The sequence below is a fragment of the Pipra filicauda genome, unplaced genomic scaffold (genome assembly GCF_003945595.2).
Source record: "Pipra filicauda isolate LSUMZ 115617 unplaced genomic scaffold, ASM394559v2 scaffold184_size3518187_pilon, whole genome shotgun sequence".
NCBI classification, from domain to species: domain Eukaryota; kingdom Metazoa; phylum Chordata; class Aves; order Passeriformes; family Pipridae; genus Pipra; species Pipra filicauda.
Window position 1 is genome coordinate 1,251,675 of NW_024104292.1, and position 72,089 is coordinate 1,323,763.

Genomic DNA, 72,089 nt, shown 5'->3' on the forward strand with positions numbered 1-72,089 from the left:
ACACTGAAGTCACCCCAAATTAGGCAAAATAAATCCCTGTCTAGCTATCCAAAATGAGGTGTTTGAACTAGTAATCAAAGCTCCTTCTAAAGTCAGTGAAAGGAGACCAGCACCTTCACAAAGGAGTTCATCGCATCCTTGGATGTGTGTTTATCATCACAGATGGAAGGAAACATATATCCACTATTGGGAACCTTCAAGGTTGTTTTAGATTAGACACCAACAGAGGGTTTTGTTCAAGATTAGATGTAGACATGTGAACCAAGTATCTCAGCTACCATTATAGCCAAAAGGACTGCTACTTTTGGTCTAGCATCTCTTGAGATGATCTAGGATGTCTTATGTAGTGGCTGGTTGCCAGTCCAGATGATCACAGGTCATATGTCATATTTTCCAGCCTATTGCAAATGTGTAAGGTGTGCTAAAGTGCCACAGAAAATTTGGTGTATATATTTAGGTAAATAAATGAAGTTCAATGAAAATTCAATCCTTTCTAAAAGATGAATATTGTGTGAAGTAAATCGGCAAGAAATCAACCATTTGTATTGTATTATCTACCATAAAATTGACCACAAAAGATGAGCAGAGTAAATGCACTGCATTCCCAATCTCAATGTATGTAAACATGAAAAACCCATGAGGGAAGTCTCTAATGTTAATATTTGCTTTTACACAAATATTATTCTCTTTAATTTACAGGTTTGTTTCAAAGATACCACTATTGTCATCAGTACATGCACAGAAATGCAGAGTCAGAAGGGAGGAAAATAGCACTCCACATCCTTGATGAGCTGCTGTACCCCTAGACAAGTACCTTCATTACACCTTCCAAGAAATGAATCCTGATACTCTATAAAGAATGCAAAACTCCCACTGAAGTAAAAAATACCTCATTCATGTGTCTGGAAGCAGGATTCAGCTCTGAGAACTAAAACAGCTTGCACCCACCTGCTGCTTTAGTTCTGAAACACATTTTCAATTGATATCTTGTATAAATCACAAATCGAGAGCTATGTGCTTTACCAAGAAGACAGTATTCCAGTCACAAAGTGTTATCCAGAGGGAATCCCCCCCAAAAGTAAGCAGGAATGACCAGAACATTGCGACTATATTCTTGGTTTTCTCCATTTCAAACTCTTGCATTGACTATGACATAGTTACAAGGTATCAGTTTTCATTTGGTTATTGTTGTTTAGAGCAGGAGAAGGCTTGCTCTTCTGGCCATCTGTCCCTCCTTTGGATGTGTCCTGGAAGAAAAGCCTTGGCATCCACAGTGACATTAAAATTCGTTTGTATTCATTCCGAAAATTCTGGTTAAGAAGTCCGTATATAATTGCATTAAGGCAGCTGTTGAAATAGGCCATTAAGTAGCTTATAATGAATAACCATTCAGGAACTTTTGGTGCCATTTCTGTAGGATCAATGGCTACAGCCAGTCCAATGAAGTTAAGTGGTGCCCAGCAAAAGGCAAAAATCACAAAAACCACAAACATGGTAAGAAAGTTTCTGAAATCACTTGGCTTCAATCTTGGCTTTGTTTCTGACTTGACTCGTCTTCTGACTTGAAGCACTAAAACCCAAATTCGAAGGTAGCAGAAGCTCACAATGGTGATAGGGACAATGAAGTGAATTACCACAACAGCTATTGTATAGTAGGAGCTTGCAGTCTGGACAAACGTGCATGAATAGATGCGTGGATCATACTTTAAAGAGCCAACAAAAAAATTTGGCACAGTTGCAATTACTGTTAATATCCAGACTAAGGACACATACAGCATCGTGTTCCAACAGCTGTACACTTTGTCATAGGCAAAACTATGACATATATAGCAATATCGGTTTATTGCAATTGCAGTGATGTTGAAAATAGAGCCTATTACACTCAGTCCCATCACAAAGCCACTCGCTTTACAGTGCATTTCACCCAGCGTCCATCCATTGTGGAAAATAGCTAAGAGCACCAGTGGATATGGATACAAGGCCACCACCAGATCAGCCAAAGCTAGGCTCACCACAAATGCATTACCTGGGGGAAAAGAAAAATACATAGGCATAAGTATGAAAGCAAACATAGTTGTGAAAAAGAAGAGAATATGTTACATTATTTTGGATATCTGCAGTGCTAAATTATTGATGATGCTAGCAAGCAGTGGGTATATAGGATCAATAGGGAAATAATTTCACTATTCAACTTAGAACACCATGGAAATATCTGCAGCAACATGATATTTCAAATCTGTTGCTGACTAGTTTGTATCCTCCTTGCTATTTTTATCTTTAGTAAACATAACCATCAGTGAGACATTACATAAGCATGTGTTGAATTGTTTCAGTGTAGCTAACTCCGCAGCTGGATTGAATAAGATGAAAAGGAAAAAAAGTCTAAATTGTGCCGGGTAGGCAAACCATTATGCCATTCTAACCTATCACTGGAATACTAACAGGCTTAACAAGTATCAAGGAGGACATAAAAGGACTAAGTCTATAGGGATTAGGAGGATGTGATGGTTTATGTGTACTCTAAGTTGCTACACAGTAGCCTGTAGTATAGCTATTATCTGCATGAATGGCCTACCCATACTGCAGTTGTTTTCCCATTGGATTGACTGAGGAATAGTTACTTGCCTTTACCACCCTATATGGAAAGGCATATTTAATTATACAAGTGAAAAATGCATGCATGCAAGGGAAAGTATTCAAATTCAGGAAAGGAGTCTTTAGAACTGATGATGACATTCAAAGAAATCTTAGTGATATGGTTTAGCCATACTGTCTCTCTTTAAACAGTGTCCTTTTCATAAGTTTGAAATTTCTGGGCATTGCATCTGAAGATATTTTGATAAAATAATGAGATAGTAAACTATATTCCTGAAAAATTAAATGCAAAATCATTCTTTACTCTAGCAAGAACTTTACTCTAGCAAATAGAGGTAATAACTTCAGATTCTTGGCATTTAGGTAGCATAAAATATATTTTTGGTTTGCATACTCAATTTTTTTTCTGAAAGTCCTTCACAGCATGAACAGATATGCAGAAGACACAAGTAATTTTTAAAATTGTGCATGGAACATAATGATTTTTTGAAAAGAGCAGTTAGATGCTTACTTCTACAAACTCCAAGCTTACTAGTCCTTATCTAGCAAAGCAGTTCTCCATTTCATTTTAAGAATGTCGTTAAATGGAAGTCATAAAAGCAACAACCACGTAGGAATAAACTGATCAAAAAATGATGGAATTTCATGTCTACTCTGTTTGCTCCATCTGCTTTACATCTGCTTTACATTCCTGAATTAAGGAATGGGGAGCTCTCTGTCTCCCACATACTGTAGGGGACAACTATGATCATTAGAACTTGCACCAAAGCTAGTGAACTTAATGGAAAGCAGGATTATCCACCTGTACCTACAAAACATGACTCATCTCAAGAATGTTGTACAACATATTTTAGATGGTTCCTTGTTATGTATTTAGTATCCTGGTTTATATATTTTAGAAAGCTACACAAGTATTTTCATAGCTATAGTTTTATGATCTGTGAGAAAAGATTGAAAAACTAGGGAGACAATTGAGCAGAACATCAGATCAACAAAGCAGGAAGGATATAACCTATTCCCATGATTGTTGTCAATATAAACAAGCTTCAGTCACAACAAGGAAGTTTCAAAGTAGGCACTGAGGAAAAGAATTTAATGGCAAGAAGTGTGGGAACACCTCGCTTTGAGTCTGCCAGTGAAGACTGTAAGAAAACGTTAAATAAGCATTTGTCAGTACTGGCCTACATAAAGCTGATCCCTGTTCTGAGTATAGGAAGAATGATATGACTGTGAAGGCCTCTTCTCCTCACATGGTAAATATGATAAAAGACAAAACTAACAAAAGCGCAGGGGCATCTTTACAGAATGTATTTACATCATGGCAACAAGAATTTCTCTTACATTTTTTCACCACTTTATCTGACATTAGAAGATAGAGAAGAAGGAAGGGAGGGAGGGAGAAAAATATTTTTTTAATGTTTTAGAATGCCTTTTGTAGAAAAAAAGAATTTAGTCTGGGGTGTGTGCCAAGATTAATCTAAACTCTAAGGTCTTCCAGCATCAGCTTATATCTAAAACGTAGTTGTTCCATTGAAAAAGAGTGGGCATTTGGCTCTTTCAACCATATTAGAAATTTACTGTAAAGTACATTTAATGAGATATTTTCAAAATTTTGTGTGCAATTTAGGACTTCTTGAAAATTCCGGGTGAAATGAATAAATACAGTTAGCAATGAACTTGTCAAAACCATAATATACTAGTTTACAACTCAGAAGAAAAATGGTCAAATATCTATAAAGACCTCAGGTGATTTTTCACTTTTATGGCTGTTTACAGGGTTGAGTGTTCACACTGTGCACTGCAAAGTAAGATCCAATGATATTTTTCTGTCTTTGTGACTGACTGCAGAATTAAATTGAATGTTATATTACTGCAATGAATAGTCTATAAAAGTAGAGAGAAACTTTTCTAATTCATAAAACATAAGTAACACATTGAGAAATCAAAGGTCTTATATTTCTTTTAGGTGCTTGGAGAAAGTAAATGCTCCTTGATACACCTAAGACACAACTTTTGGAGTGGCCTAAATTATATTCGTAAGATAAAACTAAAGAGGTAACTTTTTGGTGCTTGTAACAAAATAGAAAGCACAGAATGTTCATCTAGTTGGAATTATTATTGGTACTTCTGGAATTTACCCAATGGACTTTGTTCCTAGACTTCAGTTTTGTAAGAAAGAGAATTACATTCATTTATAAGAAACATTTGTTCACTGGAATGGAAAGACCCCTAATTATAAGCCGTAACTACTAAAAGCCAAATATCTTGCCAAGGATTCAAAAAGATACACATCTGTGCTGTTTTAAATATAGATAGTTGAGTGCATGAAAAAGAATGTAAGTTCTGATAGTGACTTTGGGTGCAACAGAACTAGATTGATATTTCATGAAGTGTTCTTGCATATTGGTTTTCTTACTTCAATTAACAGGAAAAAGACAACTGTCACACCCTCTTGTAATATTGATATGACCTGATACTGTAGAAATTTACTCATAGAACAAACTTTTTGATAAGGTCAGAACTTTTAAGGGCTGAGCATCTGCCTTCTGAAAAGGCAGCTGACTTTTAATGTGTCTATCAAAACCAGTAGCAATTGCAATCACCAACCACCTTTGGAAGTTTTTCTTCTTTGTTTGGTTTTAAACTGGCTAAAATGATTAATTTTATATCATGGTGTTTTATTTTTTTATCGGTGGTGTTTTGGTTGTTACTGATTTGTTTAACAAGTTGATATGCATTGCATATATATGTTACCCTCTTTGATCTGCTTCCCCTGGCTACAATCATGTTCATCCTGTGTATGCACTCTTCTGCATCCGTTATTCTTGCCTTTAACATACAAGTGCCTAGTTTCAAGGCAGAAAAATTGTTTCTACACAGTCTACTGTGCAGACTGTTGCATTTTCTCTGCCCTTTCCTCTTCTACTGTCAGACTTGGGATGCTGTTTAGCAGCAAATGTAGGGAGTAGGGGCAGGTAAGGCAGAAAGGGTATGAATATGACTATAATGTATTGGCAGATTTTTTTAAATGCCAAGGATCAATGACTTAGCATAGTTCTTTTATTCTTCCATTTCTATATCCTAGCCTTAAAGGAGAACTCAGAGTTGCTTTTACAGACTTTATTTCTATGTTTTCAGAAGGAATGGGTTTATGGCTTAAAAGCCTGTCTGTTTTTACAGTCAGGACTGTTTATAATTAAGTAGCCTTTTGTATTGGCTGAGAATTATGAGAACATGAGTTTCTCTGTGATATCACTCTGAAAACTACCTGTAGGAATTTATCTTTACTAAAGGAAACAGGGCAAAATCTTGACTTTAATGAAGTAAATAAGAGTCCTACCATTCTATAAAATTAAGCCAATAATTTCTGTGCAGAGTTCACAGTAATAGACATCCTCAAAAAAAGTTAGACTGACAGACTCTTCTCTTACTTTGGATAAAATTAGGCACTTGAATTACATTTGGATGTAAAAGAACAGAAGTCAAAGTCTAGACCCCTTTCATAGTGCCTACAACTTTTACTTTCAGAAAGAGAAGTAGCAGTACATGAATCTCAAGGCTTGTTGGCCAGAATTCACTACAGCAAGTGGCTTGTTGGATCTATTGTTTGAGTCTAGACCAGCATAGAGAGTGAAGAGGCACATCTTACAGTTGGAAGAAAGCAATCAGTCCTTCAGTCAATGACTGCCCCTCTTTAATCTCCCCTTGTCTATAATTACTATTTAGTAATAGAAACTATGCAGGCCCTGATATTTATATTGTCTTGAACTTTCTTGTACAGTGTCACCTTTTGAGAACCAGGCTTAAATTTAATTTCCAGGCTCAAGAACCTCCTGAATCCTCATTAAAATGAGTCTCAAGGTTTGGACCAGATAAAACAAGAGCATACTCAACTACGAACAAATTGGTATAAAATTGACTTTAGGTGTCCATGTCTCCAGTCCTGTTTGTATAAGAATACCCCTGAGACTGAAACCAAGGACGAATCTTCATTTAAGCAGCAGATTGTTCTTAGTGCCATCCTGAGTGCAAACCTGAGTAAGGTACAAATTCAGAATTCAGGATTTTGGCAAAACAGATGATAACTGTGATGGAACTGTGTAGTAGGTCCCACTCCTGGAGCTTTTCATTGTATATATCCATGTCCATACTTATTCAGCTGATTATCTTTCTCAAAATTTGAGTTAGTTTTGGCATATTTTATGGAAGAATTACATAACAAATTAGAAGATTATGTTTTCAGAGCCAGGACTTCCACTAACCTTTCAGATATGGCTTTTAAATGGGAGTCCTGGCCACCTTATTGCTGATTCTTGATGCTGCCAGTGATACCTGCATTTCTGACCTATCATATTTTCTACTGGCCCTCAATTCATATGATTCTTGAAGCTCGCTTCAGGCTTGTTTATGGGGGTTGTTCTTAAGTCTTGCTCTTTAATATTGAAGGGAAATGTTGACTCTGGAGGGACTGAAGAATTGGTACCAAGTAGGCAGGCAGAACCAAGGCCTGGGTAGGTTTTTGTTACTCTTTTGAAAGTGGCTCAGCTAATACAGCTTAATGGCTTAAACGGCATGTAGAGAGACATAAGCTGCTCCTGCAGAAAAGCTGATGCTTCGTACTTCCTACTAATTTTTGTCTTGAATTTTGACTTCTTTGATTAGTATTCTTTTACAGTATTTAAGCTCTTGTAGATCTTGATTTTTTTAAAAATAGGTAATTTTTAAATCTCTTTAAAATCACCTGTGTCAACTTTTTTGTCTCCTCACAATCCATCAGAAAAAAATAGAATCTGCTACACTAATTCAGATGAAACTGCATTCATATCAGCAGGAACGAAAGAACTGGAAATGGACGCCGGTAGCAGGTGGAGCAGAGAATTAAGTCTTTCACACACTGACATTCGAATTCCCTGTGATATTACAAGCCAAGACCTAGGGTAATCTTTGATTTACTGAGACATGTTAATCTGGTATGATGTTCAACAGTGTGTTGCTAACAGAAGGTTTAACATAATGCTCTAAAGAAGTGCCAGATGGGTTTTTGTTTTCTTTGAATATGACAGTTTAAAAGCAGTGATATGCTCTTTTGTAGTTATGTTTCATGACTTCAGGTATTAGTGGGATATACTGCAGACTTTGATGTAAGGGAAAGAGAGAAGCAATATATTTTCACTAGAACAGCGTATTTTAGAGACTCTAGCAAAAATGTAAACAATGAATCAAAGCTGATCTTTGATTTATGAAACACTCAGGTTATTTCTTTTTTTAGGAAATGTGTGTTCTATGAAACTGTTTAGAATAATTGGTGAATATAATTTTCCTGTGATATGTCCAAAGCAAAAGTCATCACTAGAAGTAGAATTATGAAATCATTCAGGTTGAAAAGTACCTTTTAAGATCATCAAGTCCAGCTGTTAACCCAGCACTGCCAAGTCCACCACTAAACCATATACCACATCTGCATCTCTTTTAAATATGTCCACGGATGGTGATTCCGCCACTTCCCTGGGCAACCTGTTCCAGTGCTTGACAATCCTTTCAATGAAGAAACTTTTCCTAATATCCAGTCTAAACCTCCCCTAGTGCAACTTGAGACCATTTCCTCTTGTCCATTCACTTGTCACTTGGGAGAAGAGACTGAGCCCCACCTGGCTACAACCTCCTCTCAGGTAGTTGTAGAGAGTGATGAGGTGTCCCCTGAGCCTCCTCTTCTCCAGGCTAAACAACCCCAGCTCCCTCAGCTGCTCCTCATCAGACTTGTGGGCCAGATCCTTCCCCAGAGCCATTACCCTTCTCTGGACACATTCCAGCACCTCCATGTCTTTCTTGGAGTGAGGGGCCCAAAACTGAACACGGGATTCACCAGTGCCCAGTACAGAGGGATGATCCTGCTGGCCACACTATTGCTGATACAGGACAAGATGCCATTGGCCTTCTTGGCCACCTGGGCACACTGCTGGCTCATGTTCTGCTGTTGACCAACAGCCCAAGTTCTTTTCCGCTGGGCATTTTTCCAGTCACTCTGCTCCAAGGCTGTAGAGTTGCCTAGGCTTGTTGTGACTTAAGTGCAGGACCTAGCACTTGGCCTTGTTGAACCTCATACAATTGACCTCGGTCCATTGATCTGGCCTCTGCAGATCCCTCTGCAAAGTCTTCCTGCCCTCCAGCAGATCAACACTCCCACCCAACTTGATGTTGTCTGCAAACTGACTGTGGGTGCACTCGATCCCCTTGTCCAGATCATTGATAAATGACCCCAAGAAGAATGCAGGACTCCCAAGAACAGAAGCATAGCATGCAAAAAGGACCTTGAGATTTTGGCTTTGTGACTTGCAGACTCCTGGGCTGGGATAGACCTGTGTTCTTGGCCCTACATCTGCAACTACCAGTTTGTGCTGGAAGCTACATTTGCAGGAGCTAAATTTTTAGCTTATAAGGCAGAGCTCTCAGGTGTCAATACAGTCTTGCTGAAGAGAAGTACTCAGGTTGCAATGTTGTTTGATGTATTTTTGAGATCATGATTTTGGCATGCTTGGCATCCAGGTATAAACACAGCCCAAAACAAAGCCTCTGCTTTTTCTGCGTGCTCACTCTTCTCCCTCGGGTTAAATATGGGAGGACCAGTCCTTGCTGTGAGTTTGCTGCCTTGAGTTTGCTAATAGACCACAGGTGCAAAAGTGCTGTGCTGTTAAAAACTTAGTATAAAGGCTTGAGGTTTCTAATTCCTAGGTGTGTAATTTTCCTCTCCTGTGGCTCCCTCTGGTGTGAATGGGGACAGTGGTGACTCTCTGTTGCCACCTGGTGCATGAGCCACAGCAGAAACATTGCATCGTCCAACAGGGCAGGAAGCAAAAGAAAGTGGTGGGTTCTTCCGGAGCAAAATGCTGATCGTTAATCAGATAGTACAATTTACAGGGTGATAAATACTTTTATGGGCTTCTGATACTTTCTGAGATTGCAGGAACTTTCCTGGTACTGGATGTTCTCAGAGATAAAAGGGGAAGCAGAAAAGGCAAGACAGACTCAACTACTAGAGAATTCAGTTGCCTAGTAGTTATGACACTTCCATGGTAGAAGAGCCTTTTTTTGAAAAAGAACTTGAGCTTATGTCTCCCATAGTCCACTTCCTCATAGACAGTGCCCTACTCACCAGCCCTGCTGCTCTTCGGGGGTTAATTGTGCTTGTCTCTTTCTAGGTTATGTTCAAGAATTTCAGCTTATAATCAGAATACAGGCCTTATCACTTGTAGAGTGCTCTTCATCAGTATGCAAAAAAAAAAAATAAAATTGAAAATCCTTCTCATGATTTAACAGGTGAGAAACTAAGATAGGGGGACTCTCCCAAGACACATTAAAAGAACACTCCAGGTTTATGAACCTTGCTCTTGCTCTTCTGTAACAGATAATACCACCTCTGTGAGGTACACTCTGAAAAAAATGACAGCACCAGTACAGCATACTGCTCCAAAATGACACCACAGTGATATACTGGTACTGAGGGATGGAGCCGATAGAAGAGCTAGAGCTATTAAGCAAAGCTAGTTGAATTCAAAGCAAATAAAAGGGGGTGGTTGCAGCAATAGATAAATCCTTAACAGATTTTGCAGTTGTAAAAATTTTACCTGTATTCAAGAGAAGGTTGGAAAAGTAAGAAACACCAGTTGAAGGTTACTCAACAGACATAGCATGGTAAGTTGAGAACCCTTTGAGCTGGAAGGAATCACAAGTGGCAAGAATACAGAAGTATCGCACAGGGTTGCTCTGTTCACTATTTTTCCTCAGTGGCTGCTTACATCTACAGTTAAACACAGAGCAGGAGGCTAGCTATGCCCTTGGTCTGCACCAATACAGCTGTTTCTGTGATGGGGACAATAGGTTTTAGTGACACCATGCAGAAGCACAGCTCTTTCTCGGGCTCCTCTGTTGTGGTGGTCTGAGTGCTATGATGTGACATTGCAATTCAGAACCTTGCCAGCCACTCTACACAACTAGCCTGGTTTGGTTGACTAAATGTTTGAAGGAGCAATAACCTTGTTCTGTCTGTCCAGCCATCTGCAACTGAGCTGCATTTTGCAGGAGGTTCAGGGATGAAGATCCCTTATACCCATGCCCTAACACTGAAGTCAGGCTCTTTACCTTCAGGGTAGTCTAGGATGGCAAAAACCATGTTGTTGCTGAGAGAATCATAGAATGGTTTGGGTTGGAAAGGATCTTAAAAATCATCTAGTTATAACCCCCTGCCATGAGCAGGGACACCTTCCACTAGACCAGGTTGCTCAAAGCCCCATCCAACCTGGCCTTGAACACTGCCAGGGATGGGGCATCCACAACTTTCTCTGGGCAACCTGTTCCAGTGCCTCATCACGTTAAACAGTAAAGAATTTCTTACTAGTATCTAATCTAAGTCTACCCTCTTTAGTTTAAAATCTACCCTCTTTCAGTTTAAATGTCTCTATCTAGGGTAATCTTGCTTTTCACGCAGGGAGCGAAGCTAAGACCTTTACCTAGAGTGCTTAGCGCTATGGGCACCAGTGGCAGCTCAGCTTCAAAAACTCCAGTTGCTGAGCACAAGTACTAAATAACAACAAAAGCAGACTGTTTTTTCACTGGCCTATGAAAGAAATAGTGTTTCCTGTATCTGCCACTATGTAAAGCTTAATTTTCTTCTCTTGAAGTAATCACAGCTGTTGATTGCTTCAACCAAGAAAGAATAGGAAACCTACATGTACAACTGCAAGTATGAAAACTCATTTACTGCTGACAAAAGGGCTAATATGAAAAGCTGTAAAATACAACAGGTGCAATCTAGTTAGATACTATAAAGAGCTAGGCAACCTATAATTTTTAATAACTTTTTTTCACTCTCAATACTCTATGGCATGTCATAGAAGAAAGAAGTGAAATATGTTGCATTTTGTAGGATGCTATTTTGTCAAAAAACAGACAAAAAACCTGCCCTAAAGCTTGTTTCAGATCAACTTTAAAAGACTGAAGTGTGGAAGCAAACAAAGTAAGGTTATTTGACTCCTAAAAACTCTGTAGAAAATTTTTATGCCCTGGTAGATATTAATTTATATTGTATGAAAGGCTAGTTCATCTTCTATGACCTTCAATATTACCTTCTGTTACCTTCATCTTTGCTACTGTCTTTAGCTTGAATTTGTGTCAAAAGAAATGATGTTGGTTTCTTCCTTTGTTACAGCAACAAAACAGTGCTCAAGTCCTTAGAATAACTTAACTTCCACCTTTTTTTAGAAAGGAGGACAGGAAATTGAAAAATGAAAATAATTCTGTTCAAACTAAAACCATGTTTTGTTTTTTTAAACTGTTTGATTTGTGTTTAGTTTTATTTTAATATTTACTAGCAGATTAGTTGAATTAAAAAAACCCAACAAAACAAACAACTGCTCTCAGACATTAAATAGTTTGATTTTAAAATATAAGGCTAAGATATTATGGAAGATGTTTTAAGTTATCAGACAGGTATATGAAGTGAATAAAATTGGGACTGTTGCAGACTACGGGACGTACTCAGCCAAGAGGTTTGGTTATCTGGGATAAGGTGCATCTTGTAGCTTTGCCCTGTAGACCCATTTAAACAGAACAGAACTTTCTGATTTATATAAATGTTGGAATCTCCTCTTGCAGAAACAAAGACATGCAAGTGGTAATTTCCACAGTGATTTGCTCAACTACTCTGTGGGGCTTCAGATGAAGGACTCGCAGCATGTGACAGCTACAGAGTCAGAAACAAATACATGCAAAGTATGTACATGTCGACTGGTTACATCTGCGAAAAGAAATCAAATTTAAGCCCAGTATTGCTGCTATGTACTTTTAGGTGTTCCTATGTTCAACTCCAAGACACAGTAGGGGATACTGGATTTTTATAAAATGGGATCTGATACACTGCAGTAAATAGAGTATATGGGAAAATCTGATATGGAAAATACTTATGTTGGCAAGTTGCAAATGCCTCTAACACCCTCTGGAGCCCCTTCATTATGATCTTCTTTTCCTTTCTTTTGTTTCCTGTTTCACCTTCCTTTCACCAAGGAAGAAAATAGATGATACTTGATGAAAATGGCCTTTGTAATCTTCCAGTGAGGAAAAGTGTTACCCCTTTTGTTCTGAGCTTTTGGAAGGCCTCATCATTGTACATGCATAGGGAGATGAATGTCTGGAGAAGCTGTTGTCAGTCTGTGCCATCTGTTTCTTTTGGAAACAAGGTCTTAAAGCAAAGTACACTGACATGATTCATCTTATAATGATACTCATATATTTGTAAACAGCATGTGAACATATGAATAAATAAAATGCTTTTGGAGAAAATCATTGTGTATTCTCTTCTGAAGTATTATCTGGTTTGTGTTTCAACTCAATACAGACAAAGCGTGTAATGATCATTTGCTGAATCAAGATCTTTTCTGAGAGCCAGTAGAAACCTTGCAAAATGTGTAGACCAAAGCTCTGCTCTGGCTGGGCTGTGAGTCATGATGTTGGTGAGATAGGTAAATGAGGGGTGACAGGTAGGCATAGGCATTCAACCAATATAGCCATAGGGTCATGGAAGTTGGAATTGGTCTCTGGAGATCATCTAGTCCAACCCTCCCATTCATAGAGGGATCAGCTACAGTGAGTTGTTCATGGCCATGTGCGGTTGGGTTTTGACTATCTGCAGCCATGGAGACTCAATAACCTCTCAGGGTGACCTGTTCTAGTAAACAACAAGTATACAGGATATTCACTCTTTTCACTAGGGAACAGAGGGAAGATGCTATTGATTTGGCAACAGATGAAGGCTCTACTTGGTCTACTAAATAGCAGAAGGTATGTAAGGTCATACCTGTTACTACGCATGTAAAGACAAGACATGCTCATTAACAGCAAGCTGGAGTTGCTTGGTCAGGAGAGATCCCAGTGCAGATTACAGCACGCGGGGCTTTGTTTTGTTTGTCCTGGTGTCTTCTGATTCCTTGTGACAGCAGAATCTGAACAGTCTCTGGACATAATGGTCTGAACCAAACAGAGAATCTGGACTAACAAACATTTACAGACCGCTAAATCTACAGACCAGGAAAGGTACAGACTTCGAGGGGTGGAGGGTGGAGTGTGGTGAGGGGCTGCACAGAAAGAGGCAGGAGACACCAGCTCCTAGCAAAAACACTTCTGGAAAGCAATTCCCACTGGCTTTAGCACAGCTAAAATTTTCCTCCTTACCTACTCACATACTAGGTTCAGTTTACCAAGGTTGCAGGATCCTGTTGCACATGCTACTTTGATGATCTTTGAGCACTGTGAGCTGCAGCTAGCCATTCAGGCTAATCCCTTGTCCTAGGAGTCCTAGGTGTTATTCCCATGAGTGACCTGGTGGCCTGTGATCCAGAAGGAGCAGTGGGTGACTTCTGTCTGTGTAATGTACTGAGTCACACCTCTTTTACTGTGTGAATACACCTGCAAACTGGATCAAATCAATATAATTTTTACTAAATCAGGCTCAAATGGAAATCACTTTCTTATATGCTACATGAGAATGTTGTGTTTGAAGGTCACATACTTCAATATTTCGTTTGCTCTCCATAAGCAGAACAGATATTCTTGCTTCATATTGAACCAGGAAGCTGACTGTTCAGCAAGTTTTACAGTCTTTATGGTCCTAGCCTACCAGGTGTTTGATAAGTGTGACTAAAGAGGATTACATTGTTTTCAGATTATCTAAAGGCATAATTACAGGACCTCAAATTAGTTAATTTTTCCTCTACTTTGAAACAACAGATGTCCAGCACTGAAATTGGACTCTGAATTGTGTAGTTGATGTTTCATACCCAGGACCATAATCCTAGGTAAAATCTTTTAAACTTTTTTAACCCACTTACCAGTAGATAATTTTTTCTAGGCAAATCACTATGGTTAACCCATCTTTTAACAAGACCTGTTTCAACATCTGATTAACATTTTACAAATTTTACTTCTAAGGACTTCAAAAGAAAGCATAAAAAATAAAGGAAAATCTTGATAACACGAAAACTTATGCAGAAAACAATCTGTTGTCCATGGGCTGTAACCTCATCTGTGAATATAATAGCAAGTACTTTTGCAGTCACTTTAGAAATATCACAGGGAGGCTTTATGTCCTTGAGTAGAAGTGCTCTAAGTTTCCACAGCATAACAGTCATTTTCTGACACTGTATTTTATGCCAGTAAAACACCTGGAATATATAACAGTGTACTATCTGAGTTGTGGCAGGGGACTTTGAATTTTAAATTTGCTTTCTATCGTGACCTCTAATGTAACAAGACAAAGGCATACAAAGATACCAGACCCCTCCCTATTAATCAAGTATTTTTTCCTCCATAACAATTTAAAAATTACACCCTGTACATTCCGATGAGTAACAACTGATTTTAAACAAGCTGGTTGTAATGTTTAGTCTCTTGAATATAGACTCCCAAGACTCTTAAGAACCATAAGTCGCAGTTCCCAGAACTCAAATTAAATGCTATGTGTACTTGAAGTCTTGGGAAAAATGGACCTGGCTTTAGAATGAGAGGACACTAAGAATTTCAGGCTTGGAGAAAATCATAGAGACATGAGGATGCCATTTATAGGTTCCTGTCTTCTTTGCAGTGATATATTTTACAATTCTGTGCTAGTTCTGAACTTACTATTAGTTAACCTAATTATATTTACAAGGCTGATGTATTAAGTGGATATTTTTCCTGTTAGTCAGACTGCTAGCTCCAGTAGCTGCATGTGATATCTTCTGACAACAGTTGTTGCCTACGTTGTGCAAATATGGCAGTCTAAAACAACAGGTGAGCAGATGTTGTTCTATAGCAGAAAGGTGACCATGTTTGTGGAAGCGTCGTGTAAATTATTGTAGTCTTCACAGAGGTATTGAAACCCATCAAAGTCTGTAAAAAGCAGCTGAAAAAAATTAGTAACTTTGTCAGAAGGATTTTCTTCTCCAGATGTAATTTAAGCAGCATTTATTAAGCAGTGAATTCAAATACCTCTATAATTAGTAAATAATTAAAATATAATCCCAACAGTCAAGATCTTAGTCACTTGATGAATGTGTTTAGGCTGTTGGTATCTGCTATCATGCCAAGACATAACTGTCGCCTACGCAGCTGAAATGTCAGGAAAATGCTGACTCTAAAATAGCTCAGTCCTTATCAATATTGAGATCAAAAGTAAACAAAAAGATTCCAAAGCAGCTGCTGTTGTTAGGGAAGACAGTGGAGTTGCACCCACAGTGATTTGGATATCTTTCTGTTGGTTTTTCCTGTCAGGAAGTCTATTTTATCGATATCAAGGTGGAAGATTTAAGAATGAAATAGATGAAAATTGCCATAGCATTTCTGCCTCTCTGCAAAGGAAAAAAAATGGCTTTGTTTTATCAACTCAGGATAACATAGATGTTTTCATATTCTTGGGAACAAGGCAATGTACTTGCCAGTCTACATCAAGGTACCAATATGCACTTGTAAGGGATAACTTTTAAGAGCTAAAACCTGGAGCATATCTGAAGATACTGGTACTCATAACAGGTCTGAATCGGAGTAGGAGTAGAATTTACTCCTAGAGGCAGAGAACTGGTTGTCACCGATTTAATGAGATGAATGTAGTCTCCTATAACATCCTCAGCACAATGATTCAAGTCACCTGGTGAATATATATCTGCTAAGAATAGATGAAAAAACTAGTCTTTTAAAATGAGCTGTCCTAGTGCTCCGTGAGGAGGTTTGGCCTCATAGCTCTTTGGCTGATTGTGCCAAAGAGCATCATGAATCCTTGAATTGCTTCTGCTGGTCCATCCAAGAATAGAGCTGTACTGCAGAGAGGTCATTCCTCATACAGTCAATGAGTCTTGAAAAAGAAACTGCAGTCCAGAGTCCAGGAGAGAGCTGGCAGGAAAAGGGAGTGCTGCTAAGCCACATGGGAATTGCCATAATACAGCTGCTAAGAGGTCCTTTGAATTTCCTGTATCTGAGAATATGTTTGTATTGGATATTTCAGGGAGATGAGGAAAACTTATTCATACTCTGAAAAAGAATAAAAAAAAGCTCTTTGACTGTGTTAGACTTGGCCCTGTGGAGAGCCTGGGTATGCTGTTGCAGGAAAAGCATCACACGAACACCGTCCTTTGATTTTCCTTTTGCTCAGAACACAGGTAGAGTGGACTTGTGCCAAATGAAATACACAATGTAAATGTACCCTTAGATTCTTCCACTACAGGTTCAAGAAAACCCTTATACTTCTGCAGCTTAACTAAATGCTTATCATTTTATTTCCTCCAAAGTTAAGCACACCAAAGCTCCATTTACTAAGTAGAATAGAACTTACCATTATATTCTAAAATAAAAGTGTCTTGGAGCCAATCTTGGCAATAAAATTCCTATTCCCTTCTCAATAAAATGAATACTTCCTTTACAGGATAAAAGAAAATTATAATTTAGAGATATCATCTCATATGGTATTGCCAGGTGCTTCAAAGGAGGATACAAAGTACCCTATGGCTGCAGAATAACCTGTCTCAGATCATAATTTTACCTTAATCTGGATTCCTTGTGATGCAAACTGATAGAGAAGTTATTTTTCTACTTTATGATGTTTCTGTACTCCTAAATGCTTCTTTCAATCCCTTTAGGCTCATAATTACTTTACAAACTTTCTGCTTCCCAAATATTTTAAAATTCTGTATTCTTTAGATTTCTTCTCATCTAGAACAATCTTAGCTTGTGCTTTTCACTTTTTCTAAATTTACTTGCAAGATTTACCTACTTTTGCTGAAGGATACTTCCTTTGTTAAAGTAATTTTCTGTTTTGCAAATGAACAATACTGGTTTTTCACTTTGGCCTTCTACTTTTGGAATTTTGAACAGGTTAACAAAGTTTAGAGTTATTATTTCATAAGTAACTTTGAAGATTTATTTTCTCATCTGATTACTGTTTGAACCAAGTCTCAAGAAAAGAGGATGGAATTGGTGATGAACTTATTCTGTTTCCTCTCCAAGAAGAGAAGTGTAATTAGAAGTATGAGATGAATCACAGGCACATGACTGAATAATTCTAGAAGTGATGTAGAAAGATTTGGAGTATTGATCATTTGGTGGTATTTTCTGAGAAGAGGTTTCATATCTTCATGGACAGACTTCACCTAAGCATATGGGATACCAGCTTGCAATCCAATCTGGCAGAATGAACAAAAAGAACTTGAAATTGAGAGATGGAAAGAGAACTTGAAAGGAATCATGCAGTTTCTTCATTTAACGCTCAGGGCAAGGGAATTTTGGCTTCAAGAAGGTGGTGACAAAAAGTACAGAAAATAGGAGCTCAAACACTGAGGAGTTCAGCTGGAGGGGTAATATAAAAAGCAGCAGAGTCAGTAAAAGAGTGCCAGGAACCCATGCAATAAAATAGGGGATCCAAAACCAATAAGAAATAAAAATAAAACCTCATGGAAACAATTTTGTTTGAGTGGAACTGCACCAGTGATCAGAGAAGAGAAATACTAACCGAAAAGTCTATTGTCTTCATAAAAGGGGGGAAAAGAGAGAGACAGCGAGAGAGAGAGAACGGTATCTATTTTGGTAAAAGCCAAAATTACATTGAGGAAGAGTTGTAAAGACAATGTGCATGGAAGTATGCAGAAACCTGCAATAGGATGAGAACATCTTTTAGTAGGAAAATAATAATGGAACCAATTTAACAATGCGACACTGCAGGTCCTCATATGTAAAGAGGAAAGTAAGCACACAAACGGCTGCTGAGTTCTGGATATACACCCAGCAGATTTCTTCAATACAGTCTGTTTGCCAACATATCCTGGCTTTTGTTTGCATAAAGAACAAAGACATCCCTGAAGGGCCTGTCATAGAAAATACGGTTGAATTGAAAGCAAGGAGGATTATTTTTGGTTAAATTAAATGGAAGAACTAACAAAACAGATATAACTAAGAAAGGGGCTTGCACATTTTGATAAATAAAAGCAGCTAATTAGGAAAGTGAAATCAATTGTACTGAGGAGCTTAGGGACTTGAATGTGGAGGAAGGTTGGCATTTCTTCATACTAAAGTTACAAAAATTAAGTTGCATCCAAAAGAGGGAAAAAATATAAGAAAAAGTTCCAGATCTAGATGGAGGAAAAAGCATCTCAGTAAGGATACTGAGGGCAAGAAATGAGGCTAGAAGTAACAGGAAAAGATATGTCCACCAAAGAAAACTGCTAGAGAGAGCAAAAATTGATCAAATGGGAACTGACAAACCCCCTAAACTTCATTGGCTTTGTGAAGACTTCTAAAATGACTAAAATGCTCTTTCAGCACAATAACAAAAAGAAAAAGGAAAGACAAGTTACTCAGGGAGGGGGAACCTGAAAATCAAGTTAAAATGGTTCCTGATCTGAAGAAAGATTTTGCTAGAGCTTTTAATGAGGACAATGATGGTGGTCTTGGGGACAAGGCAGGCTGGCAGGTGAGGAATTAGCATATCTACAATAAAAATGTCAGAGAGATTTAGTATACTTGATGACAGGAATTTTTAACATCTGTTATCTCGGAAATAGTGTCATCTGTTCTGAAAGGACAGAGAAGCTACATGTGGAACCTCTAAAAAGGGACTGAATGTGTTCTCTGGTCCTTACTGCCAGTAGGGAAGTGCTGATTTCTCTCAGGCTGTGGCAAAGAGCTTGGCTTCCACATGCATCCCAAAGAGCAGAGTTGCCATGACTCACTTGCAGCTGTGGTGCTCCCACACTTTACTACCCATTTCTTCCTCCCTTGCTGCACAAATGCTGTTTCTGTTTGCATGAATGGTGCTTGCAGTAAGCCAGAAGAGCAATTAGTCAAGGAGTAATGAGAACGGTAAAACAGTGTTGCCACTTCTGGAAGATTCATTCCTCTACCACAGAGTGTGTGCTAACATGGCACTTGTGTTCAAGATGGGGAATTGCTGCAAAGGAAGGAAGAATCGAGAAATCCTTGGGCTCCTAATCTCATCCTAATTGTAGGCAAGGCTGGAGAAACAAACTTGAGAGGATAGGAAAATAAGAGATGCAGTTAAAGACAAATGGAATAAAAGTCAATGCTTATACAAAGCTTACACAAAGTGGCTGTACCAACAAATCTGATCATCTTTATTTAATAAAAGCTGGACTTGGACTTTCTGTACCTGAGAGGTTGCTCTAAATGGATCTTGGAATCACCAGAGTACCACGCACAGTCTGTTGCTACCACTGCCTGGATGGTGATGAAAGAAAACTGTTGGACCAGAGGGAGATAACCTACATTGAAGTAACTTTGTCTGTTTCAGAAGTATTATGTCACAAAACACAAAGAGAACTAATGAAATTTTGTGATAATACAAAGTTGAGAGCCTACATTGATACAGGGAAATGTCAAGATCTTTTTTTGCTTGAGGACTAAAAGAGCAGAAAGTGGATAGAGTATAATAACGTGAGGTATAAGGTCAGGTACCGAAGGAATAATTGTGTAACAAAAGAAAAAGAAGAGCTGCATCAGCAAGTGAATGCACCAAGAACAGCCATCTATATGATGCTATCACATAAAAGGAAAATGTGGCTTCAAGGCATACCAGGTCTATTTTGTCCATCCAGGAAAGGACAGAGTGGAACAGAACATTAATATTTTCTTGAAGGTATTGGTGGTATTTCCCCTGCATTATTATGAACAGTTCAGTTTTCTGTTGTTAAGACCTATTAATTTAGTTTGGATAAGTGATGTAAAAGGCCTAAAACAAATAGGGAAATTCAGACCCTGGCTAATTAGAGGAAACTAAAAGCATTTGGCTTGTTTAGTGTGGAAAGAAATAACAGGTTGAGAGGTAAATGTGCTTAATCTCCATTAATATTGCACGAAAGTTCTCACCAGGTGGAGAAATGATCCATTCAAGTTAATGACAGTTATAGTCCTACAAATAAAAGTATCCACTGTAAATTAGCAACTAATAATCACAAAGTTAAAATAAAATAAAAATTAGTTTGAACCACAGTATTATTACACAGAGATAGAAATTCTTTATTTTAAGTGTTAAGTTCCATGACCTTTTTTGAATATTGAAGCTATATTCCCATCAGTTTCTTAGTATTGAGCAGCTTCAAGCTGAACATGAGAAAGAATGTGAACGCCAAACATACACAGTCCCAGGACTAAGAAGTCCATGGATCCAGGGTTCGAGAAGTCAGGAGTACAAATCTGATCCCATAAGAGTGGGATCTCGAGCTCTGCTCATCAAAATATATTCTTGTCAGCATCACTGCTGATATTAAAATACAATTTTGCCAAGTGGTTTCGGGAACCAGGAAGCATATTGAACATATCAGCTGTATTGGTATTTTTTTTTTTTATGTCAGTCTTAGTTAAATCAATATGATCTCTTGGAGGACAGGCAGTAAGAAGGAGGAAAATGTGCCATTTTTAAAATGAAACTTGACAATTTACTAGAAGAATTACATTATATCTTCTGACTTCATATTTGATTTCTTTTCATCTAATTGTAGGTGATTACACTCAGACGGTCCTTCCTGCTTCTCTTTGTTTTTAGTAGAGAGACATTAACACTTTTTTGGGTTGAATCAGGTATCTTAATGTAGATGTATAAAAAAATTGTTAGGTTAACTACTCCCTGAAAATGCTCATTTTTCTCCATTGATTACAAAGGGAGCCCAAGGGAAAAAGTTCAGAAACAGGTGTCTCAATTTAGTCTTCCAAGAGATGAATTCCACCACAGGAGACAACTGTCCTCTATCCCAGTGGACAGGAATAATTATAGGGGAGGAATAAAGGAGGGAAAGAGAACTGGCTTGATCAAAGAGATGAAGAGTAATTTAAAAAAGCATTTAGCAATGGAGAAAACTTACTGTCAGCTATATAAGAGAGATGTGGAGTGAGGGCTATAGAAAGAGCATGGAAAAAGACTACAAAATTTGGTTATATTGCTGAACACATTTATTTAGTAGACAGAGGAGTACCAAAGTTAGAATTCTACATTCAGAAATGTTTTTTTTTTTTTACAGATGTACCTATGAGAAATATTGTCTATCTCTACAGTCACACACACATTAGACAGAACTAAACATGCAAATACACCCATGTCCTTACAGGTAAAAGAAACATGAATTTTGATTTCATTTGTGTTGCAACAGCACCTTGCTATTCAAATGGAAATCAGAATCTCATTGTGCTGCGTTAGCTGTTATATATAGAACGGAAAATACTGCAGAGAGTGAAGAGGGCTGACAAAATGCACTAAAAATATTACTTTCCACTAATGTGTTCTTTGGCAATGCACCAAGGTTAATATTAGACCTTCTTCCAGAAGTCAAAGGGTCCCAAGTCCTCATTACTCTTTGAAATGATATTGAGTTAATTTGCCTGATTCTCACTTCTCACTGATTTTATGCTGGCTTTAAGGCCAATGAAATATAAATGGTTTGCTTTATCTTTGTCCTGTGGGAGATGCCTTGCCAGTTCCCACCTTCTGGAGTGCCTCCTACCAGATTCTTAACCCACTCCATAATGTTATGTTTATAGCTATGGCTATAGGAATGTATCCTGAAATTCTTCTTTAGTGGTTTTGATTGACTTGATGCACCTTCACAATAGTTGATCATTCAGTGGTGGTTGAACACATGTAAACTTTAGCACTTCAGAAGTTTAGCACTTTAAAAGCTACCTTCAACTGGGCACAAAATCAATAATTGTTTTTTAAAATTCAGAACACATTTGACATTTCAAATAGAAAGACAGGCTAATTTAATTTTATTATTTCCATATATTAAGTTTTATTTCATTTTGTAGTGTGTTGGATGAAATTACTCTCCTCCCAAATTAGAACTGATAAAAGCATTAATTTCTGTAAATTAAATCACTTTTAGAGATCAGAAGTTGCTCAGCCTCTCACAGAAAGACTGGGTGCAATTATGTAGACAAGCATATTGATTCATACCAATTCCATACTTGGAAGAGTCTCCACAAAGTTTCCCTAAAACCAAATTCAAACCTGGGAAAGAGGCTTCCGTATGATCTGAAACAATCATTCTGCTGTAAGGTTGGCAAAATTCCCATTGTTTGAGGAGTGAATGAGCAATGTCTAGAAGCACCAGTCCTACCCATTCTCCATTTCTCTCCTGCTGAGCATAATATGTATCAGCTTAAAGGCTAATGGGTCATTTTATTTCACTCCATTCTTGAGCATCCCATTATATAACAGCATTAAAATAGATTTACTTTTGATCATGCCTTAATTTTCAGGAGAGTGATGCATAATCACATTGTTTCCAATTATCAGATTTCTCTGTAAAGTCTAGGACAGAATAGTGTTGATAAATCCCAGAAAAGTGATAAAGTCCTGTTTTGCTTTCTGAAGGCAAGACTACTGTTTGCACTACAGAAGTGGGCAAAGCTGATTAATTTATTCCTTATACATCTGTGATTTATTTGAAGTCCCAAATTCTCGTTATCCAAGAAAAATCTCTCATTAGCTTCTTCAAAGGGAACTGGGTGCTCATAGTGCTATAGGTTTTCCTTTTTTCTTTGATCATCTGGACACCCTGTCTCTTGTCACAACAATTCCACTAATTTCATTTTGTCCCTCTCTGACATCCCTTATTACAGCCCTAACTCCTTTCATGACATATTTCCTCACCATTTCACTTTCTACTACATTCACTCTTCTTGCAAGTACAAAGTTTCTTGTTTCCTCGGAAAGGAAAACTGCAAGTCCACCTCCTTGTCCATCTTCTTTCCTTGTCAGAGGCTAAGGGCTCCCATGTACTGCCTTAGCTTTCCACCACTTCCCCATTCCCTTTATCACTCCACCCACATCAGTTTGCAGTCCTCTTCCATTCTGCTCCCTCCTTACGAAATTTTACCTGAAAAGACCTCTGTGGACATTTACCAAACTAATCCTCTTTCCTTTTCACCTCCAAGAGCCATCTCTCCCCGATGTAAAACTACGAACTGGCAATTTAAAAGCTATTTAACCTCGTGAAGATTATGCAGAAGGATTTTCCTGCTGTTCTTCACAGTACTTATCAAAGATGAAGAGATCGTTGGAACAGCGTCAGTGACATTGCATTAAGGATGATCCTAGAAGGAGATCAATTAGTGGGCATTTGAATTAGATAAGACGACCGTTTTTTTCCCCCAGCGGTCCTAGGATGCCGCAGAGCACTTTGATCAGTATCTTGAAACTTACTTTTCCAGGCATCACTCTCTTCCAGTCCAAACCCTCCCCCCTGCTGTAGTTTGAGCGAAGGAAACGGTTCAGAGGAGAGCCCCTGTCTTGCTGCCCCCCAGCCGGGACTCGATGCCTCGGGCCGGCCGTCCTCTCCAGCGAGAGCCTGTTCCCTGGGTGTTTCCTCCCCCTCGAGCCCAGGCGCGAATCCCTCGGGAACGCGCCTTCCTCTAGCGCCGAGGGGGCCAGGAGAGCGCCGGTGACTCACGGGGGTCCCGAGGGAACGGGTGGACTCCCTGCCCCCAGCCCCGCTCCTTTCGTCCGGGGCAGCGCCCGGCGCTGCTCGGCGGCCACGGCCCCCCTCGGGGAACGCAGGGCTCCGGCTCCCGAGGTGTGCCCGCGCCGCTGCCCCCGGTATGGCTCTGCTTCTCTCGGTAGCGGCTTGGTCCCCTTGGATGTGCAGCCCAAGCATGAGCCAAAGGACCGGCACTACCTCACCCAAACCACCCTTCCAGACGTCTTCGATTTTGGCGCTGGTCCGTGGGCTGTGATTGCTCAACCTCACGCAAACGGGACTCGCCGGCATCCCTCGCCTTTAGTTAGACGTGCAACCATGAGGGAGAGCAAGACTCACCCCTCCCTAAACTGTTTTTGCCCCCAAGTATGATTTAACTTGAAGCAAGGGCGAATGAGCGCCTCCTCCCAGTTAGCAGGAGCTCTAGACACCCCAAGTGAGACACGCCAGCCCTTGGGAAGCGACACTAGTCCAAAAAAAAAAAAAAAAAAAAAAAAAAAAAAAAAAAAAAAAAAAAAAATCAGAAACCACAACACCAAAACAAACACCTCCCCCCCAACAAACCACAAACAAAGAAACTCCCCCCCGGAGAAACAAGTCAGCATCTGCCCCTCCTCTCCCGTGCCGGGGGAGCACCCGGAGGACCGACGGCAGAGCCCCCTGGCTCCCAGAGCTCAGGGGACCTTGCATATCGGACCTCGCTCAGCTCCCCACAAAGTTTGGTTACCCCCACCTGCGTGCGCATGGCAAAGAATAGCACTCAAGACCCGAAGGAGGGAACAGTTCCGGGAACTGCTTAGTCCTATGAGAACTGTAGTAGATACACGACTATTTCGGGAGTAGCACCTTATACTGCACCACCACCCACCAGTCAGTCGAGTGCAGATGTGCAAGCAGCATCCCTGCGCTGCGCATCGGTGAACAACCGGTATCATCGACGGTGGGAGGAGGGTGGGGGTCTAGTATCCAAACGCAGCGGAAGGTACGCGAATCAGGGAAGTTGGCCGGGAGGCAAATCCGAGTGCTTAACTACGGAGTTTTATAGTTTGAGACACGTGTAACCAGCCCAGCAGAGATGAGGAGAGAAAGCCAGTAAGTTTAGCAAAACAAACCCGCAGAGCCACATTGTTAGCACACACAAGGAAAAACTATAGACACGATTCAAAGAAAACACCCCACTTTATTTGTTGCAAAGCTGGTTGAAGGATATGAAGTGAGGAGACGAAGAAAGACGATTTCGTGACAGAGTACCGTGAACTCTGATGCAGGCTGCAGGCTGAGCTGCTTTCCCGCGCATGTACAGCACCGCATCTTCAGGACTTCTGAGCAAGTTTTAAAAACTCCTTTTTTTCTTCCGACCGCTTTGGGTACCCTCTTTGTCTCCGGTATTTTAAGCGGATGGAACCGATTCCCCTTCCTCGGGAGCTCCATAGAGAGCACACAGTGCTTCATTAAGAGCATTCCTCGCTCCCGGGCCAGGCAGGACGGAGCACGGCCCGAGGGGAGCACGTGGTCGGTGCGCTGGAAAGGGTGATAGAGCGCCTGGGGGGGTTCCTGCACACACGACAGGGCAAGTACAGATGGAGGGGGCTCTGGTCCCACGCATTTAGCGGACGGCCCGCCCGGACTCCACAAGCAGGCTTGGCTCCTCGGGACAGCTGGAAGCGGCAGGGCATGGGTGCACGCAGGGCTTCGGGCGCTCGCCACTCCCTGTCGCCGCCGGGGCAGGGAGCAGGGGTCAAACCCTTACCTGAGTTCCGGAGCTTGCGGTTCTTGAAGACGGAGAGGATCACCAGCAGGTTGCCCAGGATGTCCACGACGGTGGTGAAGATCAGCACGCTGGACAGCACCGGCACCACCCAGGCGGGCCGCGGGGCGCCCGCCGCCGCCGCCTCCCTCTCCGCCAGACCGAGGCGGCCGCGCCCGCCCGGGTCGCAGCAGTTCCTCAGGGAGCCGTTCTCCAGCATCGCGGACACCGCGTCCCGGCGTCTCCTGGCGGCAGCCCTACGGACTCTGCCCGCGCGGGCGGCGGGAACGGCTTTAAGGGGCGCGCCGGGGCTGCTCCGCCGGGAAGGCGGAGACGGGGCGGGGATGGGGCGGACTCAGCACCCCCTCCCCTTTCCCGGGCGGTGGGGGAAGCCCGGGGGCGGGCACGGCCCCGCCTGCCGAGGGTGGGGCCGGCGGCGGCAGGGATGTCGGGGAGGGGGCAGGATCCGCGGGCAGCGTGGGGGTTGCGCTCGGCCGAGCCTGTTGACGGCTTGCGGGGCCGGAGAGCCGCGGGGTCAGGCGAGAGCGGCGGAGAAGCCCCTCTCCCTCGTTGCTGCTCCCGCCGCCGGGCTCAGCCGCGAACATCCGCCATCCGCCGCGGGAAGAGTGCTTGTTTGGGGGTTGTTTGTTTGTGTATTGTTTCGGGCGGGGTGTGTTTGGTCGGTTTTCCCCTCCCCTGCGGCTCAGACCGCGGTGTCCCCGGCAGCGCAAGGCCAGATTCCCCCCTTTCCCCCTCCCTCACTGCCTCCAGGCACGCGGCGCTCCCGGACGGGTGTCCTGGTACATTGCTCCTGTCGGCCTGGCTGCGGATCTGAAGAGCTTTTACGCTTCCATTGCCGTGGCCTTGTGCCTCGTGTTTGAACACAGCAGTCCGTCTGGTCGAGGCTAAGGGCAGTGCCCGCGAGGAGATGACTGCGAACGCCGCGAACAGGACGCGTCCGCACCAATGTCGGCTTGGGAAACTGTGGACGTTTCGAGGGATTTTCCTTTTAAGCTGCAGGAGCAGACAGTAGGGCATCACTCTGAAATTACCCTTGAAACATATAGTTTCCTTGGGGCCCCCAAAGTGGCAGATGCCTTGTGCTCATTTGCATTAAGTAAATAAACAAGATGAATGCAACAGAGGAGAGCAGAGCTTGCGTGTCTCCGTGCCCGGCTTCCAGGCATAGCTACCACGTTCCTCTGTATAGCCGTCATCACTGACAGTGTATCACCGGAGTTTCACGTAGCGTGTGCTGGCAATTAGGGCAATTAGGGCTGTTCTCGGCAGGCGTAACTCGGAAGGGTTTTGTGCCCTACTTTGCATTGTTTTCAGGCCATCCAGGCCACACTGTATCGTTGTACCTCTTCCAAGTTTTGCTCCACTTTTTAGAAGGATGCAGGAGCTACACCTGCCACAGAGGTTACTGTGTGGCTGGAGTCATCCTCTCTGTGTCTGTTCAACACAGAGAAAGGTATGTTCCACAGTTTTTCAAGAATTAAATCTTGAGACAACCTGCCTTGTGGAGTCAGTTTGGAAAAACAGGGCAAGTTTCTGTGCTTTCTAACAGCAAATAACTTATTATGGCACACTGCTTCTTCGTGACTTGCATCTACACAAATGTGCACTGGTGTAATCTAAGTTCTACAAATTACTGTGTAGACTTCTTTTCAAATTAGAAACAATTTATTGTTCTTTAAAGTAAATGTATTCCTAATCAATTTCAGATATACTAAATTAGTCTTGGTTGGAATAATCAAAGAAGTGTGCATGTGGATTTTTGCACCTGTCTTATTTGCACTGATTTAAAAAAAAACAAAACCAACCACACTTCGGATGCTCTCTGTTTCATGTAGGCAATATGTAAGGCATCATGATCCTTTTCAAACTACAGATGGAGTTATCACAGCTCCGTGGCTTGAACCAAAGAGAAAACTGTCTTCTGAGAATTATCACTCCTGAGTAGTTATTCTGCAGTTCTGCCATAGGAAAGAAATAATTGCACACTTGACAGAACAGGCTCATTCTTGATGGAAGTGAAAGTTCACTTGATTTTTCTTTTTCTTTCTCCAGAACTTTAAAAGGAAGTTTATCCAAGGAAATGCCTGTATTCTGTATTCACTAGTGCAAAGGAAGGTTTTTTACTAGTGAATAATAATCTACATTTAAGAAAAGGATTTTTGTGTTGCAGTCTTTCCCCTTATCTACCTCTCTTCTGATTCCCCTTTTCAGAAAGTTGTTATCCTCACTGCCCATTGTCTAGGTACCACTCTAGACTTATGGACTTGTTATGGAAAACTAACACATATTATAATTTATTTTCATGCCTGAGACTCTTTCTGGGCATCTTTCCAGAATCTGTATAAGTGCTTTCAGGAAAAATATACCATTTTGTTGTCTGCTATTACTACAGGATTTATCTTTAACTGTTTTTTAAAAGCTTAAACTGTCCCTGAGCATAAATGTGACTTCTCAAGGTAGTCTTCACTCCTGGCATTATCCAGGTTTGCAGTTTGTCCCCACAAAAGGAACACTATATATTTTCCCTGCCACACACAATTGTTAGGTATCATCAGTCACTTTGTTTTATAACTCCCAAAAGTGTGTCAGGTGATTTAGAGAAAAATTAAAAAGCTATGGCCTGAGCTTGGCCTGAAGTATGAGTCTGCTACAAAATGTGAAACAGAATAAGTGTTGCTGGCTTTGTAACAACAGTCTGTCTTTTGTGGCTCCACTGGCATTTGACAGTAGAAAAACAAGTAGGTAGGAATAAAAATGGTACCTTTCCCGCCTCAGCAACCTGTAAAGAGCAGGTTATTCATCTGCTCTGAATTCCCACTCTCTTCATTTATATCAGTAACATAAATCTGAATTACTATTTAGATTTATCTATAAAATGATGTTATAAAAGTTAATCTTGTTTGCTTTGTAAAATGATTGATTAAACTGCACTAAACAATCTGTGGATGTTCTTACTCACTTTTTTAGTAGCCTTATTCAAAATGAACTAAATTCTCTTTGAAAGTGAAATGCATGTTTAAGCCTATTGATTGTTGAGGCAAATCTGAAATAACTCGTTGTTACAGAAAGCTTCTGCATTTCAAAGAAAGGGATATATTCTTCACAGCTGGATTGTGAATACCTTTATATTTTTAAGATGGGGGAAATTTTCTTCTATGTCTAGGAAAATTAACTGTGTTCTGTGTTTCTTTTTGAAAGCAATCTAAGATTTGTAAGGCCAACTCTATTTGTGTTGCAGGATAAGACCAGGAATTGCCTGTATGGTAGAACAATCAAGTATTCCGTGCATCACTGCTGCCCGAGGCTGAAACCTCATTTGTCTTTTTATTTTTCTTCTTTTCATTCTGAAGACAAATGACTGTTTCCTAGAGATACATTCAAGCACTTTGTTTTCTGTGATTCGTTGATTTGATTTTCTGAAAGGACTTATCTTTCAGTCACAGAAGTCAAAACTTTTCATGAGCATGGATGAAATTTCAGGACAGAGGATTATTTTGGCAAAATTTCTTGAATTTTGGGTATTCCAGTAGAACAGAAGAAGAAATTTTGTCTCTTTCATGTTTGTTATGTCAGCACACGTTTCTACAAGACCAAAGGTCATTTGGAGCTAAAATGCACAGTCTCCAAATAGTGTTCCTGCTTTTAACTGTCTCAGTTCAAACTGACTGTTTTTACAGTGTACACCATGGCAGAGGTTGGAGTTTAGACTTTTACACCACTTCCATTTCTATACAATTTTGCGATTTTTTTATATAGTTTGCTCTATATTTGTGGATCAATTCAAGCCCAAACAGTGTTTAAATGAAAGGCCATTTGCTAGTCCACTGCTCTCATGAGCCTGTACAGGAAAGGTGTATCTCCTCTAATTAAGAAGAGTCTGTCTTTTGTGTAGGAACAGAAGATTTACTTAGTAACATTTTCCAGTCTGGGTTTTGTCTTTTCCACTGCAATATTAATAGTTTTTATATAGAAATCAAAGCCTTAGTGGGGGAAAGGTTATTTTGTTGTCCATAATTTTTCAATCCTTTTTTCCTGCTGGAAATTACCTATTAAGTGAGATCTGTCATCTCATTCTCACATGGAATTTCTATGGCACACAACAGGATTCTTTTGCTGTGAATAAGAAGAGTCACTTTTTTTTTTTTAATCTTTAATCAATAAATGGGACAAAATGAAGATGGGGAGTGGGAAGGGATTTAGGTTGTGTACATCTCAGCCTAAGAGACAGAGAGAGAGAGATTGAGAGAGAGCGTTCTCTGCTTCCAAAGGACTGTGTACATTTGTTGCACTGTGATCTTTGGATAGGTGTGGAAGGTAGGTGGCATAGATAACCTTATGCCTGTCTTTCTGACAAAACTGAAAAGGAGCTTTAAGGACTAGCTTAGACCAGATATTTCAGTGTTAGGTGATTAAAGGGGACTCTTGCTTGGTGAAGATTACTCCAAGGGGTCATTGCAGGACTAAAATCAAACATTGGATCTCCCAGTTCGGATTCAGTGTCAAATTTCAAAACATTTCAAAGCCAACCTATCTCTAAACGTGCTCTCCTATTCCACCTTCCCTATTCTCTAATGTAAGTAGATATATGTATGTATGTACTTCGTATACTATATATAGCCATCATGTATACTTTATATATATGTATATGTGTGCATAAGCTGCTGTTGCTATTCCACTGCTGGGACTGTTCTGCCAATTTGTGTTGTGTTTTTCTAATATATAAGCACAAGGCTGGAATGGAAGAAACTGATTTTCATTCATGACCTCAACTAATATTTGAACTTACATTTTTCAGGGGTGAAAGGCTAATTCCCTAATCCCACATAACCCTTTGACTAATTCTTTTTAAGATGGAAGGCAGAGCCAGAAGAACATAATTGGTTTATATTATTAGAGGGAGCTACCACAATCCCTTGTTTATGTAGCATTCAGGTGCTGTTATCTCTGTCCTTCAGCTTGTTTTTGCAAGCAGCTGCTAGTTTTGTCACAGCCAGAGACTAAGATGGGCTGGAGAGGGAGTGATGCACTGGCAATCAGGAGGCTTTGAAGTCCTGGTGGTGACTGTCCATGGATCTATCACAGGACTGGGGCTAACTTTGTTTCTTTGTCTCTTTTGTCACATTAAAATGAGGCTAAGGAAACTCTGTTATGTACTTCTTGGGAGGTAATTGAGAGTTAATTTGTTAATGGTTTAAAATAGATTTGATTTTGGTATGCAGTTTATTATCTTTTGTTAAAGTTAATCCAAAGCTGTCATGAATGGTCTAAGCTGCATAAAAACCAGCCTGTAGCTCTTTGCCAATACCAGCAGTACCAGATGGTCTGCTTCACAGGGTTGACCATGTGTTCAACATGAGCTGAAACTTGAAACCAAGGAATAATTGCATTTGGTGAATCAAATGAGTTCAAAGCTTAAGTACAACTTTTTAAGTAAAGATAGATATCAGATTTTATTCTTCAACAGCAGTTTCCACCAGTGTTGTCCCTAAGACAATACAGACTGTGCTGTCTTGAGCTCTGTCATAGTGTCAAGGTATCAGCTGAAATATGACATATCACCTGAGATCAGTCAGGTGGCTGATATAATATGCACAAAAGAGAGAAACTGCCTTTTTCCCACAGGAGTGTAAGTCTGGCTTCTCTAGCCAGCTGTCGGTTTCCACAAAATATCTGGAAGTATAACAGTCTCAAAGCTTGAGGCCGTGACTCAAATCTGGTGGAATTTAGCTGAAGTTTAAAAGTTGTTGGCAGGGCCTAACAACAGGACAGATATGTTAATAGATGGTTTGATTATCTTAAGTCCCATTTTCATAGGAAGTTTGGATTACGGTGGTCCTGTAATAGGACGCTTCCATCTAGACAACCTAGTGCTGACAATCACTGGGACTGGAGCTGGAACATGATGAACTCATGGAAATAAAAAAAAGGCAGACTTGGTGGTTATGAGAAAATTATCTATTCTAATCAAGCAATCACTATCACACCAACCAAATTATGTGCTGAGCTGAATTTGTTTCCCCGCTGTTACCTCTGGGCAACAGCCTGTCCCTTTCACTTTGACAACCAGCAAGACTACCAGTGAGTCAGCAGTGGCTGATTTTGTGGTGCCATTCAATTGCAATCTAAGATGGTTCAGGTCTTCTCAGGGTTGGGAGAGAGAACAATAGGTCATGGTGTAAATTGGAACTTGTTGTCTGGATTCATTGCCTTGCCTGAATAACTAAAGCTGACCCACTGAATTATCTGCCAAACAGCTGCTTTTTAGGGGTAATGCCATGTGTCTCTCTTCAGTGGCAGACAACGTAAAGTCTAAACACCTCTTTAGTTACTGTAATAATGTTTAAGAGAGAAACATCATTGTAGTACTTGAAGTGGTGTAGTGCTTTTGTGATGGTCTTCATTCCAGGTGAGTTTCATCTGTTAAAGTCTTTGAGGTGATTTTATAGGTATTATACCATTCACTGCACTAGAGTCTTCTTCTACTTAATGTTGAAATTATACCTTTAGATTAGGATTTTAGTGTGTCAGTTCCAGAAAAAGTTCAAAAGAGTCTCCAACTACTTTTCTCTCTGGGGTGCAGTAATAATCATGCTTCTCTTCTGGCATTCTCCTAGCACAAAGGACAAAATCGTATTTTAGGACAAAGCTACATTTATGGTAAATGCTAACTATTCATGCATTGACTGGAATTCGTTAACTGTACGAAATGCCTGGAGGTGTGTTTGTGGAAGAATTTTGGAATTGTTTTTAACTCAATGTGATTATTAACTCAAACAATAAGAAATGGAATATGGCAGACTTGGTATTGCTGGAATGAAGAATATGACTAAAAGCAGAAAAATTAAGAATTCAGGAAGCAATTTGAAACATGCTATAGGGACACTGTGTTTAAAACTAACATAAAGGAAAAAAGTGAAGCTTGGCTGGCAGTAGATGAGGGCTGCATGGGTTACAGGAAAATGGTATGGGCTGTGGATGAAAATTAGGAAAGGAAGACATGACAAAAATGTCCTTTTTTTCTAGTTTTGAATTTTAATTAGTATATTACTGAAAACAGGATACTTGAAAAATGCACTGTACCATAAGGGGTGAGGCAATTAGAACTGTTAGACATTTAAGGTTTCACAGAAGGGAAGGAAAACCAAAACCAGTTCCAACTTTTAAAGTTAAGGTCTGTAAAGAAGCATATAAAGAACAATAAAATATATAAGGGTTTTTTCAGTTGAAGATCTCAAAGGGACCATATTAAAAAAAAAACCACCCTGTATACCACTGAGATAAGCAAACTAGTAACATGCATTTCTTTTGGCAGGAGAAACCTAATAATCATTTCCCCAATGTTAGCACGGGCAAGACTTGATTCCCTTATGGAACATGCCTGTCCATTAGAGGCATGTTAAGCTGCAATTTTCTGGAATTCTTTATATGTCATGTCCTAGATATTTTTTTAAGAAAGAAAACCAAAAATTGAATATTCTGTCATTCAGGATTTACTGATCTTCCTATGAGCTGTCACTGATAGCAAACATTATGTATTCAAATCTTCTCTACAGCTCTTCAAATTGATGAGATCTGACTAGTTGCAATTAGTTGTCATTCTCTTTTTTACATCAGCATTAGATCAGTCTGAGGCTATTGAATTCCATGACCACTTGTTTTCAGCAGAAGACTGGAGATGCTCAGGAATCTGGGTTTCATTCTATAGTATGGAAAGGCTTTGTTTTCAGGATTCTAACCTTTCAACCTATTTCTCCCATGTTTTCTCTCTTCTGCTCCATCCTATCCAGTTCCTCCATATCTTCTCCCTTTGGGTGTACCACACCTTCTTCTTACTCTAATCTCTTTTCCTACCCTCTCATTGCATCATTTCTTTATGCATTCTCAGACAGTCCTTGTATCCCCTTTGGAATCTCTCTTTGAGTACTTTTCTTTTTCCTCTTGTGCAGGCAGTCTTTTTGCCTAGCAAAACCTAATTTTCCTTTCACCACCATGGAAGTTTTTTTTACCCTTTTCCCTACTACTATGGCTTCCCAATCTAACCACCCTATCCTGCAGTTCAGTATCAATCAATCTTGTATTTTCTTTTCCTCTTGCTACTGATCCCTCTTTCTCTCCCCAAGTACCTGTACCTCATGCTATCTTGTCTTACTGCTTTGTTCACTTGTCATTTCTGAAAATCTGGCCTAGGTTAGCCTCTGTACCAGCCTTGCCTGCCAGATTGTCCTAACCTGCCATTTCCTCTCACTTTTGACTTGCATTTTTGTCCTCTCCACACTAAGTGGAGAAAAATTCCTTTGTGTGCTGTAAGGGTGTTTGCATGGTTTGAGTCATAAACCCAGTACAGTCACTCTCAGGATAGCCATTTCAGGGGAGACCTTTTTAAGTAACTTTCTATTAAACCATGAAAAGTCAGGTCAGTGTGAGCAGTAAGAAGGGGATGAAATACATTCAACCACTCTGTTGAGGTGGCATTAGCAATAGTCACAGAGTGGAGAGAGAATAATCTCTGCAAGTTTTAAGGGGATTCCCATTTTAGTCAGCATTAGAACTTGAGAAAAGTTCATGCATATTGAAGAATAGAAACTACAGACAAGGTTGCCCTGTAACTTTGGAGACAACATGACATTAACCTAAAATTTGGGCCCAAGCAGCTCAATTCCATCAGCATCGTGGGGGCGTGGTGGAGTTCAGCTAAGGGATGTCTTCTTGAGGGTCTATTACAGAGGGGTTGGTGAGCTTTGAGTTTCCTATCTGCATCTTCTGGGAAAAGGAGGTAGTCTCCCAAGCAGTGTCCGCCTATCCACAGTGTCTGTAATCTGCATAGATCCATATGTACATATATCTTTTTGCTGTCATCCTAAAACTCTGTCTCTCTTTTTTTCCTACTTTTTTTCAGCCAGTCATTTAGCAACTATGATTTTTTTAGCTCTCTCAGGGCTTCAAAGTCCTTCTGTCCCTACATTTGTAGTAGAGTTTCTTCATTCCCCAACCTTTGAAGAAGCTTTCATAATTTTACAGAGGTTTCCTTTATTAAAAAATTTACAATCTTGGGGTTGTTTTTTTTTTTTCTTATTCCCTGCTGGCATTATTTTAGAAAGCTGTTTTAAAGACTTCCTCAGAGACCTTTGAAATTGTGAGCATTTTCCTGTCTTTCCCCCTGTGTTTGAAGCATGATGGCTTACACGGTTATGTAAATTTCCTGTTTCACTCTTGCCTTTATGATTGTGGAGGCTGCATTGTTTCAGAAAGATGGGACCAAGTAAGTGAAGCTGGAAAAGCATAGTCTAATGGGTCTAGCAGAATGGCAGCATTTATACTACTTTGTGCAGTCCTAATTGAAACTGTGACTGTGAAACATGAGAAAACATTGAAAAGAAGATCTACTTGGAAAGGTTAAGGACCATATTGGATGACAATAGAACAGTTTGGGTTGGATGGTGTCAAGGAAACTTCCCAATCTGGCCATTCACAGTCACGCTCCCAACACCCGAGACTCTCTGTTGGGACTGAAGCCCCTTCACAGCTGTCAGCTCCTATGAGTCGATAGGGGCCCCACTTCAGTCCCTACACACCCAACCCACACATAGTTAGACCAGATTTCCTTACCAGTTCTACCCCCAGGTTTCCCGTAGCAGAATCTCAGAACTCTGGTTCCATAAAGCAATTTATTCACGTCGCAGCAGCACAGAAACAACCCAAGCTGGTGCCTCAGAGGAAGAACCCCATACAAAGAAACCCCTGGGCTTTTATACCCTGACAGTCCAAGTGTGTGAAAGTCTCTGCTCTTCCTCCCAGTTCTTTGGCTCCTGCCATGTCTCTGGGTGTCTGGTCACAGGTCCCTGTCCTCTTTGCTATGCAAAGGGGTGGCAGTTCATGGCTCGGGCCTCGGTTCTTGCCTCAGACTCCCACCCGGAGCTCAGTCTGCAGCTGGCACTGCAGGTGCACACTGAGCTAACTACTCTGAGTGTATTCCTCAACAGATGAGACCTTTAAAGGACATCTAGTCCACCTTCCCTGCAACCAGCAGGGTCATCTTTAGCTGTACCATGTTGCTTAGAGCCCCATCCCACCTGACACTGAACACTTCCAGGAATGCGGGCACCCACCACATCTCTGGGCAACCTGTGCAGCGTCACATTGCAAAAAACTTATTCCTTATATCAATCTAAATTAACATGTTTTAGTTTAAAGCCATTACCCCTTCTCCTATCACAACAGGCCCTGCTAAAAATTCTGTCCCCATCTTTCTTGTAGGCTCCCTTTTGAGTATTGAAAGACCACTCTCTGGAGCCTCCTTTTCTCCAGGCTGAACAACCCCAGTTCTCTCAGCCTGTCTTCACAGGAGAGGTACTCCAGCCTCTGATCTTCATGGCTGTCCTTTGGACTTGCTCCAGCAGATCCATGTCCTTCTTGTGTTGGGGCCCCAGAGCTGGATGCAGTACTCCAGGTGGGGTCTCAGAAGGGCAGAGTAGAGGGGCAGAATCCCCTCCCTCTACCTGCTGGCCAGGCTGCTTTTATTGTAGCCCAGGACACGTTTGCCTTTCTGGGCTGCAAGCGCACGTTGCCAGCTCGTGTCTGGTCTGCCATCCATCAGCATCCCTAAGTCCAAGTTACGCTCTTATTCACCAAAATAAGATCTTGTCTTCCATGAGACTGGAAAGGCTTTAAAAGAAAGGTAAATGTAGCCTGACACCGCTATGTCATAGGACTTTCCTGGTTTTGTAACTCCTACAGAAATACTGACATTTGTAACACCCGCAGGAATACACCATTACTGCTATGTTACAATGAGGTTTTGGCATTTGAAGAGCAAAAGTGCCTATGACTCTTAATCTGCACTTTGCTAGTTCTGCCTCCTTGTACTTTGGTATTGCTATCCCATGTCAGATAGGAAGTTTAAGGCAGAATTGTTAGGAATTTTACTTGTTTGGGAAAAAAATTGAGTGTTAGACTGAAATAAAGTATGTGTCTCTAAAATTTATGTTTGTGTCAGCAAAGCCTTTCTGAAATTCATGTTTATATAAAGCAAAGGTTTTACCGGAACAAAGATCCCAGTAATAGTTTTTAATACTGAGAATCTAAATCATTGTACTTGAGGTCAGGATCAGGACAGGGCAATGGATTTTCTTCAAGGCTTTCATTTTTTCCTATTAGTCTTGTGATGTGAGAACTTGCAAAAATCCGAGGGCAGCCCAATGTTATCTTCAAGTATCAGTTATGCACCAGCCTGCTAAGCTTTGGGTTGCTATAGACAATTTGCACAGTCACCAAAATCACCATGATAACTCTTCAGGCATGAAGTCCAACTCAGCCCACCTTTTAAGTACCCTTAGCATTTGTTGCAGTTGATTAATATTCACCCCAAAAGTTTACTGGCTTATTATAACACACATTTACAATAATTTCATTCATAAGTGCTACTTTAAAATGTAAGTAAGAAATAACATCCTTCCATTTATTTTACACTAAATAGTCACATACATACATACATGTTGTAAATGAACTTATGGCAGTTTGACCACAAAACACACACAAAGACAACTGTAGCCTGCGTAGGCAATTACAGATTGGTTGGATATAGATAGGACAATTTCATAGTCACTCTTGACAATGTTTGAAGCAGAAAGCTGTTATCTTCCCAAGTGTATCTTCCCAGCCTTGCCCTGCTGTTTGCTGTCTTCCCTCTGTAGAGACTATCCAGAAAATTCCATCTTGTTCTAGCCCTGGTCCATCATTTTATTCATAGTTGTTTTAAAGTGTCTTGCCTGTAGCACTACAAAAACATGCAGTCTTTTAAAATACAACTGATACACTTCTGTATCTAACTGAATCACCTTTGCTTTTCAACACTCTGAACACTAAGTCCTATAAAGAGACAAAATCATATCCTTGTGCATTTTTATATTACATACACACCTTTATGAGATGGTGATCTATTAATCATATTCATATTAATGAAATATGTCATCCATCAGTGAGAAAAAAAGACAAGGCAATTGCCCTAAGAAAGTATTATCTCAATCCCATTTCAGACACGATAATAAAATGAAATTAAAAAAAAAATGAAGCAAAGTCAAGCAACTTACAATTCATAGTATTCATAGAAAATGAATAGAGTCCTTTTCTGTTCTACCTCTGGAAGATAAAACAGAAGGGATTGGTTTTGATAGTTATCCAAGTTACTCCAGCTTAAGGATTGTTATTAATAGTTATCCGAGTTACTCCAGCTTAAGGGCTGTTATTAATAGTTATCCAAGTTACTTGAGTTTAAGTATCTCCCTCCACAGGATTTTCTATTGATCCCAAAGGCCTGATTAACTGCATTTTTGCTTTTTTTTTAATTTCATACATCAGCTAGTATCATTATGCTATTGTTTATAAGTTCTCAATTCATGTTGATTATCCATTTATTATCTATTATTTATAACTTACAAGCTTATTTTATCATAAATTAGCAGTTCTTATTTGTGCATAGGTTTCTGCCATCTTTCCTTTCCTTCTTTCAGTTGTTTTGTTGGGGATTTTTGTTGTGGGTTTTTTTTTTTTTTATTTCCTTCTTTGTACTTTGAAAAAAATACTGGTTTTGACATGTGACTTAAGATGAAACATTATAGTGTTAACTTCATTTTTAAGAGCTAGGTCTCTCCAAGTTCAGTAAAGTACCTGATACATCTCTCTCTCTCTCCCCATTTGTGGGTTCACACCTAATCCACCATTCTTTCAACTGTTAAATACTTGCATGTGCTAAATAGCACTTTGTTGGTGTTTGTTTTCAAACTTGTCCTTTTTTATTCTTCATTGATTTTGTAGCCCTGGAACCCCCCTTCTAGGTTTCTTTCACGCAAGTCCTCACATGCCTCACTGAATTTAACAATACTCTCTGTGAACTTGAATGGCTCATTTTCATTCTAATTGCATTGCATTTGTTTTTCTTGTTCTGCAGTTTTAAACGTTTTACCTATTCTACCACTTAGGTATTCTTTTGTATGTGGTTCTCTTTTTCTTTCAAAACTTTCCAGAATGTGTTAGAGGAGCCTCTGAGCCGATACTACCTTTTCTCATTTTCTGCTTCTGGGGTTTGTACCATATTTGCCTGTCCTATTTATGCAATGCTTCACTCTTATCCCTCTTTCTTAGGTCCAGTTGCTGCAGGTCATCGTTAGCAAATGTTAAAGCCCTGTGTTTATTACCTCTTTGAGCCTTTTGCTCATCTCTCAAAATTTTCTTTGCTTATTGGAACCTCTGTGTTAATTAAACCAAGGAAGTGGTTCCCAGTCTGCTTCAGTGGTTGCTGCTGGTCTAGCTGGCTTCCTGTTCTGGTACCCCGTTTAAGAGCATTGTCATTTTTGTTATTGTTTTAATCTGCTTGGGACTTCAGTTCCTTGTGATAGCAATTTGCTTTCACATCTCTAGCCCTTCCCTTTTACTGCAGTCTCGATGCTCAAAAGAGCTATTAGTTTCCTCTGCATGACTGTCTATATTGCAGAGCTGGGTTTGCAGTAATGCATAGTGTGGTGAGTAACTTCCTTTCCAGGTTTCCCAGCACAATTATTATTATCAGTCCCTACTCTGGATGGGCCTGTATCACTCTGTGTCTCCTAGTGTTTCAGGTGTCCCAAAAAGCTGTAGGAAACCTGTTCTAATCCCATCCTTTGAGGTCGGCCCTGGCAGGGGGATAACAGGAGTCAGCAGACTGTTTGATTCCAATGGAATATTCAACTTCTCTTTTGTATGCTCCTTCTAAAAAACCCCACAATCAACAGTTTAGCACTTCATTCAGTTCTTGGTTTTCTCCATCAGAGTAACTTCTTGATTGCATTGGGCACAGCCTGTCCCAATATTCAAGCTTTCTTTGTTACACTGATGGACATGCTAGTATTTGGCAATTTGTTTCCTAGTTTCTCCTTAGCTTCACCAGAAGTCTTCTCCAGGGATACAGTTCTAATTTGAATATGAGCCAAAGGAAGGGGAGGGGCAGGACTCCCAAGACTATCACTAGGATGGAGAGGATAGAGGGTCCAATTTCCTCTTTTCTTGCACTGATTTCCTAGAAGTGATACAGCAGAATGCTTGTCAGGGCATGATCCCAGCAAGTCAAACCAGTTCCCAATCTTCTGAAACGTGCTACTTTAGGGGTTACGCTGTTCTGCCTCTCCTTACTTTACTACTACACTTTCACTACTTACCCTGAGAAAGGGCAGTGAGGGAGTCATACCATCAAAGGTGGCAGTTTGTATGGCTTCTAAATTATTCCTCTCCCTAGTTTTTTTTTTTCCCTTAATTTACTGTAATTTATTTTTGTCCATACCACTTCTGTATCTCTTACCCAAACTTTAGTTTATTCTATACTGTCTTCCACACTTACAGATCCTAAAGTTGCAGACCCTTTACCTTGGGGATAGACCATCCACAGTGGTTGTTTCAAATGTGACTTAGTCATAGCTTGGAGCTTGTCTGCCTTATTGTTCAGAACACCACAGACAGAGCTTAACAACCTTTCAACTCCACATATACGTCTGTGCTCTTATGTGGCTTATGCTTACCCAGATAATACAATTATTCAATTTCTGATCTTTCATTTAATGCTTATGTAATGTAACACATCCACTCAGCCTGCTAGCACTTCCTTCATTGGTTCCCAAATCCACGTTAAACTTATTTATCTGCATTTTTTGTTGTTTGCTTGTTTGTTTTCTTTCCCAAATCAGTTTTTCCTGACCCAGAAGGTTACACTCCTTTAGCCATCAGTCATTGACTACTGTGGCTTATGTTTACAACTTGCACCTCTGGTACTGTCTTTCCTTTTTCTCTCATTCTGCTCCCTCTCACTGAACATTACAGGAGATTTAATTAGCGACGTTGCACCATTTTTGTTTACAGGGTGAAAAAAACAGTTTTCGGTTTTTCACAGTTTCTATTTGCTAAATCTAGCACTTCCTAATTTTGCAAATTATTCTAAATTTAAGCTTGTCTTTCTAAAGTGCCTCCTCTGACAAAAGGGGTCTTTTGAGTGCACCTGAGCAGTTGCCACCAAGCATCTGGGAACTGGTGACATCTTCACAATGTAGATCACAACATCCTCATCAAGTCCTAGTCCAACAGCATTACAGGGATGCTCACTGAGAGCAATGCATAGATGCAAGGAAGCACGTTCAACAGTGATTTGTACAGCAGCTTCAGGCAGATGTTCAGTCCAGCCTGAACACTGTCTCACAACCCGGACTGGCAAATGCTCCTCTGTTCCACTGGTGCCTTCTCCAACACTTGAACTTTAGTTTTGCCTTGAAAAATACATCCCAACAGAAAGAGCCAGGCTGAGTGGCAGAAGATGTGCAAATAGGAGCTAATGTTTGGTCTCAGAGAAGGGATGTAAATACGAGCCAAGTGCTGTTTCTGTCTTCAGCAGATTGCCGACCTGCTTCTTTCCTGTTGGTGGGGTCAGCAGCGGGCTGTCAGAGGGCATATGGGTGGGGGTAGAGATCTCCAGGTTTTGGGAGTGCAACTGATTGGTTGTAAATGGAATGCTTTCACACATTAATATTTATGCAGCATGTCCACAAATGGCAAAGGAAGGTTAATTTTAGATTAAGTTGTATTTTAGTGCAATGCAAATCTGAAGAGGTGTTGTGAGATTTCAGTGGCACAACTGATATGAAAAAGTGATATTCTTTGTCTAATCAGTAGGCAAGGGAGTATTATCATCTTAAATCTATAGGTTTTCATGAATGGCTGAAGGTACATTAATTCCTTCATCAGTTTCACAGCCTATTACAGACCGATTTTAGTGAAACTTTACTCTGCTAGTAATTGTTAAATGAGAGCATATTACCCTTAATGGGCTTGAACCATCACAAAGAATGTTTTAGTTTTGATTTTAACCATGCTAATAATAATTTCACCTGTCTTGTTGCATGGTACAATTACTCTAATGTTTTACTTTCTGACTACTCTGGAAGCAAAACTTACTCTGGTAATATAATGGTAGGATATATAGAGGTCACAACAGTTATGATCTGAATTCCCTTTCCTAGTGTTATTATATAAAATCCCTTAAATGTTTACAATGCATGGGCTGAAAAATGACTATCAGAAAAAAATAGAGAGGTGCCATATTTCTATGCCTCAGTGATTCAGCAGCAGATCTAGTGAGTTCACAAACAAAAAATTTAATTTTCAGTCCTGCAGACTAAATTTCAACTCTGATAGTCAGCTGGGCTCTTGACTCTGAAATAAACATCACCATGCTGGGTTCTTTTCACTACCTCTAAAATTTCTCTAACAGCCCTCTATCTTCTCCATGAAAACATTTTTGAAACTATTTGAGACTGTGATTAGCAGGGACAAACCTCACCTTGATTTCCAGAACCCCTGTTGAATAAACAGGATTTGCAGTTAAAAAACCCCATAGTTTTTAAAGTCTGGAACTAGGCAAATTGATATTGCAATTTCTGAAGGAGAAAATACAGAACTCCAGTCACCTTGCAGATTTCTTTAATACTTAAGTTGGTTTAGCACCAGTTCTAATCCAGAAAAGAAGTATTTTCATTTGAATATGATTTGGTTTGACTGTGACTGAATACCTTGACAAGAGGTAAATGGCCCTCTTGCTTGCTAGTGATCTGAATCCCTCAGAGCAGCGACATGATCTCCAAATTACATATCCTGGCTTGCTCTTTCATATATGTTTTAATAAGCTATAAGGACTTTTTGTTTTAAATAAACCTTTAGGCAAGAGATCAGTATTGTTTCTGGCAGAATTCATGCAATTCCTCTACTTAATCACACCTATTTTTACAAACTGATGCACCTACATGTAGCATGTTTAATAAGACACATTCCCTATGTATTAGCTGCAAAGTTTAGACACAAGCTGGATCAGAAGAAAAAATTCTAATTCCTGTTTCTTCAGAAGCTTCTCTTCCTTTCCACAAAATGGCAAAGAGGATAGGCTCTGAAAGGCAATGATTTTTTTTTTAATTAAAAAAAGTTTTGAAAGGGTACTACAGAGTAAGAGTTTGTTACTGCTTGTGGATTCCTCTTTAGTTTTAATTTTTTGAACATACAGTACAAAGGGTCTTGTAGGACTTGTGTGGAATTCTCTCTGTGAACAGGCAAATAACTCCCTTTTTCTGAGTTCTGTTCTTCTGATCCGCTCCCAGCATTGCAGCACACAGCAGGTACAAAACTATACCACTTAATATGGTTTTGCATGTTTCCTTAGTCCACACAATGCATCTTCAAGGTTTTCAAAAAAATGTGTGAAACCAAGTAGTTAAAAATTTCCCCTCTATAGGATTACTGATTGTGGATATAAAACTGCTTCCAAAGTCTTCTTTCTGCAAATTGGTAGGCTATAGCTGTGCTTGCATTGCAAAGGGTTCAAGCAGCTGTTAGCTCTGCTTTATCACCATGTGATATATCATACTGTTATGGGCATATGTTTTTATTGTCTCCACTATGCGCAGTGTGCCTGAGACTTTTTCTTGTCAGAGATAATTCAGAGACACTGTTGAAGTTAGTAAGCTTTTTTACATGCCAGAAAATTGGAATCTAATAAATTGGTGTAATTTACATGAGACAGCAAGATTGATGAGAGGTGGCAGAAAAAGCAGCCAACAGGGAAGTACATGAAGATAATTCAAGACTGCAACAAGACACAAAAAGTTGACTTTACGAATGTTCTTTTTATCACCCACCATAGTTACTTTTTTCACTCAGTTTTGTTATCAGCTGGCAGCAAGTCAACAACTTACCCAACAGTTAAGCTGCCTGGGCTCTTCAGTGCTTTGGAGCATTGAGCTGGAGTCTCATTGTCCTCACCAGTCAGTGAGGAAACAATGGGATTTTGATTGTTAAATCTTCAGTGATGATAACAAGGGAAGAGAAATAGAGGGAACAGGTGATATTTGGATTCCACATCTGTGGTTGTTGGTAGTTACATGAGTAATATTCTAACTTCTAAAATACCACTGCCTCGTTATCCACAAAATCCTGTTTTGTCTTCCCTTTTACTACATGAAGTCCGTCATTCTTCTTTGCACCTTTAGGAGTTTATATCATGATGTCACTTTTGTATATTTCATCTCTTCAACTGTCAGATTTTGCCTTTTCTATTTGCATAGCATAGCCCGTTGGAAAGTTCTACCTCTCCAGCCCAAGGATTGCTTTTCTGAGCTTACCTATCAGTCTACACACATCTTTTCATTCACGTACTTCCTTAAAATTTACTTCCATTCTTACAGAAAGTCAGCCAAATACCAGTGAGTAGAAGACACTAAAAAGCCACTCCACATAATAAAAAGATTTGAATAAGCAAAAAATTGTTTTGGCCATTTTCCTCCCAGCATATATGTTTATTTTTCCTTGTCGTCTAACCTTTTATCTCTTTAGAGGAGTAGTGTAAGGTTAATTCTTTTCAGAGATTTAGTTCTTTAGATGGAATATTCCAGAGATTGTTGGAAAATTAAAGATGCTAATAATCATTACTGATGGGAATGTCATAATACTAAAAATGTAAGTAGAAAAAATCCTGTAGTCAGACAAAAGTAATCCTTTTTTTTATCACTATAGTCATATTTTGATAGCTCATGTCACATGTGGCACCTACTTTTGAGTCCTCATATTTCCACCATTATCCCAGCTTTTCATTACAGCTTTTCAAATTTAGATTCATATCTGAACACAAATAGCGAGTGTATACAGCATTCTAGGTGAGTCATGTCTTATGAAATGCTTTATGCACCATATGGGAAACTCTGGACTGATTTACTGCTGGATGACCGTTTTCACTTTGGTGGCTTATGCTTATCCTGAAGAATAATCAGAGTTTCATGTCCTTCAGTTGCTTCCAGTAGATGACATCTCAGCTTTCAGACAAAATTCTCAGCAGCTGGTTGGTACCCAGAGTCCTGTTCTGTACCATTCAACACTCATCATATTTTGGTAACTGAACCACCCAGTTCTTCATCTGTACCTTGGTGTCTTCTACACTGCTAATACCAGCTCTAGTTGTGTCCATGTCAGTGTATTTATCCAGTCTAATCTCCTTTCAGTTTGTCTTCCTTCAAGAGTGTTGTCACTCATTCTTTTGCCAACATGCAGTTTTTACACCTCATTTGCAATACAACTTTTATGCCACTGGGTGGAAAGGCATGAAGTTCTGCTCTCCATTTCCAAACTCAGCAGTTGACAAGAGTTGAACATAACTGCAGGAAAGAATGGATAGCTTGTCACAAGTGAAGTCCAGAAAATGTGAGGTGAAGAGCCAGAGACTTCTTGCATAGAGTCCAAACCACTGCTGTAATGTGCATAGGCTCATGGCAGGAGTGACTCATCCTAAACCAAAGAGGCCACCTTACATGTAAAGTCATGGAAGTGTTCAAAAGTAACATTGTTCCATGAACAGAAGATTACAGTGAACAACTGGACATCCCAACCATCCACAAGAAAACCTCAGGAACAGTGGCTGTTAACCTGATAGTATCTTACAGCGGGAAAAGTCACTGGAGGAGAAACATCTGGAGAAGGTACAAAACTATGGCCATGCTGAAGAAAGGTTTTCAACACTGTCTTCTGTAACCTTCTCATAGAGAAGGGATAGACAGCAGACAATACAGTAGGTTGAAAGCTGGCTGAACAGCTGAGCTCAGAGGACTGTGATCATAACAATAAGTCTAGTTGAAAGCCAGTAATTAGCGATGCACCCCAGGGGTCAACACTGGTCCAGTTTTATTCAACATATTCATTAATAATCTGGGTGATGGGACAGAGTGTTCCCTTAAAATTTTGCTGATTGCACAAAGCTGGGGGGAGTGGTTGATGTGCCGGAGGGTTGTGCTGTTACTAGGAGGGATCTGCACAGTCTGGAGACAGACTGACAGGAACCTCATGAAGTTCAATAAAGGAAAGTGCAAAGTCCTGCACCTGGAGAGGAACAACTCTAGGCACCAGTATATGCTGGACCACCCAGCTGGAAAGCAGCTTGGCAGAAAAGGACTTGGGTGTCCTGGTGGACACCAAGCTGAACCAGCAATGGGCTGTTGCTGCAAAGACAGCCAGCTGCATCCTGGGCTGCATTAGGGAATTTACTGAGAGAGCAGAAGGTGATCCTTCCCCTTGGCACTGGTCAGGCCATATCTGGAGTTCTGTGTCCAGTGGTGGACTGCTCACTACAAGAAAGACATGGGCATGCTGGAGAAAGTCCAGCCAAGGGATGAAAGGACTGGAGCATCTCATCAGAAGAAGAGGAGGGGGGATCTCATCAATGTCTATCAATACCTGAAGGGAGGGTATAAAGAGGATGGAACTAGGCTCTTTTCAGTGGTGCCCAGTGCCAGGACCAGAGTCAATGGACACAAACAGAAACACCGGAGGTTCCCCCTGAATGTCAGGAAACACTTCTTTCCTGTGAGGGTGAATGAGCACTGGAACAAGCTGTCCAGAGAAGCTGTGGAGTCCAAGCATGGGATTTGTTGGAAGTTTTCAAGAGTCAGTGGAATAAATGTTTGACTAAGCTGGTCTGATCCTTCTGTGAGCAGGAAGTTGGGCTAGAGTCCTCCTGAGGTCCCTTTCAACCTGAATTATTCTATGATTCTATGAGGCTCTCATATATTTATCTTTGAACCTCAATAATACTTTGATTTGATTCTCTAGCCCATGGCTACTTTCCCTGTAATGTAAATTTTTCAAGTGCAAAAATGCACCCATGATTAGTTCATTGTGGAACCAGGAGAGCAATGAACATAAGAGCCCATACATATAACATAGTTGCATACTGTTTCACATTTCTCTTGTCTTTTTCAGATTTTCAAAATGTATCTGATAGTCAGCAACAAACTCAAAATCTGCAAAAAAGAAGAGTGAGATTGCCTTCTTCTCGATTGTTTCATTATTCGCATTAAAAAAGAAAAGTTTAATTAGAATTTTGCTTTCAGCTCAGGAGAGCTGAATGTGACTCTTCCTTAGCACACCAGAAATAATGCACTTACTGAGAAAAGAAGGTGTTTTGCTCAGTTAGTATTCTGTCATCTCAATGGGGGGAATAACTCTGCTAAGTAAGAAAGTGCCATTGTTACATATCTTCGTGTCTTCTTGTCCGACCTTGGTTACATTTTAAGCACACTGGAGATGAGAAATGTGTTTCAGCTTGCTCATGTCTCATTGTGATAACAGGGTCAGATTTCATTTTAAAAGGGAAGGATAATCTGTTTACTTGTTACCTGTGTATTTTACCATGGTTGCAGTGAAAAAAAAGTGAAGTACATATGACTGATACTGCAGCAATGACTGAGGTATGCCGTGCTTCATTTGAGTCAATGCAAAAAAGGAAATGTCAACCATCACCGGGTACTTAAATTAATTTTAATGACAATATAGAGGTGCAGAACAAGATAGAGCAGGGAAACATTAAAGGCATTTAGGTAAGTTAGAGGGATTCAATCTGTTCAGACGTACTGAAGTTCACTCTAAAGTCATTAAAGAACTTAACCACTAAAAATTACCTGCAAGAATTTCTGTAAGTGAGGAGATCCCTACAGACTGCAGATAGCAAAATTTAAGATCAACAAGATTAAATTCAATATAGGCAATGGTGGAGAATGATGGTTAGGAAGAGGAAATCAGATGCACAAACCTAAAAATGACAAGTAACTCAGCTGAAGAGCCATAGAAAAAGGATTTAGAGGTGCAATAAATCAGAAACCAACACAAGTTAATATGTCAGAGAAACTGAGGCATAGTGCAATGTTTTTTCCAGAAATATAAGTTGTGTTCTGCATTAACAGAAGAAGGAGAAAGGGTAAAATAGAGTGGGTTTTTTCAGTCTACTAAGCATTTAGCTAAGCTAAGCCTTACTGAAATACTGCGTAGTTTGACAATTGTGTTTTAAGTAAAATGTAGACAAATTGCTCTCAGAGCTCTTTCCAAGAATAATTAAAGGATTTAATTACATGACTTAAGAGGAATATCTAATCAAATTGGATATGTTTAGTCAAGAAAAAGAAAACTCGAGTTTAATATAAAGTATAAAACCAGCGTTCTGATTGTAACAAGTTGCTATAAACAATGAGCAAATGTTCTTTACATTCACTATGTTTGTGGGAGACAGAAAGAAATAATCTGATTTATTGCAGTAAAGAAAATGGGTTCTTATTTTGAGAAATTTTTATCTGGGGATGGGAGACCGATTTTGATGTGGAGATAATGAAAAACCCAGATTAAGGGAGGGAAACCAAGCTCAGAGAGGAGGCTTAGGGTTTGCTACTAGAGAGCTAGGTCCTAGGAACAATGCTAATTTGTACTCTAAAAGCAGAGTCTGTGGAGGTTCTTGGCTGTAAAGCAAAGAAAGTCATAATTCATTCATGCTCTCCCACAGACAGGCCTGTAAAATGTGCAATTAATTATTCATGTGCCTGGCAATGCTGATGTTAAACGGAGTGACTGAGAAAGAAATGGCAGGCTGTGTGAAACAGAGTAGTCTGATATCAAGCAGAATGCATATTGAACAATGAATGGACAGCGAACGGAACTGCAGAGTGTAAGATGGTACCTTCCTTCTGAGAGAAAATGGAAATATTTTAACATCATTAGTACTCTTTTCTGCATTGTAATTATATTCTCATTTTGTTCCATTTGCTGTTTGCATCAGGCACACCCCTGTGCCTGCCTATGAATGCCACTAGGGATGAAATGTTACTATCAGGGATGTTTAAGAGCACAATAATAATAATAAGGTTTATAATAATAGCAATAATAATAATAATAATAAAAATAATAATAAGAGGTTTATATGACAAAAGATGTCTGGGTTTATTGAGAAAAGAAGGGCTCTAGGAGCAGAGGAGGAAGAGAGAGGCTCTCTATCTACCCAAGTTAACTGGATTTGTTAATAACAGAACAGCAGGTGTTGGAAAAGATAATTAAGGCATGAAGTTTACAGTGTTGTGAAATAATCTATAAGGACGGATAATTGTATTAGAAAAATACCTCTGATGCTCAGTGGGGAGCATCTCTATGTCTGAAGAATCTTCAGAACTGTGAAATACGATGGGTAAGTAAATCTGATATATACTAACCAGCTCAAACTTTTATTTACCTGAGGAAGACTGACTTCCTTGGGAGTCAGGTATGTGGATCTCATGTGCAGAATGGATTTAGTTATTGCTTAAAGAATTGGCAAAGTTTATGAAATTCTACCTCTGATATGTTCAAAAGAAATTAAAGAATTAAAGCTGGTCTATGTGTCTATAGGTATCCATGTGTGTATGGATATGAGTATGTTTTCTTTGATCAGTAGATTGCATAAGAATTACTGTAAAAAGCAGGGAATAAGAGTGTATAATTTAACATCTCTTTACTTTAAAAAAAGTGCAAGTTACTAATTTAATGAAAATTAGATCGACGTTTATCTTCATGCATTGCAAAACATTGTACCTCCATCAACCAAATAATTTTATCAGTAAATTCATGAGACAATTTATGCTGCTTAAGGAAATAATGTGTTTAAGACAAAGTGCTATTTTTTCCTCATTGTGCTCTTAAAACTGTTGTAGCAACACATTTGTTCAGAGGAAAATAGTTCATGGATTATTTCTTAATTAATAGGGTGAGAAAAGCTAAGAAGGAGGGCTTATTATCCTGTGAAGATGAAGCCTTGTGATCTCAGTGGCAGTTTACAACAGGCCAGTATGTCTGTAGGTCCCAAAGTCTATCTGTCAATGTCAATATGTTTGAATGCCCATGCATCTAGAATGGATAACAGTAAATCTGAGGTCAGTGTGAGTAATCTCTTTCCTGAAGCATTAGTTTCTGGACTCACAGTTAAGCTGAGGAGCAGAATGATTCTTCAGTTTCATTACATTCTTTTCCATATGCTTTAACCTAGATTCAGGTAACTGGTGGCAGGCTGTACATGAACAGAGAGAATAAGCCAGACGGCATTTGTGTTAATTCATGCTAATTCTTTCTCATGCTAATTCTTTGATACCTCAAGTGGCTGTTCTTCCAGAGTATCTGCAAGGTGATGTGGAGTATTTATGAATATTTGAAGGTTTCTTGCTCCTTGTAACTGTGCTGATGCTAAATAGCTGAGACAAGCAGATTAGTTTGCTGTATCATCATTGTGCTATCCACTTTCTTGCAAAGTCCATCAGTATTACACAGGGCCTGTTGAACACTGACAGTGTTTAGGATTGTTTAAGACATGAAATATAGTTCTTCCTGTTAGAAATTAAAATTCTAGAGTGTAGGAATAGTTGCACTTTCGGAAGAATTTGTAACAGGAAAGCTAGAAACTTATTTTCACTTGGGAAGCCTGCAAAGTGCCTTCTCAAGAGCGTTAGATGGTTTTTTTCCCCCTTTTGCAGTCCAGAGGGGGTTGCAGAGAGAGCTGTTGTCTCTCTCTCTCTGCTATGCTAGAGAGAGATAGCTCTAACAGACATGTACAGAGGCCTTGGGAAGGCGAGGGAAAAACAGAAAGGATACTAAAGGCCTTGGAGAGGGCGGGAACCTACCTTTTCTCCCTGGGGCCCAGTGCTTCAAGAGCACTGTGAAGTATTTCTAACTTTCTCGTGTTCTGGACTTCTAAATAAACTTTTGAATTTTTTCCACTGCCTTGGCATTTCTGGGCATACCTGCATATCTTACTTTACATAGAGGAAACTGGTATGCAAGATGCAATCTCTCTGTGAAACTCCAAAATAAAAAATATCACAATTTTTAATTATTAATTTCTGTAGTTTTTATTAACCCTTTGCTTGAGAGTAGTATGGATCAATATAATGAAAGAAGGATAAAACTTAACAGAACTGTGTAGTTCCATTTATCTAAATTTTTAGAAATTGATTCTTTAGCATAGCAGGTGAGTGTCTTGTGCATTGTAAACAAAGTGTCAAGGAAGCTCAGGGCTGATTAATCTGACTATGGTATTTTCATCTACTGTTGAACTACTTGTTCACAATCCCATTAATTGTAAATTAATGAAGCAGATGAGATGGTTTCTTTGATGAAACTGTGGTGGGGTTTTTCTTCTGAAATAAATATTTAACATAACTCAAGTGAAAGACATCTCAGGAGACATCTACAGCTGAGTTGCATTAGATCCTTGATGGCTTCCTTGATGCACAAATGCTTGCTCCAGCTGGGTGCAAGAAGAGTTGTCCTGGCTATAACACAGACCTTTAAAGAAGAAGATGAAGGGGAAAATTGGGAATTAGGCTGGCTTTTTAATAACAATTACATAGCAGAATTTCCTAAACTTAATGATATGCATTTAACTGCTTTGAAATTGTGTTATAGGGGTACTAGATATGAAACCCAGAATAGCCAGTCTCTGATAGGGTAGAATAGGGAATGAAGAACATTTTTCCTAGATTGAGATCAACACTTGCAAAACTGGTTTCCTTGAAGGAAGCCTAATCTCACTACCTCTAAAGTTAGGCAAAGTGAGTCTGGCTCAGGGAGTGTTAAGAGATTATTGCTAATTTTTAAGACTTGTGTGACTTCAAAGATTAAATTCAAGTTAGATAAGGCAGATACAGAATCATGGAATCACAGAATATGCTGAGTTGAAAGGGACCCAACAGGACCATCGAGTCCAACTCCTGACCCTGCACAGGATCATCCCTAAGAGTCACACCATGTGCCTGAGAGTATCATCCAAATGCTTCTTGAACTCTGTCAGGCTTGATGCTGTGACCAGTTCCCTGGGGAGCCTGTTCCAGTGCCCACCCACCCTCTGGGTGAAGAACCTTTCTAATATCATGAAGCAGAAAAGGTGAGAAATGGCAGCATTTGGCCAGGCTGAGGGGGAAAGCAAACCTCCACTGAGTGGGAAAAAAATTCATCTACCTTTGCTAGCTTGGATCAGTGCTCCAGCTGCAACCCTATGTGACTTTAGGAAACAACAGCCGCAACCAAGGAGGTTTTTTTCTCTTCTCTTTCTTAAAGTGACTTCTTTCTGGAAACATGTTGTATCAGAGATATCTTGCTTCAGTATAAACAGCATGTTGTTTTTTCACATAATACAGCATGTGACAAATACCAGTCTCCACATGTTTATATTTTTTCTGTAAAAGAAAGCAGCAACACAGTTTTGCATAGTTCAGCTCTTTCCCATTTCACAGACCACAGCCACAGTCTCAACCTCAGAGAATCTTAGTCAGGTTAATAGTATGTGCTCTTATATTCAGGCAAGAGCCCCTGCACACACAGGGGCTGTTTGTTCTTCTCAAGTCTCTTTGGGTGTTTATTGGGGGTTTTGCTGATGTACATTGTACTACAAGAATTTTTAAAAAAGGTTATGGACAGGGCTCAAAGAGTGATCAATGCACATGCATGGGCTCTACTCTTGTATAGAAACACAGAACTGGGGTCACCAAATCAAATCCCATCCTTTGTAAATGAGCTAAACCATGTAACTTGTGTTAAACGTGCAAGATCCCACAACACCTCTTTGGTCCACCTCTTTTGCTCTGCCACTCTGCAAAAATCCTTTAGTAGACCAGCTGTCCAGAAAAAAATGCAATATGTCCAGGATGATTCAACAGAGCAGGAGCAGTTTCTCAGTGTATACCTGACACAAATCAGTAAGCATTTTCACCATCATCCATGGGATTTTGGCAGCTAGAGCCTCAGTAATATCTACTCCTTGAGATGATGATGAGAAAAATCTCTTGCACAACATAACTTGATTTATCACAAATATGACTAAAGTGAAGTCCATCCTGTCAAATTATGGTTATAACTGAAGCTGTATGGAAGATGAAAAGTTATTTTTTTGATGACTTGCTAAGCTGGCAGATATGTACCACAGAGAATAGGTGTCTGACTGGCAGTTTATTCTTGACAAACAGAAATGCTTCTCACTCTTGTTTTCTTTTTTTTATTTTTCTTTTCATAGCTTTAATAGAAATGAGTTTTATAGCCAGAACAACAGCTAAACATTGCAGTTTGCAGCAGATAGTGAATAAAAGTTGGTGTAATGTCTTCACCATGCTCTAATGACTCATACAATTTTTAATGAGTGAAACACGACTCAAGATCACTAGGTCTCTGGGTTTATGTATTTCATGTTCTTTTTCTCAGACTGCCAGTGAGAGTGTGACCATTTACTGCTCATTACACTGAGTGTCACTGCTTCTCATTATACCATACAATAGGCCTTGGTGTAATCTCATTGTATCCCACACACAGCTACTAGATGCTTTCTCTTTAGTATCATTGACTGTTTTGGGTCATCCTACAGTTTTCTGAAGTTGGCTGATCTCATCTGTGGCAGGGAACATGAAGCCTGGTAAAGTACACACCAAAGTTAAGACAAAACAGTGAAGGATTCAGTTTGAAATGAATTTCTTCAAACTAGGTCACGTGGATATCTATATGTTAGCTATGTGTCTAAGCTCTGATTATAGTTTGGAGAGATTTAAGGCTCCTTTCATCTGACTGCACTTCAGTGCATACTGTTATGTGACATCCTTGAGGCTGCCCAAAACCTCTGCTCATGGCTGGCAGATGCGACAATGGTCATAAACAGCAAACCTCTGCCCCTTTGGAGTGGCACCTCCACATAGCAACCCTATACCACCTCAAACAACACTAGGAACATCTTAGGCAGGTGAATTGAGTCCTATTCATTACAGTCAAGGGAGCCTGGATAGAACAATTCACTTAAAGCAGGCACTTACAGGTTCATTATTCAATAGGCTCTATTGATGGCATTGACTAGGACTTCAGGTTTTGGAAGACAGATCACTGCCTTTAAGTATCTAAGTGTCTATCCCAGCTTTGTACCAGCTGCAAGTCCAGAACAACATAGCTTTTCCACAGGTTCTGTGTTGCATTAGCCAATCCCATGCAGGTGCCTTAAATACCACAGGGCACCTGCAACAGCACTAGAGCTTCACATTTACACAATGAACATCAGCCATGGAAGCCCAAATACAGTAAAGGATGCTTACTTTGTGTGCAGGGATGCACAGCAGTGTCTAAGATTAAAAGGCAGTCTGTAATTTTTCTCACCCAAACGTGGTGAGTTGACCCTGGCTGGACACCAGATGCCCACCAAAGCTGCTCTATCACTACCCTCTTCAACTGGGCAGGGGAGAGAAAATAGAACAAAAGGCTTGTGGGTTGAGATAAGGGCAAGGAAAGATCACTCAATCACTATTGTCAGAGACAATACAGACTTGACTTGGGGAAATTATTTTAATTTTTTACCAATCAAATCAGAACAGAATAATCATAAATAAACCCAAATCTCAAAAACCCTTTCCCCCACCCCTCTCTCCTTCCTGGGCTCAACTTCACTCCCAATTTCTGTACCTCCTCCCTGACAGTGATGCAGAGAGATGGAAAACAGGGGCTGTGATCAGTTCATCACACTCTGTTTCTGCTGCTCCCTCCTCAGGAGGAGGACTCCTCACACTCTTCTCCTCTCTGGCATGGGATCCCTAACAGGGGAGATAGTCCTCCACTAGCTTCTCCAGTGTGAGTCCTTCCCATGGGCTGTAGTTCTTCATGAACTGTTCCAGTATGGGTCCCTTCCACAGAGTGCAGTCCTTCAGGAACAGCTGCTCCACATGCACCCCATGGGGTCACAAGTCCTGCCAGCAAACCTGCACCACCATGAGCTTCCTCTCTCCATGTGGCTACAGGTCCTGCTGGGAGACTGCTTCTCTAGACTGGCATTATAAAAATCCACACTGTTGCAGAGATTTTAAAGGCATTTAGCACTTACAATTTAAAACAGCAGGAGCTTCTGTAAACTCATAAGACTCAGAGCTATGAGATGATCCCACTTTTTTAATTTTTATTATCTGAGAGGAGTGCTAGTTCCTCTGCTGGCATAAACCATTGCAGCTTAACTGACTTATATACAGCTGGTGATTTGGCCAATATTTTTGGTTTGTAGTTTTTAGGATTAGAGTATTCGTGTTGCAGTTCTAGACAACTTAAACAGAAATTAAAGAATAACCTTAAAATCTCTACTGATTTTTGTAGGAGCTGGAGCAAGGACTAACCTCTTGAACTTGGCAAGATCAATTCTGAAATGAAATTAAGGTGAGACTGAAATAAAAATGTCCAGATTGAAGCCCTTTTCTATTCTATGTCTCTCTTCTGAGCTAAATTCATTTAACTAATGAATTTGTTGAGGAAATTGAACCTGTGAGTGGACTGGAGCAATCTCTCACTGAGATCACCAGTATAAGTAGGCACCAAATGGTAACCAGGTGTCGTGTGCTCTGGACTCCATTAAGGGGAGGTTCTCAGTCCCAGTAATTAATTAGTTCTGAGATCATTAAATGAATGTACCTCATAGAAATGTTCTGTGTTGAATCGTGCGCAATCAGCTGGGAGTAGAATGCATACGAATTGATGTATTCTGTGTCTCAGGCCACACATGAGAAAATTAACAAGTTATTAATGATGAAGTTTAAAATAGAGGTTGATCTGAGCTTTGGAAAAAGAATGTACCTGGTCCAGAACTTTTCTAAACTTGAGGTATACTAAGGCACAGATGTTTCCTATTAGCTCATTAAACTGTACCACAGAATCACAGAGTATGCTGAGTTGGAAGGGACCCACAAGGATCATCGAGTCCAATTCCCAGCCCTGCACAGGACCATCCCCAAGAATCACACCACATGCCTGAGAGTATCATCCAAATGCTTCTTGAACTCTGTCAGGCTTGGTACTGTGACCAGTTCCCTGGGGAGCCTGTTCCCAACCACCCTCTGGCTGAAGAACCTTTTTCTAGTATCAAGTGTATCTCTTGCCTCTTTTTTGAACCTGCAGGTCTACAGAAAATTGTGTTAAACAGCCTTCATAACTGAAAAGTGAACATCTTTTTCATAAACTGTCTTTCAAAATTAAATATAAAAGAAATTGGCCTGATTTATAAAAGAGCTGAATTCAATAAGAGTTTTTTCCCATAGGTTGATTTTAATCAGAGCTCAAGTTATGAGTAATACTGCATGGCTGATTTTTCTATAATTCCATCAAGATCACTGTCAACTTATGCAAGTGCAGCTCAGATTGTCAGATGTTTCAAAAATTATTTATAAACAGTGAGTCTTTCATTCATATGTGTGTCCATTTCCTTTTTATAACATAAGTTCTGGGTTTGCTCCTTTGCATTTTTAGGAAAAACGGGTTCAGGGAAGAGAGGCTCTGTATAATTTCTGGACTGAAATCCACCAGGCCTTGCCAACTCAAGTTCATTATTTAACATGTCCTTTCTGCATTCTAGCCTACATTCTTATCTCCTTGTTGAAGTTCACATGGATTGTGAGTAAACTTTTTTTCCCCAACAAAAATCTGAGAAGCTACTGAATACTTCCTCCTTCTCTGCGTCATCTGTTATATGATCTGCAAGTAATATTGGGTCTTAATAGACCCATGCTCTCCTTTGTTTTTCACATTTCAAACATATTTGTAGGAAACTTTTCTTATTGCTTTTATAGGATCTACTAAGTGAAACTGACTCCTTTTTCAGTTTTGTTTTTTATTCATATAAGCTTATGTCATTCTTTATGCCTTGTCATAGTCATGTTCTCTAGACCCACTTGATATGATTCTCTATTGAAATTCAAGTCTTTAAAGACCTCTAGTGCAATCATAACAATCTCTGTATTTCCCTCTTCAGTAGGATGGTTTGCTGTGGTACATCTATCTCAATAACTTCCAGATCATCTGCTCTCATGCATCTCTTGGATGATCCCAGAGAATTGTACCGCTTAGCTCCGTGAGTTTGACACAGACTGAAGTTGTTTGTTGATTGCATAAAAACATGACAGCAGCAGAAGAATCACAAAATCATTCTGGTTGGGAGAGACCTCAGAGATCACTAGTCCACGCCCTACCTAATGCAGGGTCAGCGAGGAGATCAGAGCAAGTTATTTCAGTTACTCAGGATTTTGTCTGGCTAGATCTTGAAAAACCTGCAAGGATAAAAATTCCACAGCCTTTATGGACCACTGTTTCCAGTACCTGTCTGTCCAGATGTTGAAAAAGTTCTTAGATCCAGTTGGAGCTTTCTTCTTAACAGCTTATGACCATTGTTGTTTGTCCTCCTGCCACATACAACTGTCAAAAGCTTGGGTCTGTCTTCTTGAAAACCTACTTATAGGTACTTTCAAGCTGCTGTAAGGTACACCTGAAGCTGTTTTTTCTCTATCTTGAACAAGCCTAGCTTCCACAGCCTCTCCTCACAGGTCAAGTGCCCCATCTACTCCACTCCCATAAGACTCCTCCTGGAATACTGCATCCAGTTTTGGGGTCCCCAGCACAGGAAGGACATTAAACTCTTCGAGTGAGTCCAGAGGAGTGCCACCAAGATGATTAGAAAACTGGAGTACCTCTCCTATGAGGAAGGACTAGAAGAATTGGGATTGTTCAGCTTGGAGAAGGGAAGGCTTCAAAGTGACCTAATCATGGCCTTCCAGTACCTGAAGGGAGACTACAAGACTACAAGAGACACTTTTCGCAAGGGCACGTAGTGACAGAACAAGTGGTAGTGGTTTTCAACTGAAAGAGGGGAGATTGAAATTAGATATTAGGAAGAAATTCTTCACTGTGAGAGTGGCAAGGCACTGACACAGGTTGCCCAGAGAAGTTGTGGATACCCCATCCCTAGAAATGTTCAAGGCCAGGTTTGATGGGGCTTTAGACAACCTGGTCTAGTGGAAGGTGTCCCTGCCCATAACAGGGGGGTTGGAACTAGATGATCTTCAAGGTCCTTTTCAACCCAGGCCATTCTATGGTTCTATGATGGAGATGTCCTATGTCCTATCATAGACTCGATCCAGTTTACCTACATCTCTGTTTAGATACTGACAGCTTCCCTGAGCAGCTCCTCAGTGCTGTCTCTCATGAAATCCCACCTCCAACCTTTCTGAACAGACTGCAATCTGCTTACCAGAAGTCCAGACTGTATACGTTGCTCCTTGCCTTTCTCAGTCTTGATGCCCTTCAAGTTCAGGACCTTGAAGGCCACTATTTCATTGGCACTACAGAGAGGACTGTCACCAGTTCTTCCTTGATAATGAATAGCAGATCCAGATGTTCATGAACCTGGTTGACTCTTACAGAGTCCTGACTCTTACATGGAATCCTGCAGCAGTTCTGGATTGCTTGCATCCATTGTGTTGCTTTTCCAGCCAATGTAAAGGAGATTAAAGATATCATTAAAAAAACCCCAACAACAAAAACCAAACCAAAAACCAAACACCAAAAAACCCTCGGTAACCCAGAGACTTCTTCAGCTGATTTCATAGTTCTTCTGTGGTTACAATGATACTGACACAATCCAAATTTCTCTCTCATATTTACTGATAGCCATCACTAAAGGGCCCCAACAACTTACTGTTAAGTGTACTACAGTTTATATGCTCTTTATATGTAAGCATTGTTGACCTAAGTGTATAAAAATAATGTTTACAGATTCTAGCTCACCTAAATGTCATTTTATTTTGTTACATTTAAATAACAGCATTTACATCTTGTCCGGTTGCTATAACTGGAAATTAAATTACTGTGTGAAAAACACGGTATATTGCTCAGTTGGGGAAATTTAAACAAATATTTTTGTTGAGAAAAATAAGTAACAACCTCATAGACCTCTGCGTTTTTCATTTGTTAAATAATGGAACCACATTTTAGTGGTTAAAAATGTATTTAGTGATAGCACAGATTAGAACCTGGGTTACTTATAGATCTGGCTCTCTGAACATTCTTCTTTTTGTTTCCTTGTTCTCAGTGGATAACAGCATTGCCATTTTTGACAGGGTAACATATGGGCATTCTGTAGAGTTCCTGGAAGGAGATAACCAGACAGATGACTAAGTATGGGTTTTCCCAGCTGCTTGTATTTGAAACTGTGAAAAGGACAGCACCAGACAGTCCCATTTGCCTGTGTGAATGTACAAGTGCCATGAGCCAAAGCAGCTAAATCAGAGTGCTCACACACAGAGACAGCTGTACTTCGTTAGTGACTTGTCCTCTATAAATACCCAAGGTTGCATCTGAAGTTCATCTTACCACAAGCAGTCTTTTGCTTGATGAGAGTCAAAGTCATTATGCAATCACAAGATCATAGATTAACTCAGGTTGGAAGGGGGCTCAGGAAGACTCTTTTGTGTAGTCAGTGGTATCGGTGAAAAATATATTTTAGAGCAGCACACAAACTCATCACTAAACAATGCAGTCAGGCTTGGGTGAAGGCAGAGGGTAAATGGATGGCTCCTTGCCATGTGAACAGGAAAGTTCTGATACCAGGAAGACCTAGGGCACATGAACACCTTCTTTTTCCCTGTAAAATGTCTCTGGGTTTTCCCTTTCTCTATTCCACACTGAACTTCATTCTAAAGCGTAGGTCTTTAGAGCAATATATAGGATATTTCCTGTACTTGTCAAAATCTTGACACCTCTGTGAATGGAAGAGCAACAGTGATCAAAGTTAATGCAGATTTATGTGGAAGACTTTGAGTTGAAATTATTTTCTCTTCCCTTACAGTCGATGGGAATAACTAGCACAGGATAGCATCAAGAGTCCGTTTACATTTCCAGATACTCTTTAAGTGAAACCTTGGTGGGGGGAGAAGTAAAGATTGTGGTCAGCGTTGGGAGGACACAGGGAACACCTCATGGACTAGAGGAAGCATCTTTGGGAGAACAAGAACCAGGCAGTCCAGATTACTGGAGGAGTCCTGGTGCACATAAGCTGCCCTGTAGTCACCTTCAGTTCTTTTCTCTGGAGGATGCTCTTGTACCAAGGCTCTTTGGGGAGTCCTCCTGGCTGTGGAATGATCCCCAATCAGGGCAAATGGCTTTTGGAAACACTGCTCCCTTTTCTGCTGTCACTGAAAGGGATATTTCTTTGACCAGGCATTCTCTAACAAAGCAGACAGCAACATGCAGCACTGAACAACACACTCCAAAACAATGAACTCTGCACATCTCATCTGTTGGAATTGCCTCAGGTGGGAAAGTCCTAAGAAATTACACTGATGAGCATAGAGTAAAAATTTGTCAAGAACAGGAAAAAATGAAATAGAACTTGTTTCTCCATGTTTTATTTTTTCATAGTAATTGTGTACTCAAAAGAAAAAATTATTTTGCTGCTTTATTTCAAAATTCCAGTGTATCTGCTACGGGATTTCTGTTGTCCTGAACAAAAGTGGTATGAAAATATACTATTTAATTCTATGTTAGCTTTTTAAGTTCTATTTGATAATTAAACTAACAACAGCTGAAATTGTGCTACAATAAATCTTACCTGGTTAAAACAGCCAGTACATTGTTACAGACCTTTTCTGTAACCTGTGTCAACTTAATGTTAACATACCTGAAAACTCAGCCTCCAATTTAATCCATGTCAACACTGCACCTCAGGAATTGGCTGGCATTCCCCCGAATGCTGAAACTATGAAGTGGTGAAGTGGGGACCTCAGTGTGGAGTCTCTGGCCTTCTCCCTGGAAGCTAAAAAGAAATACCATAGTACAACTGGGTTTATCATACATGGGAAATGGACTCTAAATATAGATATGTTGCCTGTCTTTATGGTATCACATGCTCAAAATCTCTGATAATAAAACATTGTCTGAGGAACTGAAAAGAAGGTATCCAGGTCTAAGACTCCGGGCTTGTCCCATGAGATCATTGAAGGGGCTTTACACCAAAAAGATGTAAGACCCCAAAACTCTCCTGATGGATTTATTAAAGAGACCTTACATTCGTTTATACCCTGAGGCTGTGCACAGGGAAAATGCAATGACATTTTTCAGGAGGTCAAAATAACACACTTTTACTGGCAAACTCTGAAAAATAAGGGAACTTGGCAAAAGTTTAATGCAAACATTCAATCAACATAAAGCATTTCACAAAACATTGACTTAGCAAATTCTAACCCATCTAGGTTTAAGTTACCCAAATATCAAGAAAAGAAAATTAGGAGGAGAACAGGAAGTAGAGAGAGAGAGAAAAAGAGAAAGAAAGACAGAATTACAGGCACTGCCTTAGATTCAATGTAGAACCAACTACCACAAATCCAAGAATGATACGACTGTGCACATGGGGGACATCGTGGTGTTGGTTTTATTTGCTCTGGACTCCTGTGGCCACCCCCCCTAAGCGGGACTTCTGGTGTGCAAGCCATTTGGGCCTGGGTTAGGGGCACCAGGGAGTGTGGCTTGGGGTTTCAGACGTGCCAACGGCTAATAGCCATTTGGGATCTGTGTTAGGGGCTCTGGGAGGTGTGGTGTGGAGCCGGGCTTTGGGTGTGCCAGTGACTGACAGCTGCACCAGTGGCTCTCAAGGAGGCGGGGTGTGTGGGGCAGAGCATCATTTCATGATGGCAGAATCTGATCTGCCTCCTCCCCCCCCTCCCCGAGTTGTTTTGAGCCTTCCATGATTTCTTTCAGTCTCTCAGACCAGGCATTTTCACTTTGGAAAAGTAAAAGTGATCCAGTGAAACTAGAACAGAGATATGGCATACATGGAAAAGTGTAGTGTACATTTTTAAACCAATAGATATAGCTTTACAATATGCAGGTATTAAATCCAGGACTAAAGAGGATTTTAGTTGTGTTTGGCCTTTCTATGATCAAAATAACTAGTTCTCCTAAAGTGTGAGATGCTTGTATATTACTAGTAAAACTTACATGTTCCAGAAAAGTAGCTAAAAACAGTGATTATCTTGTCAGAAATAAAGGCTTCAGAGAAATGAGTGCTAGTATATATTGATTCTGATGGAAAATATCTAAAATCTACCGTGCAATTGCTACAACAACAGGCACTTTGGAAGCGAGGTATCATCAGCCTATGACTCATCTCTGTCCTTTGGGAGGTCAGAGAGTGTGGGGCATAACTGTCTGTGGGTTTCGTTTCTTCTTGGAAGGAATGGAGCCACAGGACATGGTCAGCTGATGCAAAAACACAAATAATCTCCCAGACTTCATTAACAATTACATACTACAAAGAGACAATGTCAGCACAGATGAAAACCTACTGAAACCTGGAAGAGGCAGATCATCAAAGCTGGCACACAAATGTGCTTGTAGCTTTCTGCTTCAGCTTGATTTGTTGTATTTCATTAGTATTACAGCACTTTCAAAAGGGAATATGCCAATGAATATCTGGACTATGAAGCAGATTTTATGGCTCTGTCGATATGCTAATGCAGGACAAATATGCCAAGAAAGTAAAAAGATGATGATGAACATTTACCACTTGTCTAAAAGTGTGTATTTAGCCAAAGTACAGTCTAATGTAACTTACATATAGGACATATTTTCCACATTTCTTTGGTTGGTGTGAGAATGGGATTGATGCTACCAACCTGGTGACCAAACACCCTTCAAAAACTTTCAGCTTCAAAGAACAATTCTATTAATGATTTTCTCGGTGTCACTTCACTGAGTTCAGTGACTTTATCTGGAATCTCCCATTTGAACATGACATATTTTGTATTCTCTAACAGTCTTTCACACAATACCACCCTGCAATGGGAAGACCACAAATCAAGCATGAGTGGCTATCTCCTTTTTCTTCTTCAAATCACTACCTGAAATGCAGGAGACTTACATAAACTATAAACTCAGGAAATAACTTTGTGTGATTTATTTTACAGCATATTATTGTAATTAACATCTGTGACCTCCTAGTGATAAAGTCACCAGGACTGAACTGAATATTTGACAGTTTTGCTAGGATTAAATTGTCGTGATTTCTTCATGATTAATAGAATAAAAATGCTGAACATGCTGGAAAACAGCTGGCTTTATGTAATCTGTAAAAGATCAGAATGTCTTCTACAAAGCCAAGCCATGAACATTTAGAATTGTGTACTGGAACATATGCTAATAAGAATATAATTATCAAAGATACTCTATTAATAATGTGGCAACACATGTGATGGCAGTGAGGGGGACCTATGGAGTTTTTGAGAATAAGGTTGCTGCTTAAAATTCAAAAGGACCTTCAGTGTATTAGTACCACAGCATATTCTTCCTTAGCCTACACAAAAAATGAAAATCTCATGCACACACAAAATATTCATTTTTGAGGGAAAATATTTGTTAAGAATGTCATGTAAAGACAGAACAAAATTTCTCTGTCTTCATATTCTAGATAATCCAGGAACTGCAAACATTCAAGAGAGGTGTATTTGAGAAAAATCATTGTTATGTAGTTTTGCATATGTTTCATTAGCAGATGATGTAAGCCCACGAGTACAAAAGTAGTGGAAGATTGGAATGTGTTCCAAATACATAACATGATAAAGTGCCACATTTTAGGGGGAGGTTGAACAGAATAAGTTCAATATAGTTCGTTTTTGTTTAGTTTTCAGTTTCTCTCTTGAAAATAACTACAAATACTTTTTGTATATAGACAATTAGTGCCGAGAGAAATTTAGGCAGGACATGGGAAAATTTTTAGGATGAAGACAAGTCAAAAGAAATTCTAACAAGAAAGTGTAGTAGACAAGTTTCATAAACTGCTAATGATTCAACCTAGAAACAAGGCCTTTTTTGAACATGGACATACAGAATCAGTCATACCTAGTTCTGCAGGGAGTGACAGATTTATTCTCCCTCTAAGAGTCATATATATATTTGCAACATGTGTGTTTTTTTTCATTGGTTTTAGTCTGTGTATAAGACTGCTCAGAATGCAGAACAGTGGAAAAAATTCCCTGTTGTTATTGATCTATGACCATATTAAAACCAGTGTAGAATTCCTTTTTGGAACAGAGTCATTCTGCACACACATACGTGTGATATGAGTGAGGAATAGAACACCTGGGTTAGGAAGCAGGATATCTGGGGCAACGACCTGAGGGCAAACCTCTATAAAGAGAACTGCATGTTGTAAAGGTGATAGAGCCCTGTACCCAGCAAGACTCAGGAATAAACAAGACTTTCAGCCTTAGGCTTGTTCCTTATGCCTTTGATCTCTTTACAAAGGGAGGAAAATGCAAACCTGCTGCTCCTCTCAGTTCTAGCCCAGGGATTCCATGGCTAGTGAGGGATAGAGAAGGAGCTGTTTTAGCCTCTCAAACTGTTGTTTCTGGCTGGCATCAGTTCTAGGTTCAGTGTCATGTGGGAATGCAAAGCCACAGCGTGGAACAGCTCCCTACAGGACATACATGGTGAGAAGAAACTTTCCCAGCCGTTGTCCTTATTCACTCTGAGATGATGATATGGTGAGCTCTAAATTTCCTCACTCCAACCTTGGTCTCTCTCCTCCCTTTGTCATTCAATCCATAGCTACCGAATCTTCACCTTCCCAAACCTCATGCTATCCTGTCTTCCTTCAGCCACAATGTCCAAACTGTTCCTCCTTTTCCCTTGACAGTCCCTCTCTCCCCCACTGCTGTGTTTCAATACCTTTCTCACTAACCAATCTGTTTCCAGCAACTCTGAGGTGTCTTCTGTACAGCACATTCCTCTCCACCACATCCTCACTGATGATTAGTATATCACTGTAATGAACATGATGCTTTGCAAGTAAGAGTCAAGGCAAATTCCTTGCCTTGAAGACTTCCAAGTGTAAGGAACCAAACCCAAACATGACGAAGTTAGGACAACAAACCATTTGAAATTAGAGATCTGAGAGAGGAAGAAAAGAAAGAGAGATGAGAAGAGATGAGATGAACAAAGATATTTCAGAGTACCTACATCTTGTTTTGATCCAGCTTATTTCCCAAACATGGTCCTGTTATGATATGATTGCTGTTATTGAAGTTTTACTATTGTTATCTCTTTTCCCCTAGCTTTTTTCTCTCTCTCTCTTTTTTTTTTAGTTCTATTTGCCTTCTGATGATATCTGAAGTGACCAGAATCATCACCCAAACTTTCATGAGACTAAATGCTAAGGTTGTTTTTAATATTGCCCAAAATATGGAGGTGTAGGAGACAAGCTCTGTGTGAAATTCTGCCCAGACTGATATAACATGAGAAGAAAAAGCACGAGAGAAGAAGAAAGTCCAGTACATCACATTCCTCAGAAGAAGGATGGAGACAATTAAAGAGTGACCAATTTTATATTACACTAGTAGCTATCAGGATGACTAATTGCACTGTAATATTTTTTGTACTCCCTCCTGGATGTTTTCTTGCCCTGTGCTTATCTTGCAAACTCTTCTGGTCCGATGAGGCAGGACTCATCGAAGTGTCTGCATTGCAGACACTCACATCTGAGTTAGTTACCTCTATTCCCCTCTATAGTCATGATTCATCTTATTCTGATTTGATAAGACCTAAGAAAGGTCACATGAATCATTCTGTGGAAATACCTGTGAACACCTCTCTATTGCCTAGCTGAGATGTGTCTCTGGCTGGATGAGATTTCTGCTAAACAGATGTTGTACAGAGTCAGATCCAGAATCAGGATCCCATCAGTATTAGACATAAATTATAGGGGTTATACAATATTCCTTAGAAGTTCAGTCTTATAGAGATGGTATTGCGTCATGTCTATGGTGTCTGAGGTTTTTGCTGACCACAGACAGCAAAACTCTCTGCTTATAACTATAAAGGTGTTAAGGAGAGATTCCAGATCTCCTTATTCTTGGACCAGTTCATTCTCCATTGGTCTGTGTTCTCTTCTGCCTTCCTAAGAGGACCACATTCCAGTTTAAATTTCTAACGGCAACATTACTACTGCAAGTTAGCGGTTTCCCTTCAAGCTTAAATCTGAAAATACTATGCAATCTGTATGAAAACATATGATTGCAGTCTGATAAGATAATAAACATATCTTTGTGTGTGTATGGATTTATTACATGCTCAGCCTTACAATGTGAACCTTGCAGGTTGATGGAGGTGATTCTGCCCTTCTAATCTACTCTCCTGGTGAGGCCACACCTGGAATGCTGTGGTACAGAAAAGATATGGACCTGTTGTAGTGAGTCCAGAGGACGGCCATGAAAATGATCAGAGGGCTGGACCACCTCTGCTATGAAGACCGACTGAGAGAGCTGGGGTTGTTCAGCTTGGAGAAGAAAAAGCTCCGGGGAGACATTCTATCAGCCTTCCAGTACCGAAAAGAGGCTACAAGAAAGCTGGAGAGGGACTTTTTACAAGGGCATTTGGTGATAGGACAAGGTGGAAAGGCCTCAAGCTGAAAGAGGGTAGGTTTAGACCAGATACAAGGAAAAACATTTTACTGTGAGAGTGTCGAGGCACTGGAACATGTTGCCAGAGAAGTTGTGGACGTCCCATCCCTGGAAGTGTTCAAGGCCAGGTTGAGCAGGGCTTTGAGCAACTTGATCTAGTGGAAGATATCTCTGCTCATGACAGGGAGATTAAAAACTAGATGATCTTTAAGGTCCTTTCCAACTAAAACTATTGTATGAGTCTATGAACATGAAAATTTTTGTCCCTGTTGAGTGAAGAAACAATTTCCAGACTGTATGATTCTTTCTATGGTAATTTGTGTCTTTTTTTTTCCCCTTTGTTGTCATATCCAGTGAGAAAAAGAACTAAAAAATTATTAGAAGTAGATTTCCTGAGAACTAGAGTAAAAAAATTATTATGTTATTTTAATAATAAGAGGAGATAACAAGAGCCTTTCAGCAGAAGATGACAGATGTGCAATTAGGAAGGAAAGTGCCTAATTTCCACATTACATAAAATTTTCATGTTCTTTTTCTTCCTTTAATTTAAGGAACTGAACCATGACATCATGATAAAAGTAGAGAAGGTTTTGGCAAAGAATCATATTGAATTTTTTATTTATCATGTGTCCTGAATGAAGAAAAAAAAGATTATATCACATCTACAAAAATCTTGGAAAATTTTCTCAAGCTGCATGCTGTGGTTACACGGGAAGCATTATCCATCTGATCACAAGTTATGGTAATGTCCCAAGTTAGAGTAGAGCTGTATGACTCTGCATACTTTCAAAATTTAGCTGGCCAAAAATTTGCAGGAAATTGGAAACTGGAGTTGGAAGACTGGGTAACTTGATGGACTGCCTGATCCATCTCCATCCAATCTCAAGAAGATGATTCTAGTGACTTCTATATGTTACAGATATTTGTAGGTACCTCAATCTCTAGAAGCTCTGAGCACTTTTCAACAGCGAACCTACCGAATGCAAGCTGCCTAAATTAATTGTATTCTTCAACTGCTCATGGTGTTGCACTCATAGTACCACAACAGCTATACTTCTGATGTGCTAATGAATGTTTCCTAAGGCAACACTGATAAAGAACAGTTATTACTGTGCTATTTTATATTTGGAGCAATGCAATACAGAAATTAAGTAGGATTCAGGTCCAGAGGCAAAGATCTACATGTAGGTGTTTAGAGATGAGCTAAGTCTGAGATCCCATGACAATCAAAGAAGATCAGAGAGCAGTGAAGCTCACCCAACAGCAGGCATCTCTAAAGGGCCCTGTAGCCTACATTCACTGTACTGTTCATACACTGATTAATATTATTACTAGTAGTTCATTCATTGGATATAATGGGAACTTAAACGCTTAAAACTGTTCAGTTATTTCAAAACAGGTTTCTAGGGCTATCAGGGATCACCTTTGACCTCTAGGTGCTTTGCCAGAAGTACATAGGTCCTATATGCCAATTCTGTGCAAATATGTCATGTCCTCCACAGCATCTTAGCTGGACAAGACTCCTAACTAGGGGCAGAAGTGTCAGGGCTAACAAAAGTAGACTGGACTTGTCATTTGGATTTTGGATTCTATTTCCAGCTTCCTGAAAATAAATCACTGCAAAGTGATATGTTTGTTTTTAGAAGAAGACTCCACTTACTGTTACGAATCAGTTTATCTCCATAAACATCAGCAACTAGTAGCATTCGAGATGCTGTGAATTCTACTGCCTAACTGATGGCTACAAGCCTTTTCCAGGCTCTGTGCCAGCCTTCGGTGGTTGCACCAGGCACTATGGAACATCTTAAATGACATTAATGTCTCTGTGTGGGCAGTTGAATCAAGTCTTTCTTGTTGGCCAAGACACCTGTTCATCCTTTTTGCTGGCAAGCTCACTGGCAAAAACATATTATGTGTGATTATGGCTGGATCCCTAAGGTTCCTCTGCATTCTTCATACTCATTAAATGTGGTTTTATTTCTCTACCCTAAATATTAAATAATAACTCATTTGAATTGGTAATGTTTTTAAGCAAAGGCATTTCAATCAGAAGCAGGAACCATGCACGTTCTTTTTATCTGGCTGGTACATTTATGCAGAACTGAGTTTATTGAGCAGAACATAAGTAGCTTCTTTCTGTTTGTGAAATGTCAGCATGACATCCTGGGCATGGGCTATCAGAGTGTCAGGAGAAGCTAAGTGCAGTGAGTAACTTTATTTTGTCCACAAGAGCAGCTGCACCTATTGGTTAGATGTGTATGACGCACTATTGACATGCCTTACTTGCGTGCTTTTGCTGGTGATGGGGCAAAAATGACTCACTAGTGTGTGGGCTGGCTATCAGCTCAGCTGAGCTTTCTACCTTCAATGCAACTTCGTAATTGACTCTGACAAGTCCATATCTATCTTTTATATAATATTTTATAACACTACACCCTAAGGTCAAAATAAAGTTCTGCTCCTCTTGCTTGACCTTCTTTTATAGAACAAAAAAAAATGGACTAAACCAGATGGAACTAAGTATTATTTAGGTGAACGTACTGTAAAGTAACATTTTGCTTCTTTACTGACAAATAAACTCTGTAACAAATGAAACTACAAGCTCTGTAAATATCAGAAAACCTGAACTCCTTGTTAGGGAATACAAAGCTGGTCAAATGTTATTCCTGGAGTGGGTGGCAGATGCTTTTATTGTTGGCTAGAGAAGTCACTGTGAATTTGATTGTGAAACCAAAAGCCAACAGTCACTGTTCTGTAGTGCAGCATTACCCTTATGTTATGGAGTACCATAGCTATAAAGGATGTTAATGTTTAGAGTTAGGGAGCAAACAAGTAGATAATGATTTTAAAATACAGTCTTCTTTATTCATAGAATCACAGAAGGATTTAGGTTGGAAGGCACCTTCAGGACCATTTAGTCACAACCCCTCTGCCATGCATCTTCCACTAGATCAGGTTGCTCAAAGCCCCATCCAACGTAACCTTGAATGCTTTCAGGGATGGAGCATCCACGACTTCTCTGGGCAACTTGTGCCAGTGCCTTACTGCCCTCACAGTAAAGAATTCTTTCCTTATATCTGATCTAAACCTACCCTCTTTAAGTTTAGAGCTATTCCCCTTTGGCCTGTCACTACACGCCCCTCTAAAAACTCCTGCTCCAGCTCTCCTGTAGGCCCCCTTTAGGTACTGGAAGGTGCTATAAGGTCACCCTGGAACCTTCTCTTCTCCAAGCTGAACAACCCCAACTCTCTCAGCCTGTCTCCATATGAGAGGTGCTCTAGCCCCCAGATCATTTTCATGATCCTCTTCTGGACTCACTCTTTCCTGTCACGTCTTTCCTGTACTGAAGGTTCCAGAGCTGGACACAGTACTCTGGATGACGTCTCAAGAGAGCAGAGTAGAAGGATAGAATCACCTCCTTTTGGTCATGCTTCTTTTGATGCAGCCCATGATACAGTTGGCCTTCTGGGCTGCAAGTATACATGGATATGGCAACGTGTGGATATGACACTTAAGGACATAGTTTAGTGGGGAACATGAATGTGGTGCTAGGTTATGGTTGGACTTGATGTTAGAGGTCTTTTCCTACCTTAACAATTCTATGATTCTATGATTGCTTAGTTGTATTGAGATTCCCAACCAACACTCCCAAGTCCTTGTCCTCAGGGCTGCTCTCGATCCTCTCTCTGCCAAGTCTGTATTTGTGCTTGGGATTGCTCTGTCCCATCTGCAGAACCTTGCACTTCGTCTTGTTGAACTTTATGAAGTTTGCACATCAAGCCCATCCAGGTCCCTCTGGATGGCACCCCTTCCCTTCAGTGTGTTGACTGCACCACACATCTTGGTGTCATTGGCAAACTTACTGAGGGTGCCCTCAATCCTGCTGTCCATGTTGCTGACAAAGAAGTTAAAAAGTGCCAGTCCCAATACCAACCCCTGAGGAACACTACTTGTCACTGGTCTTCACTTGGACATTGAGTCATTGAGCACAAAACTTTGAGTACGACCATCTAGCCAACTCCTTATCCACTTAGTGGTCCATCTGTCAAATCCATGTGTCTCCAGTTCAGAGATAAGGACGTCATGTGGAACAGTGGAAAATGCCAATGCTGTAACCCCATTGTAGAAGGCTACCATATTTGTCAGGCATTATTTGCCCTTAGTGAAACCACGTTGGCTGTCACAAATTGCCTCCTTAATTTCCATGTGCCTTAGCATAGTTTCCAGGAGGATCTGCTCTGTGATCTTGCTGGCCATCAAGGTGAGACTGACTGGCCTGTAGTTCCCTGGGTCTTCTTTTTTTCCCCTTTTGAAAAATGGAAACTATGTTTCCCCTTTTCCAGCCTGCCACAACTTCTCAAATATAGTGAGTGGCTTAGCCACTTCATTCATCAGTCTCCTCAGGACCTGTGGATGCATTTCATCAGGTCCCATGGACTTGTACCCCTTCAGGTTTCTTAGATGTTCTTGAAACTGATCTTCTACACTGTGCGATTCATCATTCTCCCAGTTCCCGACTTTGTCTTCTATGACTTGGGCTGTGGCTGGAACACTTGTTCATGGAGACTGAGGCAAAAAAGTCTTTGAGTACCTCAGCCTCCTCCATACCCCAGTAACCAGGTCTCTTGTTTCCTTCTCGAGAGGGCCCACATTTTCTATGGTCTTCCTTCTATCACTGATGTACCTATAGAAACTTTTTGTGCTGCCCTTGATGTCTCTGGCCAGATTTAATTCTGTTAGGCTATGACTTTCCTAACCTGATCCCTGGCTGCTCAGACAATCTCTCAGACAATTCTTCCGAGGTTACCTGTCTCTGCTTCCATCCTCTGTAGGCTTCCTTTTTTGGTTTGGGTTTGTCCAGGAGCTCTGTGTTCATCCATGCAGGCCTCCTTGCCTGACTTCCTCTTTCTTGGAATGCATTGCTCCTGAGCTTGGAATATTTGGAATATTTCTTGGAACCCTCTTCTCTTCAGGGCTTTGTCCTAAAGAGGCCAAAGTCTGCTTTCCAGAAGTCCAGGGTAGTGAGCTTGCTGTGTGCCATCCTTGCTGCCCTAAGGATCTCAACATCCACCATTTCATGCTCACTGTAGCCAAGGCTGCCTTTGAGAGTCACATTCCCCACCAGCTGCTCCTTGGTGGTGAGAACAAGGTCCAATATAGCATGAGGGAACAAGGTCCAGCATAGCACCTCTCCTCATAGGCTCCTTTCATACTTGGAGAACAAAGTTACTATCAGTGCATTACAGGAACCTCTTGGATTTCTTGTGCCCTGTTGTGTTGTGTTGCCTCTCTAGCGGGTATCAGGGAATGTGTTTGGGTGGCTTTTAGCAGACCCCCACTATAATGTTACGTGTCCCTGCCCTCCCTTTAATCCTGACATGTAAGCTCTCAGTTGGCTCTCCATCCACCCCCAGGCAGAGCTCCATGCATTCCAGCTGGTTATTGGCATAGACAATGACACTCCCCCCCACCTCTCCTGACTATCCTTTCTAAAGACCCTGTATCCTTTCATTCCAACACTCCAGTCATAAAAGCCATCCCACCACATCTCTGTGAAACCAGTAAGATCATAGCCCTGCAGGTCTGTACATCTCTATGTCCTCTTTTTATTCCTCATGCTATGTGCATTTGCATAGAGATATTTAAGTTGGGCCCCCAATGAAGCTGGCTGGCTGGAGCAGTGGGAATTCCATTGTGCTGCTCTTCAGGTGCTCTCTTGCTGACTTGCAAACCAGATTGTCATATTAATATGCCACTGTTCAGGAGCTAGGTAACTAACTAGAAGCATTGTTTACCAGGAACTGCTGTAATTTGTAATTTGTACTGCTCTGTTCCTCCAACAATGGGAAAAGAATTTTTAGGTGTACTCTGTCTTTATATTGAGTTATGGTAAACACTGAATTTCACAGATGGAACATTATGAAAATAATAGCCAGTAAATGCTAAGGATGTCAGATACCCAGATTCTTGAGATACTGTTCATCTAATTAACTTTACTCATCTTGGTCTTGAGTGTGTCATTCAGGACAGTCCTTTAGTCATCTATTATCCCTTGGTAAGGAGAGTGACCAATGTTGTACCTCACAGCTGTTTCATCTCTACTTAGATATCTCTTTC

The 72,089-nt window shown here is 40.2% G+C and overlaps 1 protein-coding gene across 2 annotated transcripts; it reads right to left on the reverse strand.

Moving 5' to 3' along the window:
• Positions 1-1,015: 1,015 nt before the first annotated feature.
• Positions 1,016-26,086, reverse strand: MTNR1B (melatonin receptor 1B). 2 transcript variants are annotated; one of them, XM_027750642.2, is made up of 2 exons: positions 25,843-26,086; positions 1,016-2,026 (listed from the first exon to the last, which is right to left on the reverse strand). In XM_027750642.2, the coding sequence occupies exons 1-2, from the start codon at positions 26,057-26,059 to the stop codon at positions 1,158-1,160; spliced, it is 1,086 nt and encodes a 361-aa protein (XP_027606443.1). In that variant the 5' UTR covers positions 26,060-26,086; the 3' UTR covers positions 1,016-1,157. The 2 variants fall into 2 exon arrangements, with proteins under 2 accessions (XP_027606443.1, XP_027606444.1); XM_027750643.2 differs by lacking the exon at positions 1,016-2,026 and adding an exon at positions 25,386-25,646.
• Between the last annotated feature and the right edge of the window lie 46,003 nt (positions 26,087-72,089).

Excerpts from the sequence above, each read along its gene's own strand:
- MTNR1B (XM_027750642.2), bottom strand. The coding sequence starts at position 26,059 with ATGCTGGAGAACGGCTCCCTGAGGAACTGCTGCGACCCGGGCGGGCGC. Across the intron at positions 2,027-25,842 it reads CCGCAAGCTCCGGAACTCAG|GTAATGCATTTGTGGTGAGC; the intron begins GTAAGGGTTTGA and ends CTTTTCCCCCAG.